At 41.3% G+C, this 72,089-nt stretch overlaps 1 protein-coding gene and 3 long non-coding RNA genes across 10 annotated transcripts in view; 2 read left to right on the forward strand and 2 right to left on the reverse strand.

The window, feature by feature from the left end:
• Window positions 1–19,600: 19,600 nt before the first annotated feature.
• On the reverse strand, window positions 19,601–32,199 carry LOC126503163 (uncharacterized). The gene is made up of 3 exons (XR_007592193.1): window positions 31,723–32,199; window positions 22,385–22,830; window positions 19,601–19,716 (listed from the first exon to the last, which is right to left on the reverse strand). It is a non-coding gene; the product is annotated as an uncharacterized lncRNA (long non-coding RNA).
• Window positions 19,657–32,327, forward strand: LOC126503161 (uncharacterized). The gene is made up of 6 exons (XR_007592189.1): window positions 19,657–19,780; window positions 19,989–20,066; window positions 22,107–22,220; window positions 23,961–24,119; window positions 24,553–25,769; window positions 32,197–32,327. It is a non-coding gene; the product is annotated as an uncharacterized lncRNA (long non-coding RNA).
• Window positions 32,328–55,722: 23,395 nt separating this feature from the next.
• On the reverse strand, window positions 55,723–67,350 carry LOC126503162 (uncharacterized). Of its 3 annotated transcripts, XR_007592190.1 has the most exons (4): window positions 67,084–67,350; window positions 59,624–59,857; window positions 57,983–59,173; window positions 55,723–56,924 (listed from the first exon to the last, which is right to left on the reverse strand). It is a non-coding gene; the product is annotated as an uncharacterized lncRNA (long non-coding RNA). The 3 variants fall into 3 exon arrangements; XR_007592191.1 differs by lacking the exon at window positions 59,624–59,857; XR_007592192.1 differs by lacking the exons at window positions 59,624–59,857; window positions 67,084–67,350 and adding an exon at window positions 65,125–65,253.
• A 184-nt stretch (window positions 67,351–67,534) lies between these two features.
• Scel (sciellin) overlaps window positions 67,535–72,089 on the forward strand; it is a 92,529-nt gene continuing 87,974 nt past the window's right edge. The window contains exon 1 of one of the 5 annotated variants that reach the window (XM_050144694.1): window positions 67,535–67,682. The gene's annotated coding sequence lies outside the window, so the exon portion shown is untranslated. The remainder of the gene's footprint in view (window positions 67,683–72,089) is intronic. The other 4 variants (XM_050144695.1, XM_050144692.1, XM_050144696.1 and 1 more) reach the window with 4 other exon arrangements.

Here is a 72,089-nt window from a genome sequence, read left to right on the forward strand (position 1 = left end):
TCCTCCAGCTTATGGTCTCCTTGGTGCTAATGAAACCAATCTCTTTATTTCTGAAATTAATGGGTGTGCTCAGACTTATTGATATTAGTTTTTGGAACAGTCAGACAAAGCAATCTCAGGGCATACTGGGATCTATAGCTGTTAAAGGCCTAATGGATAGAAAGTTTTAATATTTTCAGAGCTGCCATTACATTTTTTTGAAAATGATTTTTTTCCTTGAATGCAATGACATTTGTGCAGTTTCTTAATAATTATATAGCTATATCATTATACTAGTGGAAACATACAGATACCACAAGTATCACAAGAATAGGGTAAGTTTCAAATTTTAAAGCAAATCAGTGCTTGTTTGAGTCATCTAAATATTTTATAAACTGCTTACAACACTGTGTGCTTGAGCTAAGGAGTGGCTAAGTCACCTGAAAACAAATTCAGATCGTAACGTGTGTACATTCACTTCTAAACAGCATCTTTGAACAGCTTATATTTGCCTTTTGTAGTTTAGAAGCTTTCTTGTTGATAAAAGTTTTTAAACGCAAGAAATACATTTGTTGTTATTCAAGATCTTTTGACACGTGATGCAACCCATCCATATTACCTCTACATTCTAATGCTTATCTAACAATTCGGTTCCAATCTAGCTACCAATCAATAAAATATGGGAGGAACAGAGAGTCCTGTTGGTGTTTTTAAGTGAAGTTCAATGCTGTAGTAGCTAATATCCTGCATAGATGGACTGCATGCTGTGCTGACATTGCCTGAAGCATCTCAAGGCTGTGTTGAAGCCAGGATGCTGCAGAGCATCCTCTCCTCTGCTGGCTTTCTGATTCAGGTGTTGGCTGTAGGTAATCCGGTCTAGCGTCAGGGGTCTGAGTCTGAAATATGTCCTTGATTTCACGATCCAGAGACCGAAAACTTGAAGAATATAGACTGCATAACAAAGTTTGGTTATTTATGAGAAAACACACTGTATTTGTATCTATATTGCAAGAGTGGCAAAAAAGATATAAGCAATAAAAAATCCAGACATTGTGTCTAAATGATGCATGCATATTTTAATACTTCTGAAATTTATACCAGAAAAAATCTTGTAAATATTCTTCAACTCTTCTGTGGCTAATCAAAATGAATTGAGCTAAGATATGAGGTACACATTCAATAATGTAATTGCTTGCTTCCTGGCCTTGCAAGTTTAGCCAAATATAATTATTTTTGGTCAGTCCAACTTACAGTGAAAAGCACTGTCAAGTTTGTACTTGGCATGGTCAATTTGGATATTTTCTAGCATTCATTTTTGTGTTCTTCTGAAATCTCTGAAGTCTCCTTCTTTGTTTTACCTGATTTCCCTAAAGCATGAAGCTCCATGCTGCCTAACTTCAATCAGCCTTCATTTTTCCCTATATAGTGTATGGCTCAGTCTTCATGCTCTTCAGAATTTAATATTTTTCTAGATTGGGCTTGCTTGGTACCATTTCCTTTTCTGTGTGTTTCTTCTGTGAAGAAATTACTCTTTCCAGGAGCAAAGGCGTTGGTTAAAATCTCAAGGTCCTGTTTATTTCTGCTTGTTCATTCAGAGAGGGTAGGTGAAGAGACTAGGGAAAGAATGGACAGCAAGATCTCAACACTTAAGAAAACAATTAAGAATTTCAAACTAAATTCATATGCATCCCTGTAAATCTTAAAAGCTAAAATCTGTGTACATATTTGTAAGAATTTTGGGCCAATCTTGTGATCCATAGAAAATGTAAACTAAAATATTCAGTTAATTCTGCCTTCTATTGAAAGTAAATTTCGTCAACTATTTTCTCATTAAAGCGTTTTAGAGCTAAACCAACAACAAAATTAAATCTCCAGAAATGTGATTAGATCTTCTAAAAGAACATCAATCTATTTAGAGAACAGACTTGGCATTTTAAGAATGTGTCTACATCAGTGCTTTTCTTCTGTGGGCAGAATGATGTAGCAAGAAAAATATGAGATTCTGGAATTAGAGGAACTGGGCATGACTCCTAGACTGCCCTAACAGTCATGTGACCTCGGGAAGATAGATGATGAGACCCTTTCAGGTTTGGTGTATGGATCATGTGAATAATACGAGCGAAAGTGCCTTGTTGGTTGTGAAGCATCACACAAAGGACACTTATTTCAGATAAACTTGACTGGAAATATACTTAAACAAAATAGATGACTCAACACCCACAGGAACTCTGGTATTACTTAATTAACAAAGTGTCGATGGGTCTTGAAGTTTTTGGAAAATGTTTGAAATTATTCAAATTATTCTTTTAAAAGACTACACCTCCAAAACTGAATCGTATAACTTTCACCTCAAATTTTTCCATGCATCAGGGCCACCCCACCCTCCTTCAGAGAAGTTGGTTTAGCCTTGATTCCTGTAAGAGTTGATATTGAAGTTAATGTGGAAATCACTCACCTATTGGGCACAGTGTGCATAGCCCCAGGGCTCTACTTTGCTTGGCGGTGTCCAAAAAAAGTGTTCTTTTTACTTTCTTTAAAATGAACTTCTAGCCTGGCGGAGGTGGCGCACACCTTTAATTCCAGCACTTGGGAGGCAGAGGCAGGCAGATCTCTGTGAGTTCGAGACCAGCCTGGTCTACAAGAGCTAGTTCCAGGACAGGCTCCAAAACCACAGAGAAACCCTGTCTCGAAAAACTAAAAAAAAAAAAAAAAAAAAAAAAAAAAAAAAAAACTTCTAGGTCCAAGTAAGCATTTTATTATATGTTATTAATATAGTCCCCTTGGGGTCAATATCATAAAATTCAGTGTTTAATATTCACTGCTATGAGTACCTCATGATGAGGACCCTGTGATGAATTATTCAAGGGACCCAGTTACCTGCAACTCAAGGCAGCCGAAAGCACTGTTCCAACGATAGCGGCCCTACCAGGAATCGCAGATTTGGGTGATTACTTATGTCTGGGAAACAGGGAAGGCTTGGTGGAGCTGAAATTTAAATCATTCTTTTGGGAAAGGAGGGACATTTCGGAAAGAAAAGCCATGGAGCTGTGGAGGAAACAGTGTTACAACTTAGCAATGCTAGTAATCAACAAATGGCGTCTTTCTTGTGCATGTGTATGGGGTGTAGGGAATCATTTACTATTTATGTAGGAAAATCTTGCCAAATTTTCTCCGTTTTGCATTAAAATGTTTCAGAATTAAACTCCTAAATTAAATTCCTAAATTCCAAAATCACCTGCAAAAACACTTAATGAGTAAACAATAGTTTGTTCTTAAGATGTGAGACTAGATAGTGTTAATTGGGATATTGTGGCAAATTGTTTTGTGTTTCAGTTATTATCTTACATGCAACAGAGACCAACTCTAGCTAATTCAATCAGTCGGGAATGAAAAAGAAGGAAGGAGACTAGAGGCTGTTTGCACTAACAGAATGGTGTTCGTTTTAAGGTCAGCCAAACTAGGTAATCCCATTCGATCTGAAGGTTCAGTTTTACGTGAAAACTTATCACACCAATCCCATCATCATTGGTCCACACTCAGATCATCCAGTTGCAGATATCCAAGCGGAACCATGCCTCAGTGTCTTGCTAAAACTGATACAGAGTATGTGGTTCTGTTCTAGAAGGTCCGTCTCTTTTCTAAAATCAAATTCTTCCATTACAGTCTAGGTTTAAGTTCTTTCTTCTTACTAATTCTTCTTTACTCTCTAATCATCTTTAAGTGCCTATGAGTAGAACTGACATTAATTCTCTAAATAGTGCACTGGGCTGGTTATTTATACCTGTGTATATGCTAATTGCTTAGATATACTGGTTTCTGTTCTGATGTTTTCAGGCATCCTTCTGGCGTGTTGTTCTGAATAGTTGTTGCCTGTATGTACCAGTGGTTAGATGTGTTTCATGGCATTCTGAGGTGAGAATATTTACTGCACTATTATGACTTGGATCTAAAATGTTCCCTCTCGGCTTCTGTTTAGAATAGTCAGTCCATAGTTTGTTGTTCTAGTTTGATGGTTCTGGAGCCTTTAGGAAATAAGACCTGGTTGATGGAAATAGATCACTGTGCATGGATTTTCGAAGGACATACCCACTTCTGATTCTAGTATCAGTTTCTGCTTTCTGGCCAGCCACAGTGTAAACAAGATCTCTTTCCTGCCACCAGGGATGGAGTTACCCCACATTGCCTTCTCCATTACAGTGAATTGAAATCACTTGGAAAGAATGATTCAAAATAAACATCTCCTTCCTTAATTGTCTCTGTCAGGCATTTCTTCACAAGATTCAAAAACAGCTAAAATGAATGCCTTCCCTTCCATGATGCTTTGCCATGTCACAGGTCCAAGAACTAGGAAGTCAACGAACTCTGGACTGAAACCTCCAAAATTATAAGGCAGAGTGTACTTACCTCTCCCCTTTAAATTTCTGTTCTTAAATACTTGATTACAACAGGTGGAAACCAAGCTATGTAATGGTAAATTGTGATGATTCACACTAAGTAGCCTCTAACAAGCAATGTTTTTTTTGTTTTCTCTTGTAGTTGTTGTTGTTATTTGGTTTTTTTTTTTAATCATGTGAGGATTCTTGTTTAAAGGTGCATTCCACTGTACTTACCTGGTTAATTGCTGTACATCTTGCCAGTCACACTCTAAGAACAGATTCCTTAAGGATAGTTTCCACTAATGGTTCCCAGAGACTTGATGTGTCAGTTCCTTTGGGTATCTGTACTTGTTCTGTCAAAATAGTCAGCAATTCCTTCCATTCATTTAGATGTCAAAATTTGGGCTGTTGTAATTCTATGTTTCTGTCCAAGGTTAGTTTATGGTTTATTTCAGAAAGTATCTTTTATATTTAAACTTCTCTATGCAAAATACTGGAGCATGCAAGACACTGTAAATGTTTTATTTCATTGATTTTTTGTCATATTTGAAAATATAGGCTTATGAAGCACTTAGGAAGTGGGGACAGGAAGATCAGGAGTTCAGTGACAACCTCTACTGTTGATAGAAAGTTACTGTCCTGCAACCCTTCAGTCCCAAAGAAACACACAGAGGTCTACATTAATTATAAACTGGTTGGCCTAGTAATTCAGGCTTCTTATTAACTAACTCTTACATCTTAAATTAACTTATAATTCTTGTCTCTGTTAGCCACATGGCTTGGTACCTTTTATCAGTAAGGCATTCTCATCTTGTTTCCTCTGCATCTGGGTGATGACTACAGACTGAGCTCTTCCTCCTCCCAGAATTCTCTTCTTCTGGTCACCCTGCCTATACTTCCTGCCTGGCTACTGGCCAATCAGCATTTTATTAAACAATGTAAGTGACAAATATTTACAGGACACAAGACCATTGTCCCACAGTACTCTACTATATGAGAGCTTGTTTCAAATAACAACAACAAAAAGACAAAATAATGAACAATAAGTAGATTTGTGAATAAGATAGGTATTCGAATAAAGAAACAGTCACTTAAGAAATTTAAGCAAACCATTGGTTGTTACCCAAATTGCTGCATTTTCTTAATAGCAAGAAACTACGGATTATGAAAATAAAACAAAACAAAATAAAAATAAACCCACAAACATTACTGACTTCCCAATAGCTTTTTGTGGAGAAGAGGGAGCACACTGTACAGATGCACACTAATTCCAAGACTGATCTCACCAGACATGTGAGAGCTGAGGGTGAGGAGCAGCTGGGTGAATTCTGGAACCAGCACATGAATATTTAACTGTGGCTCTGCATCCCTCAGATTCATTAGCTTTTAGTTACATGGTGTTTGTAAAAGACTTGTGAGGAAAACATTATTTTTTTTGAAATTGTGAAAATAATCACACAGAGAGCAGAAGTGAGTATACAAACAAGAACTGAATAAAACCCCAATGATTCCAAATCACTACACACAAACTTTTGTTTGTCTGACACAAAATATTGTCAGAATATTGATGTTTCAGATGTCAAAGAGGATGCGGAACAGATATTTATTAGTGTGTTTGCTACTTTACATGGCTCACTTCATTTAATCCTCACCCTGAACTTAGCTGTGTGTGGTATCCATAGCCACAAGGTGTGGTAAAGAGCCTGCCTTAGTCCATATACTAATACAAAGAAGAGGTTATATGAGACCCAGAGAGACTAATTCTATAACCCACGGATTGTGAGGTTGGTAGAAAGCCTAGTTTCCCAGACTTTAGGGTTGCAGCCATGTTTTTTATTACTTGAGCCAAGTTCCTGGAGAGAAGTGCTTCCTGTCAGAGTGGGCTCTACATGGGACAGTCTGGGTTGCTATGACAACAGGATCCTTCCAGAACCCCACTGATTTTCCAGATCTGAATTATACCAGCTTTGGTTTTGACAGCATTCCAGTCTTAGGATCAGAGCTCAACAGAGGGATAAAAGTCATTGTGTTGTGACATGCTTATATCCCTAGTCTAAAATCTGTGGTTAGGCTCTGTGTTTTGTTTCTAGTTGGTGTCTGGTGTAGGGATAAGCCTGCCCATTGTGGGCGGGCTTTCCTCGGGCGAATGTTTACTGATAAATTGGGTGCACAGAAGCCGCGCGCCCCTTCCTGTTTCCTGTACTCTGGGGGAACCTTGGTTTCATGAGTCTGGTTTTCCATTAAAGTTATGCAAATACTTATCACAATTTGTCTGCATTAATCTAAGCCGCCACATCAGTCTGGCAAAGCCAAGAACTCAATATCTTAATATTAATGATCTGAACACAAAAAAGCAAACAGAAAGCAATGTCACTTCTAAACAATAGCAACAAAGGGCACATCATAAAAATCGAGATTCTTTCCTCAGCCCACAGTCAACTCACATTGGCCCTTTGATGCCTTAGAAAAAGTCCTCTGCCAGGTGAATAAATTAGGTGGATTCCCAAAGATCCAGCTCAGCCCTGGAATCCATTATAGTGGATTTTTTCAAGCACTGTGTCTCATGCCTGTAATCGTATGTCTCAGGACGAAGGCAGGATAATTGCAATTCTGAGACATCCTGGACTGCAGAGTGAATGACAATCTGTCCCCTTATTTGCCCTACCCCAACCAAAACCAAAAACAAAACAAAGGAAAAAGAAAGAAAAATTAAAAAAATAAATAGATGTCCAAATCTACCTTCTCGTTGGCCTGGCATACCTAAGTTTGAGTACCATAAAATGTATGTATACACAAATCTTGTGTCTTGTGTCTTTCTGTGTGTACATGTGCATGGAGGAATAGTGTCCTTTTGTCTTTCCTAAGAAATTTCCATTTCTGTCTAGCTCATAAATATAGAAAATGAGAGCATCTATTGATTTATACTTTATTCACTGTCCATGTAAATCTCAGTCTACTTTTCAAGGGCAGTGCTTTAGACTGATTGGCTATTATTTTCATCCTTATATTATGATTCATATATAATTTATATTAGGTATTTTCGTTGTTTGGAAACAAAACTACCAAACAAACCCTAAATCAGTGTATGAATTCTTTAATGATTTTTCATCTTCTGTGTTTATTGAGCCACTGGAGAATTACTCAAATCTAGTGTCACATACAGGTGAATTCTATTTCTTTTCCAGTTATGTGCTTTCCCAGTTATGTGCTGGAAAAGAAATATATACATATTTACATGTGTACACATACAGAAATGCAGAAACACACTCACTGAAACTGCTTTCCTGTGTTATTTAGGAATTTAAGGGTAACCTGATTCAAAGCAAAGGATGTAGGGATACTGTTGGAATTAATGTCTCTACAGATAACATCAATTAACTAGAAATGATCATGCCAGTAAATGCATTTTTAAAATTTTAATTAATCTTTTACAATTATTTGTTTATCTTGTGCATGTATGTGCATATGTATGTGGTTGTACTCATGACAAGGCACACGTTTGGAAGAGGCAGTTCTCTCCTTCCACCATGTGGGTCCCAGGGACCAGACTCAGGCCATCAGGCTCATTGATATGTGCGTTTCCCTGCTCAGCTGTCTCACAGGCCCACCAGAAATTATTTTTCAAGTAGGGCAGCAATAGTTTCTCATGAAGGGCTTCTTAAAGTTTACATTTGAATACCCTGTCTCGGCTTACTTAGACATATGAATGTTCCAAAAATGTAGGAATTAAAGAGATTGATATATCAAGACAGGGTCTCACTATATAGACCAGGCTAGCCTTGAACTCACAGATACCTGTTTGCCTCTGCCTCTTATCAAAGGCATGTGTTACCATACCCAGGCCAATTAAACCATGCTGTGTTGACTATAGCACTGCTACTACAGTATGCCTTTTAGGAGTGATATTAATATTTTATTTTAAATAAGTACCAAAGACCACTTTTATTTATTTTTGGGAGAACTATATGTTTTCTTTCCATTCACAAGCCCTCAACCTCGACCCTTGTCCCCAGATGCATTTGAAAATGTGATATTTCAGCTGACACCACTGTCTAACGTTCCTGATAATCCTGAAAATTCTCACCTATGAGCCTGAAGCTGAATCCTGTCCCTGTCCTCCCTCTGAGGGTGAGTCACTCAGCGTGGGTGAGGTTTGTAGATGGGAACTGGCTCTGCTCTCTCCTTTGGTAACCAAGGCAAAGGCATCTTGCTGAGAGAATGCTGGCAAGCACAGTGACGGCCATAGGCAAGTGTTAGAAGAAAAGCTGACCTGGTGTCAGGCTTGTGAATGCCTGCTACAGTGTTGGCTATTCTCTGCTTGTTATAGGATTTAATTCACAGCATCTTCAGAATGATATTGTTTCCAGAAACCAAGATCCGTTCTCTTCAGGCCCCTGTTGATGTTATCCTTGAGCAGGTGCTTACGATGGATTGGGCCTCTGGGTGAACTAGGGGAGGACTAGAGACCAAGAGAGGGCTTGCATATTTTGGGGGAAAGCTCTGAACAAAGTCAGAGAGTGAGGGCTCTAGAAATGCACCTCAAGTTCCAGTTTTGTATTGCAGCGTTGGCAAATTCTCAAAGGCATTTCAGTTTCCTTCATTTCCGTTATCTTTTACTTTAAATGGCTGTTGCAGGGAAGACACCTAGCACAGAGTGCCTGGGTTATTCTCAGTGGTTGGTAAATAAATCTTTTCCTACTATTAATATATGCTTATCAGGAAAAAAAAGTTCTGAAAGTCCTTCCTCCTCTGTTGATTTAGAAGCACCATGAGTATATAGGATAAATAAAACCTTTTGAATTTGGGTGATATTGCCAAGGGCATCTACTAAGTTAGCCTTAATAGCTACTACATGTTTCCAATGAACTTGGTCAGATAAGTATCATAAATAAAAATAGGAATGATGCCACCGAAAGGGTTATGTTATTTTCTGTTTGTTCAGTATAAACGTTATTTGCTATGTGGCTTAAATAAACGCTTTATAAGCATTTACAGTAAAGGTACGCATTAAAACCGGCTGTTCCTATTCGATGGCTACAGCAGTAACAGAGATTAAGGACTATCTTCAAGGCTGCAGAGTTGGCAAACAGAAGTCCTGGAGTTCAAGTCTAGGTTTGTAGGACTTGAGAGACTCTTCTCTTCTGCACCTGCTGTGTGCTCTGCTGGGCTACGGATTTTGTCCCTGGAATCGGTATAGTGAAAATCAATAGGTAGTTTGGTCAGCGTGGTAAATAATGAATTCTTTGCTGCTGATTTCACAACTACTCATGGAATTCCACAAACCCTCCTTTGCTGTGACTCAGAACCCCTTTAGCTGATTGAATTATTTCCATTGATGTGGATTTCAATTCCATCTAGTAGCAACAAGATTCAACTTAACAAAGGATGAGCTGTGTCAGGGGTTTTCCAGAGAGGGGTTTCTGTCATAACTTTTCAGTTAGATGAATTTGGATAATAGAATTAGTAACATCTGTCCAGTTCAGGAAGAGAAAAACTCTTATTTTAGGGCTAGGCTTTGCACCTCGTGGATCTTGTGTGAGATTAAAAATAAAAGACCCCAAAGTAAAAAGTTCCACTGCACAACCAGGAACATAAACACCGGGGAAGAAGAGACAGGGCTCTAGCTCAGTAATGTAGTCAGAGGACAAAGTCTAAGGAGACAATCAGAGAACAAGGTCGCCCCTTCGGTCTGATCACTGGGACAAGTAAAAGGTCTCTCTAGAGGCTGGTTGCCTTGCTTCTCTAATCTTCAGCATTCACCCCTATATCTGACTCTGGGATTTTATTATTAATACCAATTAGAATTAATGCTACCGCGATACTGCAGTGACTATGTTAGTGTCAGATAACACAGATACTAGAACAAAAATACATTATTAGAGTCAAATGGAAATCGTCTATCATGTTAAAAGGATCTATGGAGTAGAAAGCCATAATAATTTTAAATGTTCATATAACTAATACTAATATAGCATCCAAATACTGGAAGCAAAGTTAAGACAATTAAAGGTAAAAATAAAAAAATCCATAATCATATTTGGAGATTTCAATATCCTTATACCACTAGTTTATATAGCAACCAGACAAAACAATAATTAAGGTCATAAATGATCTGGGCAAGGTGGTCAGTCATCACAGCCTAGCTTGCATTTATGTAACACTATACCACATAACCACAAAATGTGTATGACTTTAAGATGTGGATGGTCCTTCAATTATTCTAGACTATTAAACAACATCATCAACCTGAAAGGAATGCAATCATATAGAGTTGCTTTTCTAACCACAGCAGAACTGAATTAAGAGTCAATAATCATAATATAAATCTAAGGAAACTCCAAATATAAGGCACTAAAAAGCAAACTCCTACATAGCCTGCAGATCAAAGAGGGAATGAGGAAGATAGAAAACATTTCAAATTAAAATTATGACAAAATAACATTTTCAACTCTATGTGACACAGAAAAATCAGTACTCATAGAGAATTTAAAATCTTTCAATTCTTTTATCCTGCAAGAAGATCTATTCACCAACAATTTGAGGTCTGCCTTAAGAAGGGAGAAATGAAGCTGGGAAGATGGCTCAGGCAGTAACATGTTACCAGGACCTGAGATCACATCCCTAAACTCACACAGAAAGTTGGGCACAGCAGTCACTCTCTAACCCAGTGCTGGGGAGGCAGAGACAGGAGAGTCCCTGGAGCCATCCTGCTCCGAGTCTGCCTGTGTCAGTGAGCTCCAGTTAGGGGAGAGACCCTGTTTCAAGAAACACGCAGGAGAGCAGCTCGGGAGGACAGTTGATGTTGACCTCTGGCCCCCACCCGTGTATGCACATGTGCACACATGTGTTCACAAGAAGCTGGAAAGCGAAAAACAGAGAAAACAAGGAAAAGGGAGCACATAAAGATAAGAGCAGAAATCAGTGAAACAGAGAAATGAGTTGAGAAAGATAACCAAGTCAAGGGTCAGGGAGAATTCAGGGGACTGGGGTGTCGGCTCTGAAAACCACAGGTCTGCCTTGAGAGCACCCACAAGGTTATCACATCATTGCGAGAACACACATTCCTTTAAAGGGCTGTACAAACCATGTTGTGAAGCTGTATCACTTTTAATGGTATTTTGAAATTTAAATTCTTAGAATTTACTCGACAGTCGTGTGTTCATGCTTCTGAATTCTCCGTTTTTCTACTCGGCTGAATTAGACGAACAACTCTTATCTTTCCACTGACCTTTCGTTTGTTGGTTTCCAGCAGTATGGGGCTCCATATAGATTCCAGGCATGGGTCATGGGGCATAGGTCATGGGGCATGGGGCCTGGGCAGTGCCTTCAGTTTTCCAGTTGGTCTTAGTGCAAAATCAAGAGGTTGTCTGAAAAGAGTCTGCTGGGTCTTTTTCACCTTTCCAGTGTGGGGACTGAACCCAGGACCTTGTGCATGCTGGGTGTCCTCTGCGCTATACTGCCAGCTCTCTCTTTTATTTTAAATATGACTGTGAAATAAACCCTCCCAAATTGCCCAGGCAGACTTGAACTCATTCTGTAGCACAGAGAGGCCTTGGCCTTGCATTCCACTTGGCTCCCTCTCCAGAGTAGAGAGGATGACAGTCCTGTGCCACAAGGCCCTGGAGCCTGCCCCATGCTGTGAAATTTGAGGATGACTCATACATTGTAGAATGTTGGTCAAATGGCACAGAATTCCACTTATAGAGATTGAATAAGTTCTGGAGATTTAATTCCAGATGGTGACTAGACCCAACAAAGCTATATTTTATACTTAAAGGTTTACCATACTTTTCTTAATTAAGAATTTCATAAGTGGATTTCCCCCAAACTTCTTTAAACCCACCCCCAATCCCGTGACCCAACAACTTTGATACTTGAAATTTTCTAAAGCAGGTCTTAACATCATATGCAAGAAAAGTAATTATCCAAGGTGATGGATATCTTAAATAACTTGACTGTGACAACCAGTTAATGGTGTAGGAGGTCCTTCTGTCTGTCTTTATGTTGCTTTCATTGGTTAATAAAGAAACTGCTTTGGGCCCCTGATAGGGCAGAACTTAGGTAGGTGGAGAAGACAGAATTGAATGCTGGAAGAAAGCAGAGTCAGAGAGAGAGCCGCCATGGAGCAACAACACTTCATCCGATATAATTTGTCCAGAAAATCCTTTGCTTCATTGTATTTTTCCTTTTGTTTTTTAATGTACACAGAAGCCAAAATTCTTCTTTTGAAGATATATAGTCTTCAAAACATACACAATAATTTCATTATGCAACAATATTCAATGTATATATACATATTTGACTTTGCCAGAGGTCAGACTTTAGCTTATAAAATCAAACTGGACTCAGTGAGGAAAGCCTCACCTGCCACGATGCTGGTACAACATCCCTTACTCCCACCCCTAACACACCCCTCATCTGCCACGATGCTGTGTAACATCCCTCACTCCCCGCCCCTAACACACATACGGCACCATTACTGGAAGGTTGTGTCTTGTCAGAGACAGAACGGGAGGGCATAAATAACATGTTTGCGTCAGACAGCTCTGGTTTCAGATGGCAGCTGTGGCCCCTGGTGTTTCTGTAATCTCAGTTAAGCCCCTCAATGGGTTTCCATGCCGGTATTCTAAATACCTATTTCACAAGGCCACAGGGTGCTATGGCCTGCAGTGCTTTTGAAGAATTATGTAAGGGAAGCGCCTGGCACCTAGGAAACCCTCCTGGATCCTCTGATGCAGAGGCTGGGCAATAAACACTGTTCTATGTTTTGTCTTTAAGAACCAGGGAGGCAGAATGGAAAGGACAGGCCTTTAAAGTCACACAAGTGGCTGGAGAGATGCCTCAGTGATAAGGAGCATTTGCTGCTCTTTCAGAGGACCCGCGTTTGATTTCCAGGGCCCATATCATGACTCATAACTGTCTATAAATCCAGTGTCAGATTATCTGATACCCTCTTCTGGCCTTTGTGAGTACCAGATTCACATGTGGTAGACATGCGTGCATTTGGGCAAATTACCCGTAAACATTAAAAAATAAAATAAAATTACACAAAGGTAGGTTCTACTTTTCCTTGTCACTCATTTTGTATTTCTTTCGGCAAACTTTTCTCCATAGGAAGATTGATTATCTGTCAGATCCATAGACACACGAGGAGGAAATTAGTAAAGATAGGCAAACCTCCAGAATCCTGCCCAGGACTTAATGCTGGACTAAGCTTCGGTTATTTCATCTTTGTGCTATTAAAGCTTTTGGTTAGTAAGGTTTTATTTACAAGGTCGAATGTGTTCAGCTGATCAAAGCCTGCAGGATTTCTCTCGGCATTGTTGGAGCTCAGATCCCTTTCCAGTTCAGACGCTGGATATTTAATTTTATCTCTGCCTCTGTGTGTGAGTGCCAAGGAAGTAAATCTCCCTGCTTCAGGTTCTGCAGAGCAGAGAGATGCTCCGCACGCTCCACAGATATTATTCTTCCTGGCTCCAACATTCACATTCTCATGATTGATGACTGTTGTTTTAAGATTTTTAAAATTTCTGTCCAGAAAACTCAGACCAATAATTTCTCTTACTCACTTTACAAAGCACTAGGATATTTTTACCAGTACGTACAAAGCAGTATTTATTTTATTAAAATTCCTTCAGCTTAATTTTCCTGTTGCTAGTGGCAACCAGAAGAGATAGATCTAAAAGGACAACTGCCACAATGATCGCCATGCATGTTTTATTCTTTCCTGGGTTGTGGTTTTAAAATAGCTTCCCCCAGTGTGGATAGCAATAAAAACAATGGTTTGTTCTGCCTTAGACATATCGACAAACCATCTCCTAAGCAGCCTGTCCTACCAATAAACCTTTCCCTGCGGCTTTCAGAGGCAGCTCTCGGCCCCATGTGCTGTTGCTATGTTTATAGCTATAGGAATGATGGTAGTGTTTGTATTGTAGAAATTACCTTTTAATTTCTACAAACTGATGCTTGAGATCAGCATAATATGCCCAGTAGCGGAAGTGTTTACATCATTTTGAAAACTACTGTCACTTAATAAACAATGTATAGAACCTCTTTATGAATTTGGTTGTTCCGTTATAAAGATGTACTGAAAGCATTTAAGGGTCTAAAAATAAACACCGGGCAGAGCTGTTTGTAGACGACAGTGAAATTCTATTAGGCTGTTTTCTGAGGGCGGACGAAGAGCATCTCTGTCAGCAGGGAACTGTTGCTGTGGAGAAGAAGGGTGAACCTTTGCAACGGTTGTTGAGTCTTCTCAACAAACAAACAAAAAGAGCTAGTCATGTGGTTCATCGGCATCATAGCTGGGTAGGACTGTTGGTTGTTTCTCTCCTTTAGAAGCTTGCATGGTACCTTCTGTTACCATGGGAGCTAGGAAGAGGCATGCAAGTCAACCAAACCCACCTGAGGTACCATGTGACATGATGTTTCACTCTCTCCCCAACACGTTGCTCATATGCAAGTCAGAAGAGAGAGTCTCATCGTACTTGCTTGATTTCAGCTTGCTATGATGTTCTGTGTCGGACCCCTACTGCTGTTCCCACAGGATCAGGGGATTCCAGAAAGAGGGCATTGACCATTTCGACTCCTGTTGTTTGATGAGCCTCTTTGTTAATGATGGAAATCTGCTACATTGCATTTCTCAAGGTCCAGGGCAGGACTGGTACCCAGCATGGGGAAGAACAGTCCCTGAGGAGGACAGGCCTCTGACAAGCAGAGGGGTAGCTGCTGACAGAGAGTCAGCTGGGACTTAAAGGGACCCACATCCAATGAAGGGAAGCCCTGAGCAGTAAGCTATGATCCAGGAAGCATGCTTCTGGAAAGCCCTCTGGGATGGGCAAGAGAAGACAGCCAAGGAGGAAGCCAAAAGTTCTCAAAAAAGGATCCAAAACATTGTGTCACTTATGAAATTTCCCAAGATTAACACCCAAGACTTTTTCTAATAATAGTCATTTTTCAAAAAGCTCTGAAGTTGAGTGAAGGCCAGTTTTCCTTTTGCCTTCTTTCTCAGTTTCTACAGTGTCGCAACCATGTCTCCTTGCTCAAGTTTTCCCCGGGGCAGTGAAAATAGGCTCCTTCCCACTGAGTATTTGCCAGTGAGAGCTGTCAGGGCAAAAGCTGGTAAAGATGACTCAGCTATCCACCAGATCCTCATCTCTTCTTTCCTCTACACTAACACTAAACTCAGAAGTAAATGAGGACTCTGATGTCTCAGGACTATTTATTATCATTGTGGTGCCCTATTATTAAAGCAGGAATCAATTTGCACATGAAAAACAACAGCAACAACAAACACACAAACAAAACAAAAGAGAAAACCACACGACCCAGGCCCTGACCATCTGGCTGGCAATCATTCTAATGAGTTTGTGTGTTGCAGCCCTGCTCCTCCCACCTTGGGTTCCCAGGGTAGTCACAAGGTCCTCTCTCTTCGGCTTTTAGACCAGTGAGCTTGCATTTACAGAAAATGCCGCCTAAAATTTAACTCCACTGCTGCGGATGAGGGAAGAGAAACCCTTGTTGTTAATAATGTGTATTTTTGGCAAACACCTGATACCAGGAAATGGGAATTTATAAAATTAAAGGGTCATGCCTGTTTGCAATGATGTTTGAGGAAGAGCAGGTGAAGGAAGAGTAAGGGATTCTTGAAACAGAGACTGTAGTTTTCTTTTTGCTTGATGTCTTGGAACAAAATCAGCCCCAATAAACACAGGCCACCAGGGTGACTGAAAGGGCTCAGAGGGGATAGGAAGATGAACAGGACTAACTAGGTAGGAGCGTACCTACAGTAACTAGAGAAACACCTCCTGATAATGGCGAGTCCCCCAGAGAAAGTGTAGACCATTAAAACGCCCCTTCCCACTTCTAATCTACATTGACTCCTCTAAGTATGGATTGTGCTGTAGTTCTGATGATCGCAGTGCACTGTTAGCATTTGGAACAGACCTTGGAGAGATTAGTGATCTTATATTGGCTTACTGTTCCTATTGTAACAAATAACCACAACAATTCTGACTCTTAAAATTTTGGTCTAAGTTCTTGGTTGATCTTCCTTCCCCTAAGCACAGAAGAACTGTAATACATGTAAGCCCTGACCTAAGAGTACATTATACTTTCAAATTCTTTATGTGACTATTTGGGTAGGTAGTTTTTGCTGGTTCTGAAAAAAAAATCACTGTATATTTTGCACTTTTGCTACTAATTTTACATAACTAGATGATGTCTTTAGTAATGGTGCATGGATATTATTTTGTGTTCTATAATATTTATCCTTGTTCTTTTTTCTTTACAGATTCCATGGAAATCAAAGGAATACACTGCCATCTTGCATTTGGAATGAAAGGTATAACCGTAATCACTGAGGTGATGTAATACCATGAATCCAGTGAGCTGTATTTTAGACCAGGATGGTTTCAAGTACATAGCAACTGGTCAACAAACACTTAATATGCCTGTCTCGTGGATTCTGTCCTTGAAGAATCCACAGTTTACTAGGAGAAAGAGGTCATGCAGACAAGAGATTATTAACAACCTGTGGGAGCAAGACCCTTAGTAGGAAATTAAATAATGTGGATTCCAATCTTATTAGTAGATGACATTCAGACTGTAACATTCAAGCAAAGACATTTCCTTGAGAACTGGCCATAAATGTGACTTGCTTAAAGATCATATTCAGAGCAGAGGAAGTTAAGAATTATGAAATAATGACACCAAATTTATATTTCAAAAAACTTTAAATTTGTTTACATATTTTTTTCTTGATGTAACCAAGAAATTTCACAATATTAATTAACAGGAAATAATGTACAGAATGTTAAAATGGATATTTAATTTTTTTTTTTTTGGTTTGGTTTTTCAAGACAGGGTTTCTCTGTGTACCTTTGGCTATCCTGGAACTCACTCTGTAGACCAGGCTGGCCTTGAAATCAGAGATCCACCTGCCTCTGTCTCCCTGAATGCTGGGATTAAAAGCATGTGCCACCACCACAGGGTTTAATTCTTTTTTTTTTTTTTTTTTTGGTTTTTCGAGACAGGGTTAAAGCAACTAAAATGTGTGTTGAGATTTTTGTTTATATGATGCCAGTTATTGAGTTTGCTTTAAGGGATATGAGGCCATAGGCCATAGGAAAATCAATAATTCTTGTTCTTGATTAGTAAAGATGATGCGCAGATCCACAACAGTTGTTACAAAAGCAGCATATGATTAAATATGAAAAGCGCAGGTACCCATGGTGAGAAGAGAATTACATAAGGACACGGCCACTGAAAAGTTCAAGGAGATATAGATTATCAGCAACCCTTTCTTTCTCTCTTTCTTTCTCTCTTTCTTTCTCTCTTTCCTTCCTTCCTTCTTTCCTTCCTTCCTTCCTTCCTTCCTTCCTTCCTTCCTTCCCCTTCTCTTCCATCCCTCCTTCTTTCCTTTTCTCTTTTGAATTTTACGTATACGAGCGTTTTGCCTGCATGCATGTATGTGCACCATATTCGTGCCCAGGTACGGCAGATGAAATCCCCTGGAGCTGGACTTACAGAAAGTTGTGAGCCTACATATGGGTGCTAGGAACTAAACCTATGTCTTCTGAAAGAACAACAGTTATCTTAACCATTGAACCATCTCTCCGGCCCCGCAAAATGCTTCTTAATGACTGCCAGATAGTGTCACTTTAAGGAAAATTCTTCCTTAAATGTGTATTATGATCGTGGACTCCTTTGAGGGAATGGCCGGGGCCTCTGTCTCTCAAGTGCTGGGATTAAGGGTTTGTGCCACCACTGCCTGGTGACCTGCAGCTTTTATGCATGCGGAATCACAAACTTACAAAACTACCCACTGTCTAAGGAAAACTGGCACAAGTGGGTGTGAATGTAGAGATGTTCTCAGAAGCACGAGGGCAGAGTTTTGCAGACTTGTTTGCTGTTTCTAGAAAGGGCTTGGGGGTTGGAGATCTAGCTCAGTGGTAGAGCATGGGCAAGGCTGGGGGTTGAATCCCCAGAACTGCAAGAAGACAGAGGCAGAAGCACAATACTGTGAACAAGTTGAGTACCTGCCTCAGCAACTTCGCCATCATCACCCCTGTATGGTTTTGCCTGTTCCACTCTTCCATGTGCATGTGTGTTTATACTAATTTTACATGTTTCTATATCAAAAATTAGACTGGGATTTGAGCTGTGCATCTTTACTGTTTCTCTTGATACTTTCAGCCTTTGCTGAAATAAGGCTGCGAATTCTCACTTTGCTTGTGATCTGTACGAATGTTTGCTGCTGTAAATGTAAGAGCTCATGAAACGAACTAGACTATACGTTCTTCCAGGGACACGACTGTGGTTTCTGTTTGTTTCCATTTAGGTTAAATAACCAAGAAATGTTGCCAAATAACAGAGACTCAGCTGTGAACACAAGAGCACACACTGGAACTGGCTTATGAAGCGCAAGCCAGCTGGCCGCTTTAGGAAAAGTCTTAGGGAAAAAAATAGCCCTTCCTCATCTAAGTCAGAAATGGAAAATTGAATCTCCAGGCTTAACTGGCTTCTTTTTTATCTCGTTTGTTTGTTTGCTTGTCTGAGGTATACTTTGCTGAATAATTGTGACGTCGAGAGAGTAAAACCAAGTGCGGCTTTCGATAAAGCAATGCTGCAACCCTCTCACCCACTAAGGAAGAACCTATAGATGAAACATTCTGTATGCAGGCCATGTCAGGTGACAGGAGGCAACAGGAACCCCATGCCTGATTGCCATATGTTCTTGAGTTTGTTTTTTTTTGTGTGTATAAATATATATTATCTACACACATGTATATATATGCATATAATCAGTGTTTATTCCCACATCTTGTGTGCTCCCAGATTCCTTCATTTTCTGTGTTTCAGAAATACTTTATGTCCTACCCACCGAATGCACACAGAAGATTCCAATGGCATAAACAGAGGCCCAGTGAGTACAAATATTTAAAAAGTAAGAAAATAATACATTCTCAAATTTCATCTTATTTTGGAAGTATAAACAGCTTTCCTGCTGCCCCAGGAACCAAGAAGCTCTGTTTGTTTAGCATTTGTGACTTGGATTGAATCATTTATTAGACAAACAAGATGAGTGGCTTATCTTTATTCCTCTCTGTTGCCAACTGTGATACCGCTGGAGAGACAAAACAGCATTTTTAAGCAGGTGTCAGCATTGTCATCTCAGAGTGGCATGCATTTGGTAGCAACAGTCGGGTGTCTTATTATGAACTGCTTTACGGGGCTTCCATTACAGCTAGTCCGCAGTGGCTTCAAGATGAAATCCCACCGAGAGGCAGCCCTGAGCATGCAGATGGAAGCTGAATGTGAGAGGGATGGTCCAGTCTTCATCATATGAAACAGGGCTCGACTGTGAAAAGGTGCAAATATTACTGAACAAAACGATGGTTCACTTCGGATAAGCATTCAATAAGGTGAGCTATCCAAAAGATTTTCCCTTTGATAAACGCATCCATTTTAAAAGCGTAGCAGATTTGAATTTATGGTCTCTAGTCTCTGGGGCCAGGAAATCTGAAAGAATTTCCCAATAAGTTGCCTAGAAAAATTACTAAATTGTATCATGCTGTTCCTTTTGGTAAGATGTGCGATGCTACTAGCTGGTTAATCTCTTTACTTCTAAAGATGATTTGCAGAACCTGGGTATTTGATATGCTGGAAAATTGCTGTTATTTGGCCTCATACAAAATGGAGTTTCCCATGGTAAGTTTGAAGGTATCTTCCATGTTATACTTTTACGGTATGATGTCTGGGAGTCTTTCATTCAAACTTCATCTCATAGGGTCATATATGAGGGAACCTTAAAAATAACCTTTTCATAGGACTTAAATAGAACCTCACTTATCCCATAGTCTACCTGGTGTTTGGACTATAGTGATTTTGAAGTGTGTATCTGTGCATAGAGTTGACACAAATAAAGTTTCCTAAATCAGGAAATAAGTATTTGACCTTTGGTCTTGTTACTGTCTTGGTAAGTTTGGCAAATGGATATTATCTTTCAATAGCAAGAATTGCTAACTAGATGTTTAATGGCAATCAATATCTTACATGAACTCTAAAATTAATGCCTGGCAGAGAGGATGGTTAAAAGAGCAATATACTTTCAACGAATGAAGTTTGTGACTCCGGAATGTAACTGCAGTATTAAGGCATCTTTCCTGACTTGTCATGTTTTTTAGTTTCTTTTTGAGACAGGGTCTATGACAGCCTATTGAATAACTGGACTTGTTACAAGTATGTCCACCATCACTCCTGGCTAGATTTTTCTTTTGACTGCAGTAGGTGTCTGTTCTGCTTTCCTGGAGAATTTTCCAGAAAGCATTTTTACAAGGAACACTTTTTAAAAGAGTTTAGAAGGTGCAGAATTCGCGGTTGCCAACGGGAGAAAGCAGCACAGGGGCTTTCTACCATCTACTGCTGAACACCATCTACTGATGAACAGATAAAGCCAATGTGGGAAATTGATAGGACAGAATACACCATCACTGTATTGAAATTCTTCTTCCATAAAACTTAAAGACATTATGCAAAGTGAAATGACAATTACAAGAAACCAATGTCGCATGATTCAGCCTTTGTGAAGTGGCCGGAAGGGTCACGTTCACATCGATACAATGGGGAATGCTGGCTTCCGGGGATAGGAGAAATGGGAAATGAGAAGTTAAGGTCTAGTGGACACAGAGTTTCCGCTGAGAGATGAAAATGTTCTCGAGGTGGATTAAGGTACTGGCTGCACAGCAACGTGAATGGATGTAAAGCCACAAAATATCTGCTGCTTAAAACTGGTTAAAACGGCAAATTATGTGTTACATATATTTTACCACAATTTAGAAAAATGAAAGGACAAAGTTTAAACTTATTTCAATTATAGCTTCATGCTTGGCCTTTTTCTTAATTTCAGACAGGGTAAGCTCAGCTTTCCTAAATTCTAAGTTTTCACTCCTCTCATGTTTACTAGCATGTGCATGGAAGCTTTCTGTTTGTTTTAGCTTGGGTATCTTTCTTGGCAGGCCCTTCATGTTAGGATACACCATTGTGCCTTTGAATTCAGAACTAGCAGAGTTAATTAACTTTGAATTTATTTTATAATTTCAAGTGTTAAATGTAAATTTAAAAGAGCGGTATTCCATCTTTGAAAATTGCCTTTTGGAAACATGTATACATCCCCATTTACATTAAAGATAGGAACATTCCATGGCCTTTTGTATTTTGGATATATTTAGAGGTTCATGTTTAGGTAGTAAGTTGAAGATACTTATAAAACAATTTCTTCCTTGCTACAGCCAATCTCTCTAACTGTCCACCATTTTTCCTATTAATGTTTAACTGTTTCTCTGTCACTTTTCTGTAGTGCCTTAAAAGTCTTATTTTCCCTATTTATTTTTGTCATAATAATTTTCAAGATTACCTTTCTGTGTCAAAATTTCAAGGTGATGATACCAGTGTGGGGATAATTGTACTTGTAGGGCCCTGGTCTCCCTTATTCCTGGGGTGCATTGGCGGGGACAGTTTATAATCGGTTAACTAAGCTTCCTGTGTGTTTCCGTGCTATCCCTGCCCTGCCTGGCGGTTAGCTGCAGAGAATCTTCTTCATTGTTAATATGGTAATTTCCCACCTGCCTGGGCGAGAGATCTTTGAGCTGCAGTTAGGTAGATAAGGGCTTCCCCAAGTCTGAATAAACGGCATTCGCTTGACCTCCTATCGAATGACCCTGGTCTCTGTCTCTTTTGTTTAATCTCCAGGTCCTTGCCCAGACTCATGTTCGGTGCAGTTGCGCGTGAACTGTACCGAGGGTGTAACACCAAAACCGGGTGTTACATGTACTGTTGTTTCTGAAATTTACAATAACCTATCAGGTAATGAAGCTTCTCAACCAAACACTTGTGTGACATTTATCTCAGGCATTTACACCTACAATGATGCTAAAAGGCAGGTGAGTGCCCAGGATTGAACGTATCCAGGCATATTATTGATGGACTCTAAAATTCCTTAGCATGAGCCTTTTAATGTTAATACTTACTAACATTCAGTTGAAAATGTCAGGATTGTCTTTAATTTTAGAGATAAATCAATTTAGGATAAAACAATTGCTGCTCAGGATACTTAATAAATTGTGATCCTGCCTTGAGTTTAGAGGTGGAAACTTTCAAGGTGCAGGCAGAAATGCACACGGCAGCTTGCGGACAGTTCATAAGGGAAAGCTCCGTAAGTCGTGAATAGCAGCAGAGCCAGGTTCACCAAAATCTATTTCAAAACGGAGAGTTTGACATATTCCTCAGAGGCCATCATCTCGGTGAGACAAATTCCGTGGTGGAGAGTTCGTGTCTGTCGTCCAGAGGGTCAGTGTTTCCTCTCAAGTCTTGTGACTGTCCTTCCATTCAATACGGGTGGAGGACAAATGTTTTTTTCAAACGACAAGAGTATCCATTCTGTAGTTACTGCTCACGAAAGCTAAGCACCCTGGGGCTAGGGGACAAGAACAACAAAAGCACTTCAATCGAAGAACTCAAAACCTTTGTTTTCACAGCCTCGTTGCCAATTGTATTAGACCTGACCTTATAAGTGGATGTTTGTAACTTTCACTAAAAATACTAGCATGTGTCTTCAGGTGTCAGTGCAAATCCTTCCAGGTGTGTCAGATGCTTCTGAATTCCCAAATACCCTTGGCTATAAGATCTGTAGGACGGTGCTACTGTAAATCCCAATACTGCTGCAACTAAGTAATGATAGTATCTCCTGAAATACGTGTTATCTGGGGACTGTGGAGATGACTCTTCAGCTAAGAACATTTACTGCTCTTCCATAGGACTCAGTCTCTATTTCCAGCACCCATGTCAGGAGGCTCACGACAGCCTATAACTCCAACAGGGGATTCAACAGTTTTGTTTTTCTGGACTCATGGGCAACTCTCCTCTCATGCACACACCCGCACACACTTGCACACAGACAAACATATAAAAAAAATTAAAAATGCTGAAAATAAAAAAAAATAAATTTGTAATTTGCAGATTATACACCAAGCCCTGTGCTAGGTGCTAGATAGCAGCAGCCAATGCCTAGTGTTGGTTCTATAAATACAAATCAAGTTAATGATATAAATAGAAAAGAAGCCGGGCGGTGGTGGCGCACGCTTTTAATCCCAGCACTCGGGAGGCAGAGGCAGGCGGATCTTTGTGAGTTCGAGACCAGCCTGGTCTACAGAGCTAGTGCCAGGACAGGCTCCAAAGCCACAGAGAAACCCTGTCTCGAAAAAACAAAAACAAAAAAAAAAAATAAAAAGAAAAGAACAAGGTATAGGAAAGAATAAGGAAGGAATTAGGTTTGGTTATCAAATCCTAATGATTGTTAAATGGGGGCCCTCAGAGATCCTACGAGTTTGCAAGTGAAGAAGAAGCTATTCATGTAGGGGACTAGGTGTGCAGAGGTTGGGGATGGGGACCATTTCAGTAAATGCAGAGGATGGGAGGAGACTCTGGTCGTTTGAATGAGAATGGACCCAAAAGGCTCATCTATTTGAATGCTTAGTCCCCAGTTGATGAACTTTTTGGAAAGATTCGGAGTAAGTCCTTGTTGGAGTAGGTGTACCTTTGTTGCAGGAGGTGTGTCACTGGGAGGGGGCTTTGCCTCTGCCTGCTGCCTATGGATGAGGATGTGACTCACAGCTACTACTCCAGGGTCCACCTGCTTGACACTATGCCTGCCCGCCTGACACCATGCTCTCCACCATGATGACAGAGGACTAACCCTCTGAAACTGTAAGCCAACCCCCCATCTAAAGCTGCCTTTTCAAAGGGCTGTGCTGTTCACGATGTCTCTTCACAACCATAGAATAGTGACTAAGACAAGAACCATGTGCTTGGTGCCTGGTAAGGATAAGAAACTAATTTTTTTATGTGGACAGAAGCTCAATATGTTGACTTGGATTTGGAAAAAGTTAAATTCTATTTTATTTGCTATGACCAAAATTATTTTTTAAATATTATATTCTTAGGCTATGGTTATATTCAAATAGCAAAATACAACAGGAGAAAGCTGATGGGAATTGGACTATTTTAGATGAGAGATGGTGGAAGCAGAGGTCATAGTCAAGGAAGTAGAGATGATTCAGAGGAGAAGGATTGGGAGAAAAAGCAGAACTTGGTACATTGGTCACGATACTTAAGGAAGAAATCTCCTCCTATTTCCTAGGACGATGAGGACTCCACTTATCAAGATGGAAAAGAATGGAAAATGAATGTGCTGGTTCAGGTGCACTGGGGAAAGGCAGGAACCTGATTTTCTGCACAAAAGGCTTATGATATCTGTAAGACATGCGTACAAACATGCCACATAAACATCTGCAACTGAGATACAAAAACGAGAGAACATTAATTTGGGAGTTGCCATATAAACAGATGCAAAAACAGACTAGAGATGGATGAAAATATTGAAAGACATTTAAAAGGCCGTGTGTGCAGGAACTGCAGCATTTACAAACCAACTGTACAAGGAAGAGTCCGCATTTCAGAGACAAAGCAGTGGCCATCCCAATGGGGAGGAGATGTGGCGAGCGTGGTGTGCGAGAGATCAAGAAAAAGGAATTCAAGTCACGAGTGCCAAAGAATGTGGGATACTGCAAAGACAGATGGTTCTGAATGTGCTTCTGGTTTCTGACAATGGGGAAGTGGTGGTGGCCCTGGAAGGAGCAGTGTCTGTAATTGGATTATGGTGGGCCAACCACTAACAGAGGGGCGCTCATTTTGGGAGCTTTGTTGTGGACGGGGATCAGAGAAACAGGGAAAGATGCAACGACGGGAGATTATTTTAAACATGAGCTCTGAGGCTACGTCTAAAGGTTGAAAGGAACAATGTGTGCCAAAGGAGATGCTGAAGATTCCTGGAGAGGCGGAATCCAGGCAGCCAACACGAATGCTTGTTCTGTAGCAGCGTGGTACAGACACGATGCACTTTAATCCACTTTAATCCTTGCACTACCACAGGGAGATAAGTATCACAGATCTAACACCTTGTTACATTTCAGATGGCTTAGGAAGCCCAGTCAGAATGGCCTCGGGCTCAATGTGTCTATTAGGGATACTGAAATACAAAAGCACAGGCGCAGATGTTTCTCTACTGCACCCCTCGGCTGCCGAATTTGTTCTTAGTGGGAAGTCATTGAAATCCTTTCTTGCTCTCTGTCCATCTTGACTCCTTCCTCTCGACAGCATTCCCCTCAGATCTGGCTTTAGGACACAAGGGTCCCTTTGTCTTCTGTGGAATCTCCTCTTTCTCGGGAAGCACCCCAAGGCCAGCAAGATCAAGTATCATGCTTCATAGCACATTTTGAGCTTGTGCCCTTGTTCACTATGATGATTGCGTACTGACTGCTAGATGCTGTGCTGTGCAGTAAGGAGCAGGCACGCCAAGTGAGTACTTATCTAACTTACTCCCAACATGGTCTGTGTAAGTGGAGGGTGTGTGCGTATGACTGACAATTGAAGCAATGGAGTTTTTTTTTTTAAGAATAATTTCAAATAATAGGGATTAGAGCATAAATAGTCAATACTTTATCAAATAACAAAATTTGCTTCTGGATATCAATCAGGGCAATGTGATAGAGAACTATTGAATAAGAGGTCATAAAGATCCTAGTATTATACTAAGAAAGTCCCTCCATTGAGGCTAACTATAGAAACAAGGAGTCTCTCTTGACTCAGAGGGCGGTCGAGGTGGTGCAGGAGATCATAGCTTTGTCTACCACTCTCCTCTCGTTCATAGATAAAGAAACAAAGGGCAGAGCCACCAACCAGCTCAAGGCTCTAAGGCTCATAGGATAACCCTGCTTCCAGTTAGTCTAATGACCTTAAACAGAAGCACTAAGTGTAGGCATCTGTTCATCTCTACAAGGTCTTGGACAAGAACTGGCTATCCAAGTGTTTAGCCAATTCATCACCCCAGGGACAAGTGAGAGAGGAAAGGAAGCTGGGAACCCTTTGCTGAGAACAGACAGTATCAAATCAAAACATTTACTGCCGCACCATCTTATAATTGTGAAATGTCATTTTCTTAGACAATGAGGTCTGAAAATTTTGCCAAAAGCCTTTCGGTCTTTCCTTTCTCTTCTAGGAAGGAATGTGCTTAACATTTTTTCCCAGAAAAACGGGTGTTCCCTTCAGAGAAATCAATTGCTCAATCTTCCTCAGTGGCAGCAAATTCCAGAGAATCAGAAAAAAAAAATTGAGGGCAAGAGTTACTTATTTTCATATCTGAACAAAATTGCTGCATAGAAACACAAAGTCTGGCATGGTGGGTGGTCTGTGCTGAGCTGCGGCAGGTCAGAGTTCCTGTGACTGTATGCAGAGATCAGGGGTATATCTCGAGGCTTTCCTGTGGGACACAGCCTGGAGAAGAACGGGAAAGTGGTCAGTCTGCCTTTTGCATCTCGTTTAGTGGGCTGGGCTACAAGCTTCTCATGCAAAATCAGAAAATCATTTGCTGTCTCACAAGAAGGCTGGGGGGATGGCATGATAAGGAAGCAGTCTGAGCAGGGCACATAGGAATAGTGGCAAAATCGGCACAATAGATGCACAGGGGATGGAGAATAAAATGGATGAGATACCGAGAAGGCCTGGAAAGTGGGGTCCAAGATGGCTGTTACTATTTCCATCCCATTCATGGTCAGAATCTTAGGGTACTTTGGAGTCTTTTAGGGGAGTCTCGAGGGATTTTTCTGATCCCTGCTGCCCATTTCCGTTCTCATCTCCTTCCCATGTTCCTTCTCCACTTCCTCATACTTTGTCCTCCTGTGTCCTTTAACTAATTGTCGTAATAAACCTCGGTGTTTTGTGGGTCTCTACGCACTCCCGACTACCTATGTGTTAGAGAAAGACCCTCCTTGTTGGTTTCCTGCACATAGCTTACATTTACAAGTTTAAAAAAAATTATCTATTTTTTTATTTTATATGCATTGGTATTTTGCCTGCATGTATTGTCTGAGAGAAGGAATCAGGTTCTCAGAACTGAAGCTACACACAGATGTGAGCTGCCATGTGGGTGCTGGGAATGAAACCCAGGTCCTCCAGAAGAGCAGTCAGTGCTCCTAACCACTGAACCATCTCTTCAGTCCCCGTATGTACTAACTTTTTATCTGAATAGTGTATTCACCATGTTGATGCTGCCTGAGTTAACGGCAGGGAGAACCCAGCAGCCACGTGCACCCACAGTACCAGAGCAGCCACGTGCACCCACAGTACCAGAGCAGCCACGTGCACCCACAGTACCAGAGCAGCCACGTGCACCCACAGTACCAGAGCAGCCACGTGCACCCACAGTACCAGAGCAGCCACGTGCACCCACAGTACCAGAGCAGCCACGTGCACCCACAGTACCAGGGAGCTTGACCCCTCTCTTTTCAGCTTAACTCCACCCATGAAGACCTTTAGAACAATGCCAGTTTCCTCAGTTGGGCAATTTGCCTGGCAGAGGCCAAAATTAGTTAGGAGTAACTTTCTTACTTTTGGTGGAAATTTTAGGTATATTCTTTTTTAAAAAGATAAAGAAAAATCTGGGTGGCTTTTGGGAAATTTAAGGAAGTTAAACATATCTTCAAATTTTCAAAATTTAACATTTGCATAGAAAAAGATCCCAAATTAAGTTCAATATTTGTATTGTAGTGTTAGCCTGGTTAGTTAAGTCTTCTGGGTAACCTACCTCCAAGTAGCAATTTAGGCTTCTAGAAGCTTTCTCTGGATCCTTAGGATTGAGTAAGTGCAGGTAGAAAAAATGAAGAGAGGAAGAACTATGGGAGGGAGGTGTTGAACCCAGAAGCCACATCAGGTCTCTTTACACGCCCGGCACCAGGCTATATCCCACAGGAAAATGGCAGTGACATGTCACTTAGCAATGTCCTCAAGTGAAAAGGAAAAATAGTTTGGAGAAAAGTAACTGGTTGTGGGCACAGATGTCATGAGTTAATCTGTCCTTTTATTCTGATTTTTTTTTTAAGACAGGCTCTTTTTATGTAGCCTTGGCTGTCATGAAACCATATGTAGACCAGTCTGGCACTTGTGAGTGCACACGTGCTTGTCTGTGTGTGTGTGTTCGCGTACGTGCGTGCTTGTCTCTGTGTGTGTGTGTTTGCGTGCTTGCGTGTGTGTGCGTGTGCGTGTGTATGAGAGAGTCCAACAGTCTGTGAGTGGAGGCCAGAGGACAGCTTGTGGAGTCAGTTTTCTCCTGCTACTATGTGGGCCTGGAGACTGAACTCAGGTCATCAGGCTTGGCAGCTCGTGACTTTACCTGCTTAGTTACCTTGCCAGCTCCCTTCTTTGATTTTACTAATCAAATGATCCTATGACATTAAGAAAAATCATGGTAGCTTTGAAGAGCATGTATAATGCCTTAGAAAATCCATGCAGCTGGGAAACTATTGTGTTTTGGTAAAATGAATTACAGAAATAAAGTCAAATAGCAAGGGACTGGATCTGCCTAGGTGTCCATCAGCAGGGGACCGGACAATGAAATGTGGCACCCACGTATACGTGATGGAATTTCATTCAGCCATAAACAAAATTGAAATATGCAGGCAAAAGGATGTAACTAGAAAATATTATGAATAAGATAGTGTAGGACAACTACCACGTGTTATTCCTCATATGCGAATCCTAGCTTCTAAATTTTATTAGCATGTGTTGATGTGGGAGTGAGTGTGGGCAGAGGCCAGGGAACTGGGAAGGAGCCATGAGAATGGAAAACCGGGCTGTGAGGGAAGGAGTGCGAAGAGTAATAGGATAAACGTGACATTTAAGGGGGGGGATATGGGGAGGAAGGGTGATGGAGAGCAGGGAGATGAGGGAAGACTGGGGAGGTCCAGAGAAACTGTGCAAGGGATGCCATAAAGAAACCTGTTACTTCCTATGCTAAGTGAAGAAGGACATTTTCGGAAACTATATTGACTTTTAAAATATACATAGCTGACAAGTGAAGTTAAGAATTTGCCATTTCCCCCACAGTGAAGCATGCACTGGTGTTGCATACTGAAGACAATTTCATTACACTGGGCCATTTTTGTGGAATTTTGGGTGTAGATTGAGGCTGTTGGTTCGCCCCTGGCTGCTCAGACCCGAAACAATCACACAGAAACTATATTATTTGCAATACTGTTTGGCCAATGTTTTAAGCATATTTCTAGCTGACTCTTATATCCTAAACTAACCCATCTCCATTAATCTGTGTATCACCGTGAGGTTGTGGCAAAATTTCCACGGACTCCAGAGGAGGTGCCTGTCTCCTGCTGAGGCTACATGGTTTCTCCCTGACTCTGCCTACTCTATCTCTCTCCATCTCTGTTCAGATTTCCTGCCTGGCTTTACCCTGTTAAGCTATTGGCCAAAGCAGCTGCTTCTTTATTAACCAATGGCAATAGAACATCTTCAGAGCATTTACAGAGGGAAACCCCACATCAGTTGGGTCCCTTCACACTTCCCTTACTTTGTATATTTTCATTTTATCTATTTAAAAGTGTAATAATGGAGAGAAAGAAAACAAAGTGGGAAGTAGTAGGGAAAGGAGCGTACGAAGGAAGGAGGGAGGATGGGGTACTGGACACAAGCACCCGACACTTATTTTTCCTGACTGGTGCTGTTATTTACTAGGTGATCACAATGAATTTTGAGGTCTCCCTCCCAACTCTGAGAAAAATCAACAGAACTTTATTTCTCTGTTTATTCTGACATCCAAGTTTATTTTTCACTTACATTTGTGCAAGCTCTGGGTTGCACCTCTGGATGGAACTGAGGCACGTTACAAGTGAGGGGTAACTGGGGAAATGTGTGGGGTGAGCCCCTTCCTTTCTGAGCACTGCAGCCTCGTTCAGGCAGTCACCCTTCAGGGAGTTCCAAATGAGCAATATAGTTCTGGGAAGTTTTCGGATGTGTGAGACACAGCTCCGCTTCAGAAGTGTGCAGTAATTATAAAACAGTCTAAAAGGTACAATTAGGAATGATAGAGGGGCGCTTCTCTTCCCTGGCAAGACCAGGCAAGCTTCAGAGGGAAATGTCTGCCATCTATTCAACTGCACGTTTTACCCGGGCATCAACAGATCTAAAACCTGCAGGCACTTCAGGATCTGGGCTTTCATCCTTGCATAAGTGCCTGTGCCGTTGCACGGGGCAGTCTGGGCTCTCTGCCTGCCGTAGAAGTAGGTCTATAAAACGCCTTTGCTATTCGGAGCATGTGGTCCACGAAGGTTCTCTTCAGGAACTGCAGGAGTTGTCTCTCACTGTAAGGAGAAGGGTTCCAATGAACCCTTCTACCCTTGCTGGTTGTACTGTTCCCATTCAAATCGCTATTATGGAAAGAATAGGAACAGCAAGTCCAAGGTCACAGAGACTCTCAGAGAGGAGGTTAGAGCAAAATGTGGTCAAAAGAGTTATGACAGAACATATTAACATTTGATCGTGTGGTTTGTTTCTCTCTGTACTCACATGAGAAGCAGTTTTCTAAAAATACAGTATGGGAAAATATGTTCAATAAATTAATTGCAGCTATGTTTTAGACAGACTGTTGGGGAAGTGGTCACAGAGCTAAGTTTCTCTCTCATTTCTTTTTCCTGCCAAAGAACTGGGACGAATCATTTTACTTTGAAGAACTAAGCTTTGGGTATTCCTCAAAGCATCTCAGAGACCGTTTCTTCGAGAATCCAGGCTGTCATCTGTGGAAGGACAGACACTGGCCATCAGAGTTCAGCATTGGACTTCTGTCCTTCTTCACATGCGTGCCTGGAGTCCCCGAGGGGTCTTCAGTTACTTTTAACATCTGCAAACTCAATGGTCACATGCCCACAATGAGTTCAGCAATAGCAGACGTCCAAAATGCTTCCTGGTGCACCACACAGCACACAGACGTTTCTATCTTAAAATGGCTAAGAGCAATATGTAAGCATTGAGCTAACAGAAAGTAACTCATGCTTCAGGATCTTAGCCTTCTTTACTAGCTTTAGAGCAGATATTTTCCCTAGCGTTTGGAATCAGTTCTTGATTGTTCATTATGTGTGTTTTCAGAGACCAGTGCTTCAATGCCTGTCACCATTTCTCTGCGTTTTCACAAGCATTTTTTGTGGCCTTGTGAGTCACTTCTTCCTCACCTCCCACAAATAGCGTGGGTTAAATAGAGCTGTGGGGATTTTTTTAAATAAAGAATCATTTTGACTTCATAATCTAAAAAAGCGTCACTTATATTGAACACACACATACACACACACACATACACACCACCACCACCACCACCACCACCACCACCACCACCACCACCACCACCACCCCCCCCCCCCCCCCCCCCCCCCCCCCCCCCCCCACCACCACCACCACCACACGAACAACCTACCAATGCAGCCACGGTGGAAGGTCCACTAAGGTCAGGTGGCAGTGATTTGTGTTTTGTTGTGGTGCGGTTGCCCAGCCGCCGTGATCTTTTGCTATTTCGTAGGCAGGTGAAATCACAGAGTGGATTGAGAGCCTGACCTCATTGCATCCTACGTGCTGAATCACGGTCCTCCAACTGTCATCAGATGGCACGGGCCGCAGTCTGCTCTCCTGGAAATGGAAGCGTGCACAGGCTCGTGTGACCCGTTTACTGCTGTTTCTCATTAAGGTTACATGAACGGGATCAGCAAAATGTCATTTTCTCTTCCTCTTTTGTATTGCTCAAGCAAATGCTTTTAAAATCGTGCCAGCAGCTTTCATTTTAAGGCTGTAATCGGAGCACTCGCCCCTCATCCTCAGTGTCGTGACTGACCTCTAGCGACTGCGATGAGTTACATCAACTTTCAAATGGATTATCTTTTTGTTTTCTCCCCAGGGTAAATCCTGTCTCAAATAGAAACCCGATTGCCTGAGAGTCATCCCAGAAGAATGTGATGCTTTGGGGTTTGCGAAGAGCAAGAGATGAATGATTTTAATCTCTATTTTGATTCAGTTTGTCTTGATTTGAAACCCACTAGATCTCAGCAGGAATTCCACCCAGATCCTTGATATTCTGTAGGATAGCCCCCACCACTCTGATTATAAGACAGGAGTCTTCTTTGTGAGCACCAGCTTTTCAGGATTTAAATAGGTATTTGTCCAGCCAACTTTTTTTTTCATTCAAAATGAAACAAAAGCTGAAATTGCATGTTGAATTGTGTCCAGATGCTCTCTTCTTTTGGGCCTGGCCAGCTGATGCGGTTACTCATTTCCTGACGTGTACTTGAGTCTAACTAGCAATCTACAATGAAGTCTACACCGGGTGGATGGGGGCGATTGCTTCCCAGACCTAGCAGATGGGGCGTGTTAAGAGTCAATCATTGCGTGTGCATCCCTGCGCACAACCACACATACAGTATGTCCAAACCGAGTGTGTTATTCCTGAGAGGCTTGGGACACAAGCTTTCCATTGTTCTCATTGGTAAAAACAAGGGCCATTTTGATGGCTACATTTTCCATCAACAATAATTTTTTAAAAAATCACTTTTAACAACTTGTTGAGAGGAATATCAATTCTAAATGCTCTGGTAGTTAATATATGATATCTGGTAAGTATCCAGTAAAGGTATTTTTGCCTAATTTTTCTGTCATACTTTGGTATGCAAAGTTGACAACTTCGTCTCAAAATTATAGGTCAGACAAACATCCAAATTTTCTATGAACAACTTTCAGCCTTCTCCTGCTTCCTTTGGACCAGTTTCTCTGGACCAGCAAAGGAGCTCAGTTTGAATAGTTGCAAAGCTGCAAGATTGAAAAGCTACACTGAATCTCTTGCTGCACTGTGAAATCAGTTCGCATTTGCAAGTCCCTGATTTTTCTCTGGAAAAGTTTCAGGGACGATTTGTGCACCCTTTGTCTGAAATGTGTCTGTGTGGCTAATTGCTCTTAGCAGATGCAAATAGAAGCAGTAGTCTCTGCAGCTTGAGGGTCCTCCTGCCAGCTACCAGTGGCCTCCCTTGCCAGCTTCTCGCAGCAGCTTTTCCAAGACCTCAGTCATCTTAGCCATTTCCCCTCTCACTCCTACACTCTAGTCAGCAGACGACCTTGGCTCTCTCCTACCAGAGAACACAGACTATTTACAAAACTCCCTGCTGTTCTCTCAGTTAACTGAAAATGCTTACCTTTACAGACTCTGCCTTATCTCTGCTCTCCAGGGGAGGGTGAAGGGTTGCCTCTTATTTTCCAAAAGGATCCCTCTGCTGCGTCTGTCTCCATCATTGTCTACATCCCGTTTCCTTCTCAGGTATCTTCAGACTTTTGCTGTTCGCTGTCTTAATCCCCTCAGGATATAAATATGACACCAGCTCTCCTGAAATACTGCTCTAGACTGTGAGAGGAGGAGAAACTGCCTCTTCCTGAATGCAGGGGCTACCGTGGGTCTGTAGATAGAAACTGCTGTGACAGAAATCTTTAATAAATTAAAAAAAAAGGATGGAAGCCGTGCTAATAGCTACTCAACAATGTTAGTGATGCCATTATTGTAGGCATTACTATTGTAAGATGGCCTAGCTTAAAGTTTTCATTAAACTTTATCACAAATTAAAAAAAAAAAAAAGAAACTGCTGTGAGTTTGGTCCCATGGTCTTGCCAGCCTGGTTTTACTGTATTGGAGTGTGTATAGGAGCTGCTGCTAAAGGCAGCAGGTGTAAAGGCAGCTCAGATGTGAGAGCCAAAACGACAGTAGTTCCGTTTGGGTTCCTCTTTGCAAGCAATAGAAAACGAATCCATTTAATTTAACCTCAATAGGAAACTCACTGGATAGATAGCTGGTTCTCATATCTACAGGAGCCTACAGAGCTTTAGAAAAGGGAGTTCCCTGGAGCATCTCTCTGTCTGGGGGCTTAGAGAGGAACAGCAAAAGTTCTACCAGGTGAGAAACATTTCAGCTTGCTGCTTCTGCTGATCCTTGGAAGCACTGAGCTGCAGAGGACTCTGTGCTTGTTTATCTTAGGCCAAATGACTTACTGGTCCATGGGCAAATTGGGCAGAGAGAGACAGAGAGAGAAGAGAGAGAGAGAGAGAGGGAGGAAGAGAGAGAGAGAGAGAGAGAGAGAGAGAGAGAGAGAGAGAGAGAGAGGAGCGCGCATTGGTTCACCACTACCATGCAGTATGTGTGTTCTCCCGCTACCCTAGTCTGTACTAAAATAGGAGTTGCTTGCTGGGTTGATCAAACCCACAAATGGCGACTATAGATGATTCCCCCACCACAGCGAGTTTCTCTCAAAAGGCATGAAAATAAGACAGAGACAGCAGGATGAGAAAGTACTAGAAACAGAGACATACCAACTAAAACCAGAAAAACGGTAGCAGAGAGAAGGAAAGATGGGATAGGCTCCAAGAGCAGCAATCAGATAGGAGAGCCGAGTCAAGAAAACGGTGGTCACAAGGGTGTGAGGACAGAGGCTATCCACTCAGAGGGGCGCTGAGACAGGGACAATGTAGTGATGAATGGGTTGGTTCAGGAGCTGGCTTGGTTTTGAAGGAATGTCCAGTGTGATCTAGCTTGAGGGCTTTGGCTAATAGGTACATATTGTCCCTTGTGAGTGTGTGTGTGTATGTGTGTGGGTGTGTGTGTGTGTGTGTGTGTGCGCGTGCGCGCGTCAGTTTCATTACTCAGATGTAGCGTGCATGTTGTTGCTATTATTATTTTAAATAAATTATTGCATGCCTCAGCTGCTCCAGCTATAAGATTACGCTTATGTGGATTGTGCAATTGATGTAAGCATTAAACTTAGCAGACTTCCTGGGACACGAGATGTTACATATGGTAGCTGTCATTGTTGCTATTACCATTTCACACTGCCACGATTTTACAAATCCTAGTTTATCATTTTATTTTCATGGGAACTTCCAACTCATCTTTTAAGATTCAGTTCAGCTGTAACTCCTAAATCTTTCCCTTGGCACTAGGCTTAACCAATGCCGCAGTCCTGTTCAGCAAGCATTGTGTACTACACACAAGTACAGCGTGTGAAGATATCAAGAGAATAATTCTGTCCTGCAAAAGACTAAAATACACAGTGTTAGTGATGTAAACATCCAGTCTTATTGTCTTCTAATAGAACTATGACAGGGTGGCACCTGGTTTTGTAATATTTTTTCTGAAATTATGCCTCTACTGCAACAGACATGCTGGCATTTTTTTATTATTTGCATATCTACTTCTCGTGTATCTGTATAATACTCTGTACATTGTGTGTGTGTGTGTGTATGTGTGTGTGTGTGTGTGCATTCATAGTGTCAGAAGGCTTGGGTGTTGTTCCTAAGAAGCTGTCTACCTTTCTTTTTTGAGACAGGTTCTCTCTCTGATCTGGAACTTGTCAAAGAGACGAGGTTGGCCAGTGAGCTCCAGGGTTCTCACCTGCCACTGCTGTTAGGATTACAAGCACTAACAGGCTCGACATTTTTTTTTAAATGTGGATCTTAGCTGTCTGGGGATCTCCCTGGGCGCAGATGCATCTAAACCACCTGCTTTGGGAGCTTAGGTCAGGCTTACCCTACCTTCCCCATGTCAAGCCCACACAAATAAAGAATATTTATCTAAAAAAAAAACCACAAAGAATTAAATCAGGCTTGATGTGGATCTTAGAATAGAACTTGTGTCCTCGTTCTTGCAAGATAAGTACTTTCTGGAACAATCTCCCCATCTCCCCAGCCCCAGAGATAACATTTTATTTGGTTATTACTATTTTAAAAACTTTATTCTGAAATCCCACAAAATTTTTTCCTTTACCCAAATTAAAGTTCAATTATCAGTTAATGTCACCTCTAATGTGTTGAAATTTAAATGAGGGGAAATGAGGGGAAGAAGATGGGGTTCGGGATGTTAGGTCAAAGCTGATAGGTTTTTTGTGATTTCCCAAAGGAGTCTCACTCGTTCAAGATGAAACACCGGGCCTAGGAAAGACTGAAATGTGGCAGAACACAATAGAATGGGCTTGAGGGAGCAGGTGGAGACAGAAATGGAAATGGTAGGCCTAGGAGGGGTGGACAGAGTCCCAGGAGGAACAGAGAAAGGGAAGGAGGATGGTTCGAGGAGTCTTTCTGGGTAAAGAGGAGGAGAGTTGGTGAGTGAGGAGATCAAAGAGCAGAGGCCAGATAGACAATGAGTGTGGAAGGCAAAACAGGCAGATTTTAATGCTTGGTTTATTTGAAGGTTAAGGGAAACATTGGCTTGCATAGTGAATGAGCAGGACAGGTTGAATGCAATGATAAGAGGGAAGGGGCCTATGGGAAGGTCAAAGCAGGGCCCATATCAGGCCACCTGTAAAGGAGGAAAACAGTCAATCTCCAGCTGCAGTCCTTCCTCAGTGAGTAGACTACAGAGGGGGAAGAACCCAGCCAGACACAGGAATGGGTCTAAGACAGACTTCGCTGTCACCTTCCGAGATGTTCTGCCTCACACTCCTTCCAAAAGACGGTTTGTGATTCGCATAAGCATAGCCATACGTCCCCCATTTTAATATTTTAATGTCGTTCTCTTTTGTTCTGCTTTTGACCTGGTAAAAAAAATTCTGTCGATGTCAATTTCCCATGTCACTGTTTCTTATGGCCTATGATGGTGTTTCGTGTTGATTAATGGCCAAATACAATTGCCTGAAGAGGTAACACAACATTATGCAAATGCTGAGTAACATTATTATTATTATTATTATTATTTTGCTTACCTGACTCAGAATTTGCAGCTGTACAACTTGTGTTTTTTTCTCCTTTGGCCGGTGACTTTGACTAAAGAATCAATGAAACAAAAAGTTGGTTCTTGGAGAAAATCAACAAGATCGACAAACCCCTATCCAAACTAATTAAACAACAGAGAGAGAACACACAAATAAATAAAATCAGAAATGAAAAGGGGGACATAACCACAGACACAGAGGAAATTCAGAGAATCATTAGATCTTACTATAAAAGCCTGTATGCCACAAAACTGGAAAATGCAAAAGAAATGGACATTTTTTTAGATAAGTACCATATACCAAAGCTAAACAAAGACCAGTTGAATGATCTAAATAGACCTGTTAGTCGCAAAGAACTAGAAACGGTTATCAAAAATCTCCCTTCCAAAAAAAGCCCAGGACCAGATGGGTTCAACGCAGAATTCTACCAGAAATTCCAAGAAGAGCTAATACCTATACTCCTTAAAGTATTTCACAATATAGAAACAGAAAAGTCATTGCCAAATTCCTTTTATGAAGCTACAGTTACCCTGATACCAAAACCACAAAAAGACCCAACCAAGAAAGAGAATTACAGGCCTATCTCACTCATGAATATCGACGCAAAAATTCTCAATAAAATACTGGCAAACCGAATTCAAGAACACATCAGAAAAATTATCCATTATGATCAAGTAGGCTTCATCCCAGAGATGCAGGGCTGGTTCAACATACGCAAATCTATCAATGTAATCCACCATATAAATAAACTGAAAGAAAAAAAAAAACATGATTGTCTCATTCGACAAAATTCAACACCCCTTTATGATAAAGGTCTTGGAGAGAATAGGGATACAAGGGTCATACCTAAATATAATAAAAACTATCTACAGCAAACCGACAGCTAACATTAAATTAAATGGAGAAAAACTCAAAGCCATCCCACTAAAATCAGGAACAAGACAAGGATATCCACTCTCTCCATACCTCTTCAATATAGTGCTTGAAGTTCTAGCAATAGCAATAAGACAACATAAGGAGATCAAGGGGATTCGTATTGGAAAGGAAGAAGTTAAGCTTTCGTTATTTGCAGATGATATGATAGTGTACATAAGCGACCCCAAAAACTCTACCAAAGAACTCCTACAGCTGATAAACACCTTTAGTAGTGTGGCTGGATACAAGATCAACTCCAAAAAATCAGTTGCCTTCCTATACACTAAGGATAAGGAAACAGAGAGGGAAATCACAGAAGCATCACCTTTCACGATAGCCACAAAGAGCATAAAATATCTTGGGGTAACCCTGACCAAGGAAGTGAATGATGACAATCTTTCAGCGCTGGGAAACCTAGTGTCTCTGTTCGTCATCTTGCAAATGCGGAAGATGAACTTTGAGAAGCTGCAGGACTTGCTAGGGTCATCGCATGGGAGGAGGATTAGGAGGCGGGTTTCCTCTTCTGCTAGGAGGATAGACTGTTTAATATGTGGTAATGGCAACAGGAGAAACTCTATTCTCTTGCACTGGGTCAGTGGAGGAGGGACTGCTGGGCGAGTTAAATCAGGCTTTGTTTACTAGTGCTCACATGCTATCTCCATTTCTGTAGAGCCGGGTTCTATTTTGAGAGTCAGTGAGAAATCTGAGGGAAAGAGTGAACTGATAAAATTATACTTTAGGAAGTTAGTTAAGGCTAGTGGGAATAGCCTTCACGGCTATGGTGGCTTAAAAATAATACACACTTTAAATATATTTATCACTGCATTTTAACTAACTCGAGCTGGTTTTAGTGGCTTGGTTCTTTTTTGTGGGTGACTTGTATAGGAAACCTAGTATGCTTTTGCATCTACCCTGCCCTTCGCAAACACTACCGTTTGCTTTTTCTGTGAAGTGACCTAGTTTCCGTAGGTGAAAATTTTGTCTGAGCTACTAATTGTGACGTTGTCTTTGGTGTCGTGATGCCTAGTGCAGTCTCTGAGGTCAGCTTGAGATAGAATAAAGTCATCTTAGTGCGCTCACACGGAAGTGACAAAGAGCACCACACACAGTAGAGATTTGTCCTCTCAGCTCTGGAGATGGAGAAGGTCACAGTCACAGCACTTGCGTGTTTGTTACCTGATAGACAAGTCCTGTGTCCTGGTTCACTGATGGCCACCTTCCTGGTGTATACTCCCAGGGCAGAAGGACAAGGGATCCATCTGGATTTTTTCAGGGCACTATTAAAAGTTTGTCCCTGAGCAGACAGCGCGAAGATGGACTGTGTGAAGACAGACTGCATGGATGACTTGACCTTGCTTGACGTGAGAACACATGCAGAGCTTAGCATGGATTATTTCTTGGAAATGCCCAAATCAAAGGAAAATGAAACCTATCCAGAGACGGCTGTACATGGAGTCAGAGGCAGGTGGATGTAGTATGAATTCTGTTTGGTTTTAATAATAAAAGCTCAGAGTCAGCTATCAGGGGATGAAAGCTGAAGGATCAGAGGGGCTAAGCAGCCAGCCACTACAGTTCTTACCTCTACCAATGCTCAGACCAAAGGGAAGACTTGTCCTCAGACTTTATTCTTAGACCGACTGCATTGAGCTCCTGTCTCCATCTCTCTAGTGCTGGGATTAAAGGCATGGGGTTCTAAATACTGGAATCATCTTTGTGTGAATTCTGTTTCTCGTTTAGACTGTTTTTATGTAACCCAACGTGACCTTGAACTAACAGATCCATCTGCCTCTCAGGTACTGGATTTAAAGGCATGTGCCACCACTGCGTGGCCTCTATGGCTAGCAAGTGTGGCTAGCTCTGCACTCTGATCCTCAGGCAAGCTTTATTTGTTGGATCATAAACAAAGTATCATAGCAGGTAGGTGGATATCTGAGTTTGAGGCCAGCCAGATCTACAGAGCAAATTCCAGGATAGCCAAGGCTACACAGAGGAACTCTTCTAGCATAAAATGCTGTTATCTCTCATTTTGGCTTATAATTATAATTTATAATTTTGGATTATAGTCTCTGTGTGTGTCTCTCTCTCTGTCGCTGTGTGTGTGTCTGTGTGTATGTGCTGTATGTGTTTACTGCTTTGGAGGAAATGTACTATTAAACATAATTAACAATTTGGAATAATTATAGTTGGAGCGAATAGGCATGAATACACGAAAAGTTAGATAGAATACTTTGCCAAGAGGAGGCCTAGTGAATACATTATATTTTAAGGAATTTTTCAAGTACTAGCTTTAGATGTTGAAATACCTGGCTCCCATCCCATTGTACTTAATTTGTGTAACACAGCTTCATGTCTTTTTTTTTGTCATTGAGAAACTTACATAGCTAACCTAGAATGGGAAATGGAGAGGTAATAAATGCATATGTTAAGAAAATAGAAAGAAAGACTAGTGAGGAATGGAAAGGAAGCAGCAAATAGGATTAGGGAGCAGGGAGGAGGGCAATCAGCTGGAAGTGAAGGAAATGGACAAGCTGAAGCTACAGCTAGTGCCAGCCATTTCTCACTAGCCTCACTGAAGCAACTTAAAAGATCAGATTACTTCACATCTTTGTGGGTCAGTAGTTTTGCCACAGTTTAGAGTCCCTAATCACACTCAAAGGCTTCGCTTTACATGATGATGGTCTGTGGTTTAATCTGGGACTGGGCCAAAGTAACTGTTGATAGAATTCCTTTTCTGCTGTCCCTGGATGTATTATGACTTGATTTTTTTTCAGGGCTACAGAGATCTCTCCTTTTAGGGATACCCTTTAGAATTCCATGCAAAGGGCTCACTTGATTTATCCTGATCTTTCTTCCCCAGGATAGTTTCCTTATTGATGAACTCAGGGTTAATTGGTTAGAGACTTAATTCTGTGAACCTCCCCAACCCTGCCTTTCCTAAGTAGCATATGTAATCATAGAAAAACATAAAAAAATTGCTTCATATTCACTGGTCCATCTAATACACAGGAAGATAAAGTTTTATACAGTTGTAGGCCATATCAGAAGTCTGTCAATTGTATATTTAAACTAACAACAGGACAACTCCATGGTACAGTTAATGTGAAGGCTAGAGGCTCTTCCCCTGTTAGCATCTCTCAAGGGAAACTTACAGTTTATTATTCCTACCAGATTTATATAGGTCATAAACTCCTTTATCTTCCTCTTCCTTCTTCTTCTTCTTCCTCATCTTCTTCTTGAAGTTATGATTATAATTAGGGTGTGTATGAGTGTGTGTGTGTGTGTATGTGTGTGTGTGTGTGCGTGTGCACGGAAGAGAGAGGAAAAGAGCATGATGAGGGATTCCCTTCTGTATGCTGTAAATATGTTTTATTATTATTAGTTAATAAAGAATCTTCTTTGGGTCTATGACAGGGCAGAATAGAGCAAGGCAGGAATACCAAGCAGAGATAGAGGAAAAAAGCAGGTATAGTCAAGGAGAAGCAATGTAGCCGCAGCAGGAGACAGACGCTGGACATTGGACAGAATCTTACCTGTAGGCCATAACAATGTGGTGATACCCAGATCAATAGAAATTGGTTAATTTAAAATATAAAAGCTAGCTAGAAATATGCATAAGCTAATAGGTCAAGCAGTGTTTTAATTAATACAGTTTCTATGTGCTTATTTGGGTCTGGGTGGCCAGGAAATGAACAAGCAGACTCAGGCAACAAGAGCAAGTACATGGAAGTCAGTGGATAACGGTGAAGCTGGTTCTCTCCTTCCACCTTTATGCGGGCTTCAGAGGTTGAACTCAGGTAACCAGGTCTTCACAGCAAGCAGTTTTCCCAGTACAGTCACCCACCAGTTCTTCACCTACTATTTACTTAAGCTTAGTGTCCTGGCAAGTTTTATGACATAATCTATAGTCATCTGAAAGGAGGGGACCTAGACTGAGAAAATACCTCCAGAAGATTGGGCTGTAAGCAGGTGGGCATCTAGAGCATTTTCTTAATTAGTGGTTGATGGAGGAGGACCCAGCCCATTGTGGGTGGTGCCATCCCTGGGCTGGTGGTCGTGGGTTCTATTAAAAAACAAGGCAACTGAGTAAGCCATGAATAACAAGTCAGTAAACAGTTCCTCTTCATAACTTCTGCATCAGCTTCCCACCCTGTTTGTATTCCTGCCTTGGCTTCTCTAAATGGACTGTAGTTGGGGATATGTAACCCAAATAAGCTCTTTGCTTTCCACGTTGCTTTTGGTCATGATATTTCATGACTTCAGTAGAAAGTAACTAGGACATGTAGTTTCCAGGGAATGTTATCTTCGTTATGGTTTCTATTGCTATGTAGAGATATCATGACTACAGCAACTCTTATAAAGATTAACATTTAATTGTGGTGGCTCCTTCACAGTTTCAGAAGTTCAGTCCATTGTAATTATGGCAGGGAACGTGGTGGCATACAGACAGATGTGATACTGGAAGTAGGTGAGAATCCTACATCTTGCAGGCAACCGAAAGTTGACTGAAATAATGGGCAGTATCCTGAGCATAGAAAACTTCACAACCCACCCCCACAGTGACACATTTCCTCTAACGAGGTCATACCCACTCTAACAAATCCACACCTCCTAATAGTGCCATTCCCTTTGAGATTATGGGAGCCAATTACATTCAAACTACCACATTCTACTCCCTGGCCCATAAGCTTGTAGCAATATCACACTGCAAAATGCATTTAGTCCAACTTCAAAAGTCCCCATAGCCTATCACAGTCTCAACAATGTTTAAAAGTCCAAAGTTCAAAGTCTCTTCTGAGATTCATGCAACCTCTTAGCTTTAATCTCCAATAAAATCAAAATAAAAAACCATATCACGTACATCCATTCCAAAACAGGGAAGGGAGCAGAGTGAGGAAATGCTGAACCAAAGCAAGACTAAAAACTAACCAGGCAAACTCCAAACTGCATCTCCATGTCTGATGTCAAAATATTCTTCATATCTTTAGCTCCTTTCAGTTTTGTTGGCTGCAACATAGTTATTTTTCTTGGGCTGGTTCCACTCCCTGTTAGTGGATCTCCTCAGGAGTTATCCCATGACTCTTGTATCTTTAATATCTTGGGATCTCAAGGGCAATCCAGGCTTCAATTTCATAACTTTATCCAATGGTTTCTTTACTAGGGCTCCATTCAGGGACACCCATAACATATGCCTGGCCTCAGTCAGTGACCTTCTATAGGCATGGGGGCAAATATAATAACCTGTTTCTTCTCTCCTTAACTCTAAACACAGAACCACGTGGCTAAAGCTACAAAGTTCCATTGCTTGCTGGGACTGGAACAAGGCCCTCTTGTTCAATTACATCTTCACTAGTTTTCTGTCCTTCACTGCTTAAGCTTGGCTATCAAGAAACTTGCTCTGTAGACCAGGCTGGCTTTGAACTCAGAGATCTGCCACCTCTCTCTATCCAGTGTTGAGATTAGAGGTATACACCACCATACCTGGCTCTAAACTTTTCTTTAGTTCTTTTTAACAAGTTGGAAACTTAGCTGGGTGAGATGTTGCCCTGAGGTCACCACTTCATTTATTCTATTTCTTAATCTGTTTATCTCCTTGAACACATTTTGCTTTCTAGTGCTCTTTTTTTCCTCAGACATTTTTCCTTGCTCAACTTGCTTCTTTTCATTACATCTCTTCTTCAGGATTAACACTAGTAACTAGCAGAGTCTATCCTAAACTGTTTTAAAATTTCCTCTGCCAATGGAATTAATCCAAAATTCTTCACTTAACCTCAGGCAGACTCTTCAGACAAGGGCAAAAGGCAATGACTATCTTTACTAAAATATCATAAGACCAATCTCTAGGCTACATACTAATATTTTTCTCCTTTGAAACCTCTTGATCCCCACGGTTCATCGTATCACACTGAGCACCGCTGTTCTCCATGCTCCTACTACTGTGGCCCATTGAGCAGGGCTCATTATGCTCTACTGCTTTCCTTACCCAGAGTGCCAAAGTCCATCTAACTCCAAACAAAAACAAGATCAGGCCTATCACAGCAATACCCTAGTCCCTGGTCCTTCTACCTTAGTTATGGTTTCTATTGTTGCAAAGAGACACCATGGCTATGGCAATTCTTATAAAGAAAAATAGGCAGGAAGGTAGGGTGATTTGAGAAGAGTTATAGGAAGGAGTGGGTGTAAATACTAAAATGCATCATCCTCAAATCTCAAATAATTGATAAAATATTTTTAACTGATACAACACATGCACTACTAGATATTTACCTAAGAATTTTAGAATCATTCTGTCTCCCAAATTTACTGAGTTTTCCCGTAAAGGAACCCATTAATTTTCATCTGTAACTTCACAACGGAAGCAAAGAAACAGCATTGTCAGTGACCTCCATAATTGGACAGATAGCTAATTGTGAAACTCCCATGGTGGGTTTTCTTAGTTTCCTTGTGTGCTGATCTGGAGATAGAAAAAATGTAGACCACAAGTTTCCTTGTGTGCTGGTCTGGAGGTGGAAAAATGAAGACCACAAGTTAAGAACTGCGCTTGAGTTTTTAATGTTGACTGTTCCTAATCAAGTGTTTACTTTAAAGTTCACAGAATAGGATTATGGGTACCAACATTTTCATCATCCATGGGACAAGTGCCGTAACCTCTTCACTCTAATCCAGGGTACCCCACTTTTTACATTCACTTTCTGACTTGGTGCCCTGTCTGTGAGGTCAAGAGGTCATTCATTTTGCCATTCTGGGCTTCTGGACCTTGGCTGTTTCAGGATTGCTTGAACCACTGGGAGGTGTTTCTCCTCTCCAGGTACATTTCCTTATTCCACCGATTCTAGAAATCCTTTGATGATATGGCTATGCCTTACCACCCCCAAGTGATTCAGAGCACAAAGGAGAGGTCTGCCTGACACGCTCTAAGCCTTAGCTGAAGGATGTAAACAATACTAAAATAAGTATGTATTAATAGTCATATATTCATTACCTATAGGCTGCATGAAGAAAGAGTTGTATGTGCAACTTATATTTGTGGAAGGTAGATAGATGCATAAAGTACATGGATTCTCTAAAGGACCATACATGCACACAGGTAAAGTAAATTATTGTCATGTAGATTAAATCAGAAATTATATAACTCTTTGTGATCTGGGCCATGGTCCATTCAAGGTAGGACTGCTTCCCATACCAAGATAGAACTATCTTGTTACCTTGTTATAGAAGAGATCTTCACTTTTTTTTTCTAAAATAAAATCCAAAATAAAACTTAGAAATCCTTTGTTTTCAGAAGGACTGCTGGAAGGAAGCAAATGGCTAAGAGTTCAGGCTCTCATTCAGACTGACTCCAGTGCTTTATCATCTGGCTCCCAAATCCTTACTTTCATCATCTTTAAACTAGGGTCAGCTGTGGTACTCATATAGTTATTGGGGAAAACAAAGAGCACAGTGCACTTAAATACTTAGCAAGTATTCTGATACATCACTTTAAACACGGAAAGAAAGGTTGAATGTAGCTTTGGATGATCACACATCAGATTAAAAATATAGTGTGACCTTCCCTACTACCCAATGCGAAATTAAAAATATATAAAAAATCTTGTATCCTGTGTATTATGATAAGCCTTGGTTCTGTGGTGTTTTCATTTACATTTTGTATGACGAGACGTTGAGGACAGATGCCAGGTTCAATGTGGGAGTCAAAAGGGAGGTGTGCTGGGAAATTTGCACGATAGTGCTCCGCCTAAACGCCCTTCTAATCTCTAAAACCTCACTTTAAGCCTGCTGCGATACCTTTTATTCCTGGTACAGCTGGCTCCACCATACCTGTTTTAGTGTGGTGAAACCTGAAAACGTGGGTGTCAAACTTTCATTTGATGAAAAGATATGAATCTAAACTGATGGGACAGAGAGGCAGCAGGTAAATATTGCAACTCACCAATCAGGGCATAGACTAGAAGATTGGTATCAACCAGTTAGAATGCAGAATGGTGGGTCTCACCCCATTCTAGATGAATCAGAAGCTGATTATTGTCAAGACCCCCAGAGATGCACGGAGGTGAGGAATGTTTGACATTGTATACTTTGTTTCCATTTTAGAAATTCTCATGTTGGGGTGACTAGATTGGGGATATTAAATTGCTTCTACCAATCTAATAAAAATGGTGTGATGGGGAGCAGGTGAAGTCCTGAGAGAATGTGTGCTGTGGACTTTAGTATAGCCACGTCCATGACCCAATGCCTCACACCCCTGGGGATAGCAAGGCCTTCCCTTGGTTCTACAGATGCTGGCAGTGTGTACTGACCACAATTTCCTCCTCCCAGATTTCCTCAATGTGAGACTGCTTCTGCACAGAACCCTCTACCTGATGAGATGGTTAATCTGCCTCCTCTATCAGCTACATGTAAAAATATGCTAAGTTTCTGGGGTGCTGGGAAAGCTCACCATCCGGACACACTGTCCATGCAACCCCAGTTTTTCTGTTATGTGTTTGTTGTTTCTTCATTTCCTGAAAGGTTAATCCCAAAGGCGTGCAGTGCAGGTCATGGAACTGTATGTTTCCTAATTCTACTTATGGACTGTGATCTCTGCCCATGACTGTAGTGAGAACAAAGACCAGTCTCTCACTGTCTTTGTTTCCACTGCCAACCCAAACCTTGCTCCTCCCCTGGACACTAAAGTAAATTAGTTCAGCCATTTGTAAAACAGAAATAATACTAATAGTATTTCCATGTTTAATACTCCAGTGGCTCCTCTGGGTTACATCACACGTGCTTCTCCATTTTTCAAAGTCCTCTGCATAACTCGCTACAGGCGGGCCTTTCACTGAGTCAGAGAATTCAGAATTAATGCAACTCAGATTCTCTTGTTGCTTTAATGCAGCTTTTACTGGAGATTTATTTTCAAACTGAGGATACATTTTTTTTTTTATTTTCTATTCATCAAGCTTTCTGTGCTCGACTGTATCCCACGCCAAGAGACACAGTACCAGCAAGGGAAAGAAAACTGTTTCTCCCATGGAACTGACATTGTAGAAACCACTCCACACATTGTAAATGTGTAGCATAAAACAGACTCTCCATCTCTGTTTAGGAAAATATCTGTAGAGCATGGGATTGTTGTATTCTGTAATTCTTAGTTGAGTATGCCAATTTCAAAACCCAACGATAGAATAAAAAGGGCTACAATCATTTTATTACTATTAATGTTTTAATTCTTACAGACCTTAGGACTTGTGGAAACTGTTCCATTTTGAAACTCATAAATAAATAAAACACAAGTATAATATTTTCAGTTATTCTACCACTCAAAATTATTTTTTCAGGGTCTATTACTAAGTGAAAAAATTTAGGCAATTAAGCATCATTAAATTTGAGCCTGAATTTGTAAAATCTCAGTTGTTAAAATTTCAAAAAAGACTAAGAACTAAGTTACACTCAAGTATTCTCACTATTCTTACAAATAAACATTTCCAGGATCTTTTGACATACAAATTTTGACTTTACAAAGACATCATAAGCAAAGCAGCATCAATCACATTGTTTTTCCTGTTTTAAAACTGTCTTTAAAACCATTACACGTTGGGCATGATGGTGTACATCTTGAATTTTCTCACTCAGGAGACACAGGGAAGTGGATCTCTGTGAGTTCGAGGCCTGGTCTATATAGCAAGTTCTAGGACAGCTAGGGCTACACAGAGAAACCCTGCCTCAAAAACCAAACCAAAACAAAGGTACAAACAGAAAAAACATAACATATACATGAATTTTATATGTCCTAAACTCAAATATGCCTCACCAAATTTGTCTAACAACTTGCTGAGACATGGTGGGTTTTTTCTCCCTCAATAAGAATAACCCCTTAGAACCAGGTGTTAGTGGTGCGTGCCTTTAATTCCAACACTTGGGAGGCAGAGGCAGGCAGATCTCAGTGAGTTGGAGACCATCCTGGTCTCCAGAGCAAATTCTAGGACGGCAAAAATACACAGAGAAACCCTGTCCTGACAACGCACAAACAAACAAACAAACAAACAAACAAACAAACACCCTTGGTTTGAAGATTAGTTGATAAAGCCCATTACAGGTTCAAGTTCGGGTCTCCATTCACCATTAGTGAGTCAAACTAATCCCAAAGTTTTCCACCTGGAAAACATGTTTGAATGTAGTCACTAACTTGGCAGAAGAGGAACCCTCTCTCACCTGAAGTTTGCTCATTTCCTCTTCGTCAGCTCCTGTGAAGAAAAGGAAGAGACAACAGATGAAGGTTTAGCCATTAGGAACTCCCAGAGAGCTTACTACTAGATCTAACACAGCTCTCACACTCCATTTCCTCGATGAGGGGATGAGGACTGAGAATACACTAAGTCGTGCACTTCTTCCTCGGTTTCTGAAAACACTGGTGCACTAAAAGGAGAAAGAAGTCAGAGGGGTTGTTCTCCTGCTCTTAATTATGGCTTCATGCAATTGGGAAGGCAATTTCCTACACAGAAGTTGAATAAGCCTTGAATAACAGGTCTGTGTAACTCAAGCCCTTCTCAAACCTGACTTGGGCTTTGCTGTTTTCTCAACTCCAACAGAGGTAAGGCCTCTTCTGAGACTCATCTATACATCTGCTTTTTGAAAGAGAACTTGGGGTTTTGGGGGGATCAAATCCGAACTGTTTTTAAAAAATAATCTAATCTCTTTTCACCCAACAAAATAACAGACTACATCAGATTGAAAGCAACGATTTTCTTTCAGAAGCACAGGCGCCAGTCTTCAGTGTTTTTCCTGCTTTGCTTCCCTCTAGTGTCTCAGTGTGAAACGTGCACGGGAATTTTACACACGGACACGTCCTGCCTGATGAATTTGCTCATCAGAAGGAAGCTGTAGAAATTCCTCTCGTCATTTTAAAGATTTGAACCCACTCCGTCTCCCTAAACCACCAACACCTCCTCTTCCTGGAGATACTTGGGTTTTTAAGGACCAAGCACATGGTCATCTGTTTTTCTGTATAGAATGTCCAGCTCTACATTTTTAAAAAGTTTTTTAAACTTTTTCTACTTCCCATGTAGATTAGATCCATGTATGTCTCTCTTAGGGTCCTTATCGTTGTTTGTGTTCTCTGGGATTGTGATTTGTAGGCTGGTTTTCTTTGTTTTTATGTTGAAAAATCACTTATGAGTGAGTACATATGATAATTGTCTTTCTGGGTCTGGGTTACCTCATCAAAATGATGTTTTCAAGCTCCATCCATTTGCCTGATTTTATCCATTTCAAGATATTGTTATTTTTTCTGCTGTGTAGCACTCCATTGTGTAAATGTACCACATTTTCCTTATCCATTCTTCAGTTGAGGGGCATTATGTTGCTTCCAGATTCTGGCTTTGACAAACAATGTTGCTATGAACATAGTTGAACACATGTCCTTGTGGCACAATTGAGCATCCTTTGGATATATACCCAAAAGTAGTATTACTGGGTCTTGAGGAAGGTTGTTTCCTAATTTTTTGAGAAATCACCATACTGATATCCAAAGGGGCCGTACCAGTTTGCATTCTCACCAGCAGTGCAGGAATGTTCCCTTTACCCTACAACCTCTCCAGCATGTAAATTGGGAGCATGGGGACCATGGGAGAGGGTTAAAGGGGAGGGGATAGGCAGGGAGGGGAGCAGAGAAAAATATAGAGCTCAATAAAATCAATAAAAAAGTGTTCATGTATATACACGCATATTCATGTATGTAGCAAAGATTAATGAAAAAATAAGACATGAATTTGAAAAGGAGCAAGGAGTGGTATATGGGAAGATTTGGAAGGAGGGAGAGGGAGAAACGATGCCATCATATAATCTCAAAAAATAAAAGGAATATTTTAAAAATTGTATTTAAACTTAATAATACTAGCAATCATAAAGGTTGCAGATTACAGACTCAACTTGTATCTTATAGGTGAATAATTTACTATAATGAAGTGTTGGCTTCATTATAGTATAACACAACATTTTTGAAGGAAGGAGAAATCTGGGAACATTTATATTTCATGTGATTTGCACTCCATTTTTATTTCAGAGACAGCATCTTTGTCCTGTTTCTGGTTATGCCTGGGCACCTGGTTTTGTTTGTTTGTTTGTTTGTTTTTCAGTATTGTAGAAGAAAACGACATTCAAAGCTTGTCTCAGCAGAAACTGTTACTGGGCAAGTATTGCTACTTGGTTAATGATCTACATGATACCCCTGTGCTTTGTGGTCCCTGTGGGCTGGGGCTTTGGAACTGTGATTCAGAACCCACTCAAAGTCCCCTTTGTTCAAAGGCCGGGAATGCATCACCAAACACATTTCCGAGATTCGATGTCTCACCTTTCAGGTTAGATGGCTCTCCCTAGTGACAGATGTAGCAACCAAAGAATCTAGTTGGGCTTGTCAGCAAGCGACGCCTCTGCCTTTTTCCCAGACAAGAAGATGCACTGTGAACTGAATTGTTTGTACTCCCAGCAATGCCGCAAGCCACCATATATGCCCTGTCTTTGCCTTCTCTCCATCAGAGAGTAACCTGACAGCAAAGAAGCATCATGCTGATTTTAGTTAGCCTATTCTTTAATCTTTTTATTTTTAGGGATTAAAGGTTACTTTCTCTTTTAAGAAACAATCCATATTATTTTATTAATTCTTTGAGAATTTCATACATGCATACAATATATTGTAATCATTCTCACCTTTCACTATCTACCTGTAGACCTCTTGTATCCTTTTGAAACTTCAGGGAGAATTGTTGGGCTGTAATTGACGTCCTTGGTATTAAGAAGGGAAGAGGTACGGTAGAGATGAAGCAAGCCTGGGTGAGATGCTTTTTTTGGCTTAGAGACACTTGGCAGTAATCTTCAAAACAGGGTGTGATCATCTTCCTTGGCATGGCTTTTGTTTACTTGTCCTGGAGCCCCACCTTTGACTTGAGGTAGCATTTTCTTCAATATGCTAGGCAGCTGTGCTGAAACTTCCCATAGTGCCAAACTCTCTGGCAAGTTAGAAGCAAATTAAGCTTGGTTGTTTGTTCCATCAAGTAGAAAAAAAATAGCCAGATGATTGCCTTGCAATTCAGAGTTGCTTGATACAGTGAGGCAAGCATTAAGCAAGTTGGGATAGTTCATTTAATATATACTTATAAAACTACAAGCCCCAAGGCTATTGGTTGCTCTCCATAACTTAATGGTAAAGTTCTCTTGCTGATGACAACACTTACTTGTCATCAAACATGCAGAAGTCGAGCTGGAGCCCGACTGGAAGCTTCATCCCTACTAACTACCATTCACAAAACTAGAAGGTACTCTACACTACTGGAGGAGGAAGGTAACCATTAATGTTACCCATCTACAAACTTTGTGATCTACTGCAAGACACTCTGGTGCAATAGCGGCATGAGAATAGGAGTAACCAAGCACCTTTAGATTGAATTTAAGGCCTTCTTCCTGAGATGCAACTCATACCCGATACTGCTAAAGTGGCCAAGAACTCGAGACTAGGTAGGTGAGGGGCCTAGGGGAAAACTGTATTGCTATTATTCAGCTAAAGAAGCATAGCACTGTTATAAACAAAATGACTCCTAATGTCACACTGTGTACCCATACATCAATGCATCATTCAATGTGCTGCAGATAGCTTAAGTTTGGAAACTAACACAGAGATCTGGACAATGTGCAGAGAGTTATAGACTTTGAAGCACTCGGTTGTTAATGGGATGTCTTCATCAAAACCCTCCCCTTAAGGCTCAGAGATCCATGTGGGAGAAGGCAAAACAAAAGAAAGGGACAAGAACCAGAGGTGGCGATGATGAGTACAAGGTAACAGTGCCTGCAGGACACCGTGGACCGATACACGCACGAACTCGCAGGAACTGTGGTACCACACACAGGACCTTGCAGAAGCTCACATCAGATGGGGTCCCAGCCCTGAGAAGGTGAAGGAGACACAAGGCCCCACCCCAAGAAACTATTTGCAATTGACACCTGCTGGCAGAGGGAAATCAGTTTTCTCCGATGCAGTGTGATTGAATATAGCAACCATGACCCAGGGCAGGCCCCATGTCCAGGAGGAGTTAGTCAACACAGAACGAGCTCCATGGGTTTTATTCTCTGGGCTTTTAATTTCACTTTAGCATTTCTGGGTTTATTTGTTGTTTTACTTTGTTTGTTTATTTGAGAAGGAGTGAGAACATGAAATTGGGTGGGTAAGAAGGTGGGGGAAAACCTGGGAGGAGTATGGGGAGAAGAAAAACGTGATGAAAATGTATTTTATGAAAAAAGTTTTTAAATAAAAAGTTTTCTAAAATCATAAAATAAATTGTCAAGGAACATTTTATTTTACGAGAAGTGTTATTCTACTTTTATTAGTTTTTACTGGCAACTTTACTTTTTAATAAAAGTCATAACTATTAAAGGTATTGGTTCTGGGCTTTGTATTTTTAAGATTTAAAATTTAAGGTGGAAATTTTTGTGAAGGACTAATTGTTAGTGCAAAAACATAGTGACCAGATGTGTAAGTTTTAGGAGTTAATTAACATGAAAGTCTCCTCGAGCAAGAACTCTCTGGGGCTGAAGGCTTTGTGAGGCCAGGGATCTTTGATTAGCACTCTTATGCCTCTGTCTACACAGTGTCTGACATATTGTTAAAATAAAACTATAGGACTGCTTGTTCCTTCTGTTTCTTTCTGTGCATGAGCTTTCTCTTTTAGCTAATGTTCTCACACACAAAGAGAGTGACTTGCTGCTTTTTGAAGAACAGTTCAGTTCTGCAGGCTAATGCATGCCTGAAAGATGAAACACTTTTCAGAACTCTGACATGCTTGGCTGCCTGCTCCCATGATCATAAAAAAATAATCATAGTTTTTTATTGAAATTATTTATGAAGCTATTTTGTTATTTAATGATTAAATGAGATCAGAAATGTATCTAATATTAACTGTTTTAGTATCCAAATAAAGGAATTCTCAGTATTCAGAGTTGAAAAGTGGGAAAGGTTTTTTTATAGTCTATCATTATTACTGTTATTAATACTATGATAATGTGTTGGGACATGTGCATATGCTACCACACACATACAAGACCAGATGACAATCTTGTGGAGTAGGTTCTTTCTTTTCCTGGGTACCAGGGATTGAACTCAGATCATCAGGCTTGAGTGGCAGATGTCTTTGTCATCTCTCTGGCACTAGATTTTATTGTTGCTAAAAATTTCAATTAATTAATATCTTTCATATTCTATGACCTGTAACCATCAATAAATTTCAACAGCACCAAAATTAAAGCTATGTTTTATAACCAAATTAAACTTTGGAGAAATAATTTCTCAAGGGCGTTCTGTAACTGAAGGGCATCTGTGTGGAGTGCTCATGGTACTCAACCTGAATTGTGTCAGGAGGCTGCCTGTCAATGGATATGAATGACACACAATTTCATCTGCCTTCATGATTAATTATAGTGGCATTGGCTGCGAGCCAGCATTAGAGCTTCAAAACTGAGTGCTGTGGGACAATGTTCTTGTATCCTATAAAAAATTGTCACTTGTATTGATTTAATAAAATGCTTATTGGACAGTAGCCAAGCAGCAAGTATAAGTGGGCTGACCAGAACAGAATAATTCTGGGTAAAGGAAAAGACTCAGTCTTCAGTTGTCACCCAGATGCAGAGGAAGCAAGACAAGAATGCCTTACTAATAAAGGTACCAAGCCATGTGGCTAACACAGACAGGAATTTTGAGTTAGTGTAAGATGTAAGAGTTAGTAAAGAAAGCCTGAGCTAATAGGCCAACTAGTTTAAAATTAATGTAGACTTCTGTGTGTTTCTTTGGGACTGAACGGCTGTGGGACTGGGCAGGACAGAAACCGCTGTCAACAAATGAGTAGAGGTATTTCATATCCAAAACCTATTTGTTATAGCTACAATATTGATATGAATGCAGACAAAATACATAATGTACCATAAATAAAACATCTACAAATGCCACAACAATGGGTGTTTAGATATTGATAATTACCAACCTTATATTAAAACTTCTTCCTTCCTGTATACTGGGAATTGAGCTTAGAGCCTTGAACGTGCTATTAAGTGCTCTACCACTGAGCTATATACCATGCCCTCCCTTTACCACTTCATATTTTAAGACAGGGTGTTGCTAAGTTATCCAGGCTGGGTGTGAATTTGCTCTGTAGCCCAGACAGGCTGTAAATTTGTGATTCTGCCTGATGGCAGAGGAGACACAACCCTCAGTTTCATTTTCCATCTTCTATTGAAGTTAGACGTGATCATCAGATGAAATTCTGGCCAATGAGAAGGAAGTAGAAAGTTTGGGGTTGAAAGTGAAAGGCTGGAAAAGCTAAAGGCCTCAGCCCCCAGGATAAGTTGAAGGCCACGGAAAAGCTGAAGGCTGGCACCCCAGCTCCCAGGATAAGTTGAAGGCCGTGGGATCCCTCTTTAGAAGAAGTATTAGTTAATGGAGGACCCACGTTACACAAAGTTGCTGACCCTATTCTCCCACTCAGAGTCAGACAGAGAATGTTGACCACCCAACTTCCCCTATCAGTTGCGTAATATTTCAAACAGCCCCTGAGGTTAGCAAAGGGTTAGCAGATGTCTGGAGGACATAACCGAGGGGCTGTTGCTATCTGCCTTAGATAATAATAGCCTATCAGGAACTAACAGCTAAGCTTTATCTAACCTTTAGCCAATTATGATATAGGAAACGTAATTTTGTATTTTGAAACTGTAACCTTGTGACTGCTTTGTAATTTTTGTCTTTATAAACCCCTTACAATAGTAGACGGGGTCCTTCTCCCTCCATCTACTGTGCCAGACTGTGAGGCAGAGGACCCGTGCTAGCCTGTTATAAATGAAACCTTGCTTTTGCATTTGAAAGTATGGCTCCGTGGTGGTCTTCTTGGGGGTCCCAGGACTCGGGCACAACGAAAGTCTAGTTAAGTCTTTTTAGCAATGGAGACTTGCTTTCCTGAACGTGGATGTAATGGCTGGCACTTCAGAGGCAAGCTTGGAGGACTAGAATCCTGGATCTGTAAGCCTTCAAGGATGATAAACAGATGCACAAACATGGCAGGACACAGAGACAGAAGGAGCCAGGACACCAATGACTCAAACACTCTCTGAACTTGGATGTAGAAATCTGTTTCTGCCTTAAGTTCTTGATATGTTCACTGTAAGTGTAACTCCAGGTGATGCTAAAGTTGTTTTTTATTTTTGAAAGAAAGGTTTTGGGGAAATTATGAAAGACAGGAATGTCTTGAAAGGGATTTTAAAGCAGTGGCTCTTGCTGGGTGGTAGTGGCGCACACCTTTAATCCCAGTGCTCTGGGGGCAGAGGCAGGAGGTTTCTGTGAGTTCAAGGCTGGCATGGTCTACAGAGCAAGGTTCAGGACAGTCAGGGCTACACAGAGAAATCCTGTCTCGAAAAACAAAAATGCAAAATCATAAAGAAGCAGTGGTTCTCAATCTTCCTAACACTGCAGCCCTTTGATCCTGCTCCTCATGGTGTGGTGACCTCCAATCATAAAATCATTTTATTGCTGTTTTATAACTGTAATTTTGCTACTTTTATGAGTTATAATGTAAATATTTTTTTAAGATATACGTTTGCTAGAAGGGTCATGACTCACAGGTTGAGAACCACTGTTTCAAGTCTTCCTAGGAGGAGTTGTCGCAGTTATAGGGGATAAGGAACTCTAGAAAATTGCTTATTTCTACCACAAGCTTCATTAAAAACGATTTTATTATGATTTTTGATCTTTCAATAACTTCATACTTAAAATTTAACATGAAGAGTATTCAGAGCACATTTTCAGCCTTCCACGGGATTCAACTACTGCTGCAATTTACTCTGTCTTTGCCAGTTTGTTTCCTCACCACACATTAACCATTATATGAATATTAAACTGTCCACCCCAGTCCTTTTCCTATGCACCACTAGCCCCTAGACATTTCCTAAAAGTAGTAATATCCTTCTTCATAATAAGAATCCAGTCTACAATTGAAGGGAATATCACACATAGGCACTGGGGCCACAAAGCTCTTAGCCTTTTGAAGGTCTCAACCCCTTACTTCGCTGCATTTCTCCCTCCAATGTAGGACATGACCTGTGCTCAGATATTTCCATAACCTTCAATTGTCTTCTGTCTCAATAACATTTTGAAGTCTGTCACTGTCCTCTTTTTTGCTCGAATATTCCTCGTTGGTCTTCTGTTTTCTCTTGGTTAGAGTCAAGTATGCGTTCTACACCAGATGCTTCTCTGAGGTCACTGTGTCCTTCCCCAGGCGTCCTACGTGGAGTCACACAGAGGCCGTCTGCTCCTCTCTGCTGAGGTCAATAGGGCAGTGAAAGTGTTGCTTAGTTTTCACCCTGTATAATTGCTTTGTTTTCACCTTGAAATTAATTAACAGCATGTGTGGTAAGACCCATTAAGTCCATGCCAAGTTTCTGGTCTTCATCAAAATCTCTTTTTAGATTTAGCATCCGTTGGTGTTTCTTGTCTGATTCAATCTTCCTTTGGATACTATGATAGTGTAAAGTATTTTTCAATCTCTTCCCACCCCTGACATTTACTTGCCAGCATTCAGCCTTAGGTAAGAGACTTCCTCCTCTCCCCTCCCCATCTCTCTAGTTGCAATGCATTCCTTAAAAAAATATGTATGTGACCCTTTTTCCACAGCAAGACTTCGACTTTCAACAGTATAAGATCGCTCATTCACGGCTCAATCCTGTAACGTATCTGAATTGTTTCAGAATCACATCACTTGTATTACTGCAAAAGCAAATCTATTTTTAAAAAAGTCAATTGTAAAAATAATAAATTTGCTATAAGTAAATCTGTTTTAAAAGGCATTTTGAGGACTGGAGAGATGGCTCAGTGTAAAAGCACTTGTTACTTTTACCATATGTTTGTATCCAGGCATCTATGTCAAGTCATTGACGAATCTCTGTAACAGTCTCTTTTGGTCTCCATGGGTACCTGCATGCACATATGTGCATGTACATAAATAGAAACATACACAATTAAAATGCAATAAAAATAGATTACCTGTTTTCAGTTGTATACCCACCCTCTTTTCACTCCATAAATATTATTTTAAGAACAAAACAAGTTTAAAGTGGAATCAGTGTGCACTCCTGTTGATTCCACTGGCCTGAGACTATAAACATAGCTTGAGAAGACTAGAAATGGTTTTTGCTCCAGAATCCAGTGTTTCTTATGTTTGGCACATTAATAATGCTGAGTGTAAATCCTAAGTGACTGATATGTGTGTATATATGTTGATGTGCATACATGCATATATGTGATGGCTATTGGTAAGTAAAAGTGTTTGTCTAAATGTTCAAGCTTACTATGAGCATACATTTTTGTTTTTAACACTCAGCAAAAGAAATGAGTTGTATCATGTTGCAAAGTGTAAAAGGTCAATCTGGGAAGTCTGCATGTTGAGTGAATCCACCATTTGGGAGGAGGCAGAATTATAGAAATAGTAATCATAGGAATGGTAAGATAAACCTGTGGTTTGTAAGGCTTAGGGAAGGTGGCTTAAGTCATGAATAGGTGGAGAAGGATTCTTAGGGAGGTGAAGTATTCTGTATGGCACTACATACCCGAAATTCACCTTTAAGAAATGTGTATGCAATGTATACAAAAGAGTAAAATTCAGGATTACATCACACGTTGCCAGCAGTTATAAAATCGAAAGATTATTTGGGGAAGAGAAATGAGAAGCTAATATTTGTTCATTTAATTTTTTCTGCCATGATACCAAGAAGCTACATAGAAATTCTCTGAGAGGTTTTGGTGTGTTCCCGGCTCTGTTGTGTTTTAGGTGAACCTGGAGACACAGAGAAAGTCATGATGCTTAGAAATCTTGGCTGAGGGTCTCAGGCTTGTTTCCCAAAGAACGTGAAGATCAGAGGGAGAGACTTTTCACAGCTCAGACCCAGACCTCTCAGGTTCCCCGCCTGTGTCAGTTTGTTGGAATAGATCTAGAACACAAGAACTCTTTCTTATACATCTCTCTCTGCACTCACAAGCAAATATATCACCCACTGCATCCTGTGTGCTGCACTATTCTCCACGTCCAAGGCCCTTTTGATGGTCACCTCCTCATCGCTCTCTTTCAGAGGAGTGTCATCTCTTGCCTGAAGTCTGGTGCCTCCCTCTGGATGTTCTCACCAAGGTTGGATTGCTGTAGCCAGGTTAGCCTTTTGTAAAGAGAAGGGAAAAGGCTTTATGTGAAGCAAAACATAAACGCCGTAAAGTGGTCAGACTTTGATGTGGGAGTCCCCTCTGGATGCTGTGAATACCACTGGTTAATAATGAAAATTGCCTGGGCTTGTTGATAGGGCAGAACTTAAGTAGGCAGGGGAAAAATAAACTGAATGCTCAATTCAAATTTACGTTCTTATACACTATAGTCACTATTTAAATCACATAGATGTAGTAAAGGCCTCTGATAACCTAGAAACCTCCAATGTGGTCCTGTTGCAACATCCTGGTTTTGGCCAATGGGAAGGGAAAGTGCTCTCGATAAATGTTGGAAGCAGTGTCTCAATTCACCTTCTGTGGGAGGGAAGTCAGTTACACCTGAGAGGTGTCTGTTGTAGTGAACAGTCATGGGCTCATTCACAATTCTGTTATCATAGAATAAAGGGAAAATAAATTGTGATGGAAGCAAGGTGCTTCTGTTACAATATTATCATCATATTTTCTAACTTAAAAAATATTTTTATCTCACTATATATTTAGCACTTCTTTAGATTTTTTTCTCAGTAAAGTTAATAATCCCTACTCCATGTCCTGCATGCTTTTTTAAAAGATATATATTTTGGAGTTTCATATTCTAAGCACTTTGTTCACTTAATTTTCTGTGTGGTCTATAGAGGGTAATGCGAATTAATCTAGTATGTTTCTTTTATATATTTATTTTTTTAAACTAACACCCCTGCTTGGTATATTTGCCTATGGTACTTATATAATCTGTGCAACACACAACTATAGTTCTTAAAAAGCAACTAAAATTATATCTATACAGTGACTTTATGCTCTGGGAGTGTGGAATCAAGCATGTTTTGGATAGTACTTCCTTTGTACTCATCTCTCAGTTGTGATGTCATCTGATGGACAGCCTTTTCAGAGACTGCAGCTTCCTCTTCTATCTGGTGTAGGGATCACAGTGTGCAGCTGATCTTTATCCAGGAGTCCTTCTCCCTGAGTATCCTCTGGGGAAATAGGAACAATGATTAGAGGGAAGCTGAGAGGCCAGAGCTCACAGGCTCTGCACTGGAGTGGGCTGGAGAGGGAGAAGGGCAGGAGACCATTATTCACTAGTCTCTTCTGCTCCGGCACACAGTCAGCAATGATCCTAGACTGCCTACAGGTGACTGTGACGTAGTCCCTGCGCTAGCGTCCTGAGGATTTTATATAACTACTGTCTCTCTATCTTTCTTGTTTTTCAGGTGGTCATTATGGTGAACAGGAAGTGGCTGATTTATTTCATTTGCCTCTCCCCGTGGATGACCCCACTCAGTCTTCCTTGTTTACAAACTCCAGGAGGGTCATCCATGGTTCACAAATGATTCACAGACTGTGAGAGCTGACTCCTGTTGAGTCAACAAGGCCAGGATGGCAGGTAGCACAGCTCATCTCTGCAGGTTCCATGATTCACCCACCCAACATGTGGCTCCTCAGCACCCACGACAAGGTCAGCAGGGCAGTAAATTGCACAAATAAGCAGACCACATGTCAAAACAGACAGGGGTAGCTTCAACTTGTATCTAGTAGGAATAAAAGTCCAAAAAGACGAGATGGGAATCAAGTTCTTCCTCTTGAGTCCTTGCTTTTTCCAGTGACTGCTCTGGCCTGCAGAAGGTCAGTGGTATCTCTGGTATTTCACAGAGGGAAGCCTGTGAGGAAAGAGGAAACCAGGGGTGTTCAATCAAAGTGCCCAGTGTTAGGTCCTTGCCTTACCTGAGTTAGTCTAAAATCAGTTGCCAGTGTAATTTTTTTCTTTAATCTTATCAGTACCAGAAGGAGACTATAGACATTTCAATATAAATATGGATTTCAGGGTAAGTACAACTTAATAGTTTCTTCTTTCAAGAAACTCTAGATGATGCCGTGCCTCTGGCTGAGGAACCTGTTCTTTGTGCCACACCTTATGGGGAAGACACTGCTGCCAAATTCCTGCACACAAATCCCCAAAGAATGCCTTTGAGAGTGTGTTTGCTAGGCCTTGTCAAGTTTTTCTGTGGAGGGCGGGTCAGCCCAGGGAGCAGGCTACATACCTTTCTGGGGAGACTAGGAAGCTGCCCTGCAAAGCAAAGGGCAGAAGAGCTTGGGAGCCTTACTTCAGGTGTTTACTGGAGTTCAGATTTTACCTGGAGGTTGTTCAGAGCACCTCTCTCTTCCCCTCTCTCTTTCCTCCCCCAGGCCCCGTGTGTGTGTGTGTGTGTGTGTGTGTTATTATATGTTTTTATTCACTTTACGAAGCAGCCACAGTTCTCCCTCCCTCCCCTCCTCTCCCTTCCCCTGTCTCCCCCTAACCCACCCCAACCATTCCTCAGAAAAGGTAAGGCCTCTCATGGGGAGTCAATAAAGCCTGGCACATTCAGTTGAGGCAGGACCAAACTCCCCAGTCATGTGTCCTTACTGATGGCTCTTTTACTGTGATATCTTTAAATTTTCACGTAATAATTTTGCACATTTACATGCATATGGAGTGACATTTCAATGTGTCAACCTTAAAAGATGATTAGATCAGGGTAACTGGTGTACTTGGGATAATCTACAACCTCAAATACCTATAATTTCTTTGTGTTATGAGCATTCAAAATCATCTCTATTATTTTGAAATAGTGATATTGATATTGAAATATTGTTAATTAAGTATGCCAACCACAGTTACCTCACTGCACTGTGGAATGCTAGAAGTGACTTTTCTTGCCTGACTTCACCCCTAGGCCTGTTGACTTTCCTGTCTGTCTCACCCGCTAGCCCCCATCTTTCCCTGGTAACCAGAGTCCTGCTCCTGGATTCTGAAGTTGACATTTTAGCTTTCACGCTTACGTGAGAACAAGGTAGTAATTGTCTTTCTGTGCCCAACTTGCTCCATTTACTGTGACTGACTGAGTTTTTAACATTTTGTGGTGGGCCTCTGGTCTTGACAAGCCACAGTCATGTGACATGTGATGGTGTTCCTTCCTTCTGCTCTTGGGGTTACTCCGGGAGTGCCCACAAAAGCTCACACTCCTCCCAGGCCTCTGCTGAGAAGGGAGAAACAAAAGCACATGTCAAACTCCTCTTTGGATTCCACTTCTGGCTTCATCACCATCAAATGTTGTGTTTATTATGAGCTGCCCCACTCAACGGACACTACAGTTTTTTTTTTTTAACTATTGGAAGTCATAAGGATTGGACAAAAGAGGCTTTATTGGGACCTAATGGGAGTTATTTTTTTTTTGAAAGACGGGTGATCTCTCTCTAATCTAACAGTCACGAATTACTTTGACAGATAACAAAATGGGGCTTATTTGGGAAAGAAAAGGCAGTGAAAGAAGTCATGTTTTTAGGTGGTAGCAATCTGAGACTAACACATTGCTATGTGCCTTATTCTTGAATCTGAGGTGAAAATCAGAGTGTATGGATTACACCCATTTCTGTAAGGAAATGGATCGGTGGTAGTGGCTTTCATTCACAGAGACAATGAATAAAGAGCAATAATTGATTCTGCAACATGAACGCATCTGATTAAAAACTCCCTCCTCCTCCTCTTCCTGGCTTGCCCATTCAGTGCCAGTCAGACTTTGATGGCTCTTTTTTTCAAGGATGGAGTCTAGTTACAGAGCTTATCAAAGGCTCATAAAGAAAAACATTAAAGAGTGAAGAAGAGTGCATTGAGTGTCTCTTTATCCCTCTGTCTGCACCTTCATCTAGTTGGCTGGTCAGGGATTCTGGGAAAACAAGTCTAATGAAGTGGGTGGGTCCCCATGTCATCAATATTGGTGAGCTTCCTATGAGCGTCAGACGTTTGGCTGTGAATGAAAGGGAATTCAACCTATTTTTCTGGGGACCTGCTCTGGCTCTCAGAGGCTTTGGACAATAGTCTGAGTCACTGAACTTCACCAAGAGACCCACAATAGAGAAGAAGCATGAAGTCCATTGACTTTGCTTAGCAGGTCCTGTGGTTGTGGTTACGGATGTCTGTAGATTCATGTTGTTGCGTAACAGAGACCAAACATGTACACTCCCCAGCCTTTCTCTGAAGGGTTGGCCATGGGTGTGTGAAGTCAAGACTCCTTCCCTGTTTCTGTGTTGCAGAATTATAGTTAGGCTGGATGGACGAGTCAGGTGATGTGGCGATGTTGGAGGGGGAGGGAGATCCGAAGACTGGTGAGAATTTGGGGGTTGACTTTTCAGCACAGAGCCTATGGGGATTGACTGTAAAGGCTTCTCACAGGCACATGAGGCAGGGGGTGATAAGAAGTAGAGCAATGGCAGCAGCAGGAAGGGGCGGAAGAAATGTTGAGAAGCAGAGAGCTCCTCCTCTGGCCATTTGCCTGCTGTGAAACTCTAGCTGTGTTTTTAAGGTCTCTGAGTCTCAGGTTTCGTTTTTATTCCTGTGAGATGACAGTATTTTGCAATGCTGATATGAGATGCCATGAGTCTGTAGTCTTAGCACCGAGGAGAGCGAGGCAGGAGGACAGCAAATCTGAGGCCAGCCTGGACTACATAGGGAAACACTGCCAAAGGAAAAAAAAAGAAGAAAGGAAGGGGGAAGGAGAGAAGGAGGAAAGAAAAGGAAGGAGGAAGGAATTGAGGGAGAAAGGGAGAGAGGAGAATTAAGAAGAGAGAAAAGAAAGTTGGAGGGTGAAGTCAGATAAGGCTGGACGCTTGTTGACATGGTGCATGGTAGAGATGTACCCCCTGGTTTTAAATGGACAGCTATAGCATTTCCACACAAACTAAGTTAATGAATTTAATGTTTTCCAGTCAGGGTTTCTCTGTAGCTTTGGAGCCTGTACTGGAACTAGTCCTGTAGACCAGACTGGCCTCAAAATCAGAGATCTGACTGCCTCTGCCTCCCGAGTGCTGGGATTAAAGACGAGCGCCACCACTGCCTGGCTAAGCTAAAGAATGTTATTCAAGCCTCCCAGACCACTCAGAGGCTCATTTTATTGTTTATAAAATAAAATACTTGATAAATCCTATTCCCCTTTTCTTCTTTAACTTCTCCTCGAACAAGGAGGGAGAGAAAAGCAAAAGCCGCATCTTTCCAATAGGACTGGTCTGCACAGGTCGGGGGTTACGTGTCAGCAGCCATGGCTGCTGCAGGGCATTCTGCCATGCTCTCCCTTTCCATGTTGCCCGCCGCTGCTTCTTCACACTACAGTGGCAGACTTGAGGGGTTTGCGTATGGCCAGCAGAGCCCCAAAGAAATACTTTCTACCTAGCCTTTAGGAGAAAGATGTCCTGTCTCTGGCTGAGCTGCACATGAGAGGCATCCCACATTTCCTCTCTGATGCTGCCATGGACCTGTGCCCCATCTGTGCTGGAAATCAAGGACTGCCATGTTTTATTCTCTATTGTTAGATTTGAAGATTTCTTAAATTCTTGGGAGGAATCTCCCCTAACGAGGAGGAGATGTTTTGTAAGATGTATTTTTTTTTTTAAACTAGCTGTCGTGTTTTAAGCTGATGAGAGTTTGGGAATCTCAAGTTGTTATTACATCAATTATGCAATACTTGTATATAGGTAAGTGTAGCTGAGTCATGTTTTAGCCTGCCTTCACCTTCTCTATATCTGGTGCTAGTAACAGAGCTGATAAAGTTGAGTTTTGTTTTTATGAAAGACATGGGAATGTTAGCAGGTATAATCTTCCCGAATAAAACAATTATTAAGTAGACACAGTGGAAGACAAAGTGGGAATCAGTGGTGGAAACCTAAAAGCATATAAAACTTTAAAGGCGCCCAGGATACAGGAACTAAGACCGCAGGTTGGGACTGGGGAGACAGGTGAGCAGACAAAGACACTGATGGATAGAGCAAACCTTGTCGACATTTTAAGTTGACACCATTTCTCCCAACCAGAGTCTCACATTCTTACTGGAGCAGTTATAACTAAAGGCTATTGAGAAAAGTTAGATTCGATAATTTTAGAATTGTGGTGTGAATGTGTATATATGAGTATATGTGTGTGTGTGTGTATGTGGTTGAATATGTGTGTGTGGTTGTGTGAGTGTGTGTGTATGTGTGTATAGTGTGTGTGTATGTGGAGGTGGATCTCTGAATCTGTGTTAAACTCCAGATGTCACGGTGCACAGCTGCAATCCCAGCACTCCTCTGGTGAGTTGGGAGTCAGAGACAGGAGGTAGCCTCGAACCTTGCAAGCTGGCGTATGCTAGCACAAGCTGCAGCCATAGACACCCATCTGCCTCAGAAAGCTAGAAGAGGGGAATTCACAAAGTTATCTCTGATTTCCACAGGCACATAGAGGTGATCGCCAGTCTTGTGTCCCCCTCTACTTATCCTTTTTCTCCCTCTTCCTCTCTTCTCCTTTTCTCTGGCAGCTCTGCCTATCCCTCTCCTGCCTAGCTATCGGCCATTCAGCTCCATATTAGATCAATCAGGCGTTTTACGCGGGCAAAGTAACACAACTTCACAGAGTTAAGCAAATGCAACACAAAAGAATGCAACCCATCTTTGCATCACTAAGCAAGTATTCCCCGGCATACACAAATGCAATACATCTTTAACTAATATTCCACAACATGCACAGATCCGGGCTGTGCTCTTCCACTGGCCTGTGTCCTGATGGCACATGAAGTGCGTTAAGCAATGCACCAGCGCTAACAGTGCTGGCGGCAATTTATATTAATTATGGCATCTATCTACTCCCAGGCAAGAGAAGTTGATTCTGTAATCACCACCGTAATGATGTCTTTTGTGCTAACAGGTATATTACATTTTCTTCATTCACCTGGGAGAAAAATGAAGAGTCCTCTTTAAAAAAAAACACCCAAAGTTCAGGAAAAATAGTCTAGAGATAATGACTTGTCCTTATCAGTTTTGAAACGACTTTGAGATGGAGAGATAATGGTCATTTAATAACAATTATTAAAATAATATGCAAAGGCTCTTTAGAACAATGCTGAGCCCACAGAAAGTACAATACCTGTTTTCTCTTTCCAATGCTATATGGAATAAGTGCTCACAGGAGCTGGTATTTCCTTAGAACACGTAGATAAAGCAGCACGGCATTATGATATCCGAGGGACAGGGTCCAGGGTCTACAGTGGACAGTGCTATTGGGCAATCCTGTCAAGTCCGGACTTGCCTTATAAACCTCATTTCATCTCTGTAGGTAGCTGCCGCTAATCTTGTCACAGCCACCCAACATAAAATTGCCATTGCAGCTTCTGAACTTTCATTGGGAGCCCCCGGGAACCCAGGGTGCAATGGGGCTGACCAAGCCCGGTTATTCCAAGCATCGTCAAGGCTTTGCAGTTCAGGCTGGAGAGAAACTAAAGTCACACCTACCCAGCTACCACCACGCCCAGACACTTTCATATTTGACCTCTTTCCACTCCTTGGAATTCTCGAGTTTCAGACAGTCTCACTGAAGAATGCCTCTCTACTGTAAAGAAGTCTGGGTTTCGCTCAAGTGTTTCGAATGAGTCCTCTTTTGAGTCAGAGTTGAAAGATACTGGTTTGGCTTAGTAAACCAGGGGTCCTGACAGACAAGGGAGAGAGACGCTGATTACAGAAAGGAGTAATTGTTTGTAAGCTCAAGGATGTCAAATGTGTCTTGGACAGCTATGCTTTTGAACTTCACCATGAGGTGAAACCCCATTTTTCTTCTGCATGCTAAGCCCAGCTAGTACTGTTTATGTACATGGGTGTGAGACCACCTGCTGGAGCATGGGAAATATACCAGCTGCCCTATCCTTAATAAAGAATGAGTTTCCCTCTGTGATGCCAGTAACTCCTCACTGTGGGGGTGAGGCCTGGAGACCATCGATGCAGGGATTTGGATTGGCTTGCTCTTGTAGAAGATAGGTCTCATTTGGTTTTCTAATTTTCTCATGGGGGTTAGTAATATCCAATCTTACTCTAATCTGTGCTTTGACACTACGACAAAATTTTAAATTTTATTTTAAAAATAGTTTAGGGAGCTGGGGAGATGGCGCAGTTAGTGGAGAACTTGCAGTACAAGTGTGAAGACCTACACTCAGTTCCCCAGCACCTACATAACAGTTGGGTACAGTGGGTGTCTACGACCTTAGCCCTGTGGTAGTGGAAGCAGAGAGAGTGGATCCTTGGAGATTTTCAGCAGGGAACCCCGTCTCATAAATAAGATGGAGAGCAACTGAGAAAGACACCTGAGATCAACTTCCAGCATATGAGTACATGCAAACAGCCCCTACCCTCATGCACACACACACACACACAATTACATGTAACTAGTTTACATACACTACAAGTCAGAGCTATATGTTTCACCATGTAAACCATCATTGCTTTAGATTTTCAAAATCCCTCAGCCTAGGATTAAGGCTCATTCAGGAAGTGACCGCCTGCAATCAGCAAGTGATCAGCTGCAATCCATCTTGCAATTGTCTGGCTCTCCCTCCTGGATGTGTCTACCTGTTTTTCTTGTCAAAGGCACAGCTAAGCTGGACTGCAGTGTTTAGGAGCAGCCTTAAGGAGGTTAATTGGTGTGCTGATGATTTAAGATGACCCAGGAAGCATAGATGATCCAGCTCCTTTTAGCCATGCTCCAGAACGCTTAGCTTCCTTAAATCCTCCTTGCTGTTACAAAAGCTATGCCAGCATCAGTTGGAAGAGAACTTTAAACCATTCTTATCACATTAAAAAATTAAAAATGCATGAAAATTGTATTGTGTGTGTGTGTGTGTGTGTGTGTGTGTGTGCATGTCAGAGTCTGCATATGCTGTGAGGACAGCCTGCAGGAGTCAGTTTGCTCCCTTCACCACGTGGGCCCTAAGGACCAAACTCAGGTCATCAGACTCGGCAGCCAGCGCCTCTACCCACCGAGCCGTCTTGCTGGCTCTCTTTTAAATTTCATTTTAAAAAACACATTGTGAAACAATATAAGGATGAGGAGTCTTACATTTGGGGTGTGATAGTCCTCTGACGTCTCTATGAAACGTTCCGCATGTGGGATTTCTGTAAGGGATTCCTTCTGTACCTTCTGGTCCTAGATTTCGTGCAGATGTTCCCTTCCCAACTGAGCAGTACAGATGTCTATGGCCCCACATCCCAAATAGTATAGGGAGGGATGGAGGGAGAGATTCCTTCTACCCGAGGTTTCATTTTGCTTTTAAAAACACGTTCGCAATTGGTTGGCTGGGATCCAGCTTGCCAGTGTCGTGTGTTGTGGGTATTAGTTAAAAGAGTAAAAAGAGAGCATTTGGGGCACAGCACCGAAGTAATATGAAGAACTCACCAACAGAGACAGTAGCCCTGCGAATGAGACTGTTTCTGTTGAGCTGGTATTTGTACAAGGCGACACCCTCTTTCACACCGCCTACCTCCTCCCTGCGTGACTCAGTGCTGAGAGAGAAGCCTGTAAGCTGTTCATTAACAGAGTCAAGTGGAGGTGGGAAAGGCTCCTAGGAAGCTCCAGGTGCCCATTTGTTTCAGTCAGATCCTCTTGGGGAACCACTGCGGGCCAGTGAGGCAAGAGTCCTGGGTTTCTGCGCAAGAAAGGTAAGCTGGGTTCTACTTGCAAAGATAAATGCAGCTGCTTTGCATTTCGCGCGGAACTTTCTCTGCTCTCCCTCCAAACGATTCAGATCGGGGCTGTCTGCATTATCTTTGACTTGTTTCCAGTTAAATTTGACGGCCTCTGATGAGCATTCTGTGTGCCGGTAGCTCCGCACTTGCAGGTCCCATGGCTTTTAACTTGGCTGTGGTACACATCATGGCATCACAGAGACGGAGAGCCTTTGAGTTTCCCGTGGGAGCTGGCAGCTTGGGAATTCGACTTCACATAAAGATAATGAAGCTCTCACTCAGCACTCACTAGTCTGTTTTCTCCAGTGACTATAAAATTGTTTTATAAAAGGATCTTCCTGTTTTCATAGCTGATGTTTCTAGCGAAATTTTAAACTTTATTGATGTATAAATAACGTCATTTTTTTTTTCTCAACTGTGACAAACACTGCAAACCCATTCAACCTTCCTTTCTGAAATAAGAAAAATGGGACGGAGTAAGGATGGGATGGCATGGAAATTTGTGGTTCTTCACAGGTGTCTGTGAGGACTTTGCTATGTTACATTCTGAAGTTCTGAATTAGTCTGAGAATAGATTAGAGTATGCAGAGGCAGTTTTCAACCTCTCTGCCCATCTTACTCCTGGAAAACCAGCTGGCTTGTCTGACTTATTTTTTTCTTTTATCGCTTCTGTTTATGATACAGAGTAGTGGGAATCAAGTCCAGCTTGTGGTAGCAGCCCTTTCTCCTGCAAATCCGGAGAGCTAGAGGTTTCATTGCGTTCTTGACTGTCTCGGGAGCTGGGACATGCCAGTGCTCAGTTCCCAGAGGTTTACTGGCGAGTTTGATGGCTTGGTTTGTCTACACGTTTAGGACAAAAAGCCCCAGGATAGCATATGTGGAGTGCAGTTTTGTTTTTCATGAAGTTGAAAACTGTCTCCCTCTTCTGTAGATGACGACACAGATACAGCCTTTCTGATACTGGCTATGCTCTAGTATCTAAAATATTGGAAAAGCTAAGCATTTAAGAGTTTACTAAGACATTTGGATTCTAAATGTCAAGATATACAGAGAATGCATGGAAACAGGTCAGAATTTTATAGAAATTTAGGTATATGTTAATCTTAGCATCTTATTGGCATAAATTTTCAACTGGAAGGGAACTATGAATCATATAGTCCAGTTTTTACATTTTCTTTTAAAAACTTCTTTATTACCATCATTATTGTTAGTGTGTGTTTCGGTACGTTTGTGATACGTGTGTGAGGATGGGCGTGTGCATGCCACAGCACATATGTGGAAATCAGAGGACAACTTTCGGGAGCCATTTCTCTCCCTCCACCTGATTACGGCAGCATCTCTCTTCTGTTTCTGCTGTGCGGTGTAGGACAGTCTATCTGGCCCTCTGAGCTTGAGGGCAGTCCCCCTGCCTCTGCCTCTCATTTCACTGCAGGGGAGCTTAGACTGCAGACATATGCTACCACACTGAGTGTTTCTAACTTGGTTTTCAGGGATCGAATCAGGTCTTTAGGCACCGAGCCACCTTTGAATTTTCAAGATGAAAAAAAAAAAAAAAAAAAAAAAAAAAAAAAAAAAAAAAAAAAAAAAAAACAAAGACTAAGTATTAGGCAACATCCCAGGCCTGGAGTAGCAGAACCAGAACGTGAAGTCAGATCTTTGTCATTCGCCTTATCAGATCGTCTCAATGACTTCTCAGATTTCTTTCATATAAAAAGAAGTAATAAAACAAACTACACTCTATCTTTATAGAAGGACCATAAGTGATCCATAAACAAGAGTGTCCTTGCTCAGCAATATATGACAAAGCTCATGTATGTGGTGTGATTTTGACAAAGAAATACATTTTTATTTTGTGGCATTTGGACTTGGCCTGTTTATTTTATTTTATTTTATTTTATTTTATTTTAGTATTTGTAGGGTTAAACATTAAGTGCCAACAGCCCCTTGGCATGAAGTTGTCTGGTAGATAAGTGCAGGCTCTGGTCTGGCCCCCACAGTCAGCATCATCCGCACCTCCGCTGCCATTCTTTAGGCTCTGTTTCCTGACTGTCAGAATTCTGATTGCTCTTCTTGAGAGACTCCCATTCCTGGGAACTTCGTAAATGCTTTGCATGATTGAGTACATTCGGAGGAATGAACTCCGTAGAGTCCCCCAGGCAGTCAGCTCAAGAAAACATGATTTCAGATAACATCTGGTATGGCGGATCCTTCAACCCCAAGCATTCTTTAAAAGCAAGGAGGTGAGATCCTTAGCCCAGGAGTCTTAGAGAGAAATTGGAGCTGTTCCCCCTCCCCCAGATTCCCTTCTGGCAATAGCCCGCTTCTCAGCCATTTGGGGATCTTTTTCTATTTTCTCCTCTCAAGAACTTTGAATGAATAAAAGTGGTAGATGTTAGTTCCTATACACCCATCTGCAGCTGCCTGGTGTGCCCCGTTTGCTGTGGTGTGAATCTGTTATGGTTTCCAGATTTGGGTGTGTCTCTTCCTCAAGTACATGCTTTGCAGATGACAGCTTCATTTATGACACTTGTGTTTTGTGTCAGTTGTCAGATTCTTTAAAGAGATGGATTGCCCTTTCGTTGTGATCATTACTCAGAAGTGTGAATGCTGTAGCTGTGTGTGAAATGCCAGGAGGTTTGTATCCAGACAAGAAAACCAACTGTCCTGACCGGTCCTTGTAACTGCACACTCAAGAACGCTAAGAATCGAAACAATTTACCCTTGTTCTCTAAACCCAGCGTTCTCGGCTCTAAAATGTTAGTAAATCTCTTTTATGTGGACGTTACCCTAGAAGACAGTGAGCTAGTTACCAAGTTCCCTGCAGTGCATACATCCCAGGAGACTGTAGCAGGCTCCTTGAAGGGGCATGAGAATTACATGATAAACAGAGTATGGATGCATAAAAACTAACTTCACTGAAGAGGTCTATGGAAAACTACCTGCATAAGCCTGTTTCTTCTGCTCGTCATCAGGGATGCTGTGTGCAAAAGCTTAAAAGACATCTCTGTGCAAAAAGTTCAAAGGGGCTATCCCCAGTTGGCTTGGCCTTGAATCAACTGGAGCTAGAAATGGTCCATGATAGGACTCAGATGAGAGGTAATTTTTGTAGAATTGATAACTTGTTAATGAGTATTAAACCAGGGTCTCTGTCGGATGAAATGGACAATTCTCCCAGTAATCAGGATACCACTTAGGTGAAATGTCAAGTTACCCTGCAGCAAGGATCAGGAGGGTTTCATGTGTTATAACCAAGAACCATCAGAAAGTCAATTTTATGTGAGGGGGTTATAGAGATACAGAAAATTGGAGGCACTCAGAGCTCTAGCTAGAAAAAGATTTCATTTGTGCTAAAATTTGGGTTCCTTTCATCACCAATAGGCAGATTGCCATTGCTAAGCTTAGGCTCCCAGCCCGAGAGAAAACCAATGACCCATTCCTAACCTTCCTAGCAGGCTAACTCAAGACCAGCTGAGAAGCTGGCCTTTCCTCCATTGGGTTAGACTCAACAGAGATGTTTATTCTCTCAAACCCATTTACAAATTAACCTAAGGGGCTTATCAAAATAGATATAAATAGCTAAGACACCTAGAAATATCTATTTGTCTTTTCCTTCCCTAAGATTTTGTGGTTTTGGTAGGGGTGATAATAGCTCTTTAAGGATAGTTCTCTTTACAGGTCTGTCATTATTGGCTCCCTCTTATTCTTCTTTTAAAAATAGTTTTACAGACATCATCCTCTTGCTGTTTGTGTGATCCCGCATGTCACAGTAATTTCCAAGGAACAACATACCCAGGGCTTCTCTATCAACCGAGGTACATAACACTCAGGCCAATGCCTTTACACTGGTTTCTAAAACACATCCGCTGCACTTCTTTCTACTTCCCATTCTACAGATATTTGTCCTAGGCAAGTGTTCTTGTCGCTTTCCAAAACATCAGCCATTTCCATAAATGCGTGAGGAGTTTCCTAAATTGGAAAAGGATTCTGGAGTCGTCAACCTATCCAATTGCTCCTCTCTGCTGATCTCCTAATACTTTGGTGCCATTGGGCATGAACATCCGCTTTGCCTCATGCGCCTGTTGCCCCTTCACAAGAGTCCGCTGCAAAGGGACTGTTGTTCTATTCGCCATACCCAGTAGTAACTGGCCATTCACTGCCCCCTTTAGTTTGCCGTTTCTAAAACAGGAGCTTGGGTATTTATTAGGTTGGTCTGAGTTTGAGCCTCCACTGTGTTTGAATTCACCAGCTGTGTAACCCCAGGCGAACCATTCATCCTGAGATAATGGTCTCTCAATGCCTTGTCCTAGCTTTCTGTACAATGACTCTGATGTTACTTTAATCACAGCAGTCACATTAACTGCTCTTTGTTGGCCGTGATAG

This window comes from Alexandromys fortis, unplaced genomic scaffold (assembly GCF_014885135.2).
Source record: "Alexandromys fortis isolate MF-2015 unplaced genomic scaffold, M_Fortis_MF-2015_v1.1 scaffold_43, whole genome shotgun sequence".
NCBI lineage: Eukaryota > Metazoa > Chordata > Mammalia > Rodentia > Cricetidae > Alexandromys > Alexandromys fortis.